Raw genomic sequence first — 72,089 nt, 5'->3', positions numbered from 1 at the left:
CCATTATGGATCAAAGAATGGACCCATTTATTCACAAGTCAGAATCAGTGTTAGCCGATGAAAAATCATTCCACAGGAAAACTATTTTGAACATTCTTAACATGACCTATTCTGACTTAAGCAAAGAAGCTTTGAAGTAATCAAGAAAGAACGGAAAAAAAGGGAAGGGTCCTGTGATACTTTCCTGTTTCTTTCCCCTGAACCAATGACACTTTCATGTGCTGATTGTACAACACTGTGTGCCAAGACTATTTGTCCACAGCATTTCAGAGTACACAGTAAGGTAGAAGCACTACAGAGCATCCTCCTTTGGATCCCTTCTTTATGTTCTAAGTCAGCCATGGCACAGTACTGACAGCTGTGTGCTGAGATTTTCCTTGTTACCCTCTGCCTCCTTCCTGCCTTCTTTATCTTTTTCTTTTCCTTTTCCTTTTTCTCTTTCTTTTTCTCCTTCTTTTTGTTTTTTCTCTTTCTTCTTTCTTTTTCCTAGTACAGCTTTTGAAAGCAAGTTGTTGTTTAAACAAGTAATTAAGTCGTCTCAGAGAAGCCTCAAAAATTTGTTTGAGCAGATGAAAGTAACTAGAGGTAGGGGCCAAATGTTATGGAATCATAGAATCATAGAATCATAGAATAGTAAGGGTTGGAAAGGACCTTAAAATTATCTAGTTCCAACCCCCTTGCCATAGGCAGGGACATCTTGCACTAAACCATGTCACCCAAGACTCCATCCAACCTGGCCTTGAACACTGTCAGGGATGGAGCATTCACAACTTCCTTGGGCAACCCATTCCAGTGCTTCATCACCCTCACAGCAAAGAACTTCTTCCTTCTATCTAATCTGAACTTCCCCTGTTTAAGTTTGAAGCCATTACCCCTTGTCCTACCACTACAGTCCCTAAGGAAGAGTCCCTCCCCAGCATCCTTATAGACCCCCTTCAGATACTGGAAGGCTGCTATGAGGTCTCCACGCAGCCTTCTCTTCTCCAGGCTGAACAGCCCCACTGTCTCAGCCTGTCTTCATACGGGAGGTGTTCCAGCCCCCTTATCATCCTCGTGGCCCTCCTCTGGACTCGCTCCAACAGCTCCATGTCCTTTTTATGTTGAGGACACCAGAACTGTACGCAGTACTCCAAGTGAGGTCTCACAAGAGCAGAGTAGAGAGGCAGGATCACCTTGGACCTGCTGGTCACGCTTCTTTTGATGCAGCTCAGGATATGGTTGGCTTTCTGGGCTGCAAGTGCATGCTGCTGGCTCATGTTAAGTTTCTCATCAAATGTTATCAAACTTTTCAATGTTACAAGCCTAAAAACATCCTTTTAATGAATGACTTAAAACAGTGAGCAGATAACCAGTTCAACTGAAATCAGGCATCATCTCTTTCAAGAACTGTTAATGAAATAGAAGTCACTTGCCTGCAGATCTTTTCACACAGCAGATCTTTTCACACAGTGTTTGGTGTTTCTTCAAACATGTAGCCATCAACCTATGTATTTATAAACCTAGAAACATAAGAAAGAGCACAGCAAAAAGTATTTTTACATATACCTATATCTAACCTTTTGTTTTGAATACTGTAAAGTCCACAGCTTCCATATTTCATTGCAGTCACAATATGTGGGAGACTCGGGTTGAAAATTAAGTTGCCATTTTAGGCATAAGTCTGTTTTACTATATGATATAGACTAGTTTATTTGTGCTTAATGCTGACAATCTTTGAACTTGGAAAAACATTAAGATAGTCTTGACCTCTAAAGGTTATATCTATAAAGATGTTCATTTTATCTTCTGTGAAGTCTCATTATCCATAGAGATAAAATTAGCTGCCAGTAAATAGCTAGTTCTTTGGTATGCCACCAAATTCTGGACAATAATGTTTATTCTGAGATCAGTAATTATTTTTCTTCCAAACTGATTTATAATCTGTAGAAATTGAGGTTTTGCAATGGTTGCATAAAGTGTCTGAATGGACCTTTTACATGCAAAGAATGAACCATGCTGGAAATATTATGAACACCTCTATTTGAAATGTGGAGGCCTAATCCCCAAAATCCTGTTAACTTAACAGGGCAGACAAATGTAGATGTCAGAAATCTTGTCATTTCATGCCTCGGACTACAGCGGCACACACATTATGGCTTTAGAAATACTTTGAATACTACATGAATATAGAAAAATAGATGTGCCTGCAGTACAACTGGAAACAACAGCCTGACTGCACTGAAGAACTTTCCCCAAAATGAAGAGTAAACAGACTTTCACTGCCTGCAAAAACCAAATGTCCAGTGCAAAACAGCATCACTTACGTGTAATCAAAGTTTGCCAAACACAGAGATCCTGGCCAGCAGAAAAAACTATTGCTAGTTTTCTTTTTGGTACTACTTTGCATCAGCTTCTCAATGTGGAGGAAGGAGATCACAGCAGCCTTGGATTCTATTTTATCAAATTCCATAAATTCCATTACCTTTCCAAAGCGAAAGTTAATCTGGGGCGATAGTGCTCCCTGATAGATATTTACATGCACAATAGATATTGGTAAATCATCCAAGAGAAGTGACTTATCCCTGCAAATTTAAACCTTGACATTTAGCAGGACTGAACAAACGGCACATGTGCCTCAAGTACACAGGATTTATTGCTTTCATCTACTTAGGTGCCCACTTTCTATGAGTCCCTTATTAAAATTTTACTGTAAACACCTAAAGCATCCGTCCAAATTCTTGAGATGTAATCTTGGGTTTTGGATATTTGCTATTTAAGTGCAGTGTTTGATGTATCAAATACATATTATCTAGAGATATCTTTTCTCTTGAGTTTTCAAGTTGCAACCTGTCTTTTATTTATTGGGGCAAATACTCTCTGTCGCCAGAAAGAGAATGCTGCATAGAAATGTAAGCCATCATTTTTATTTCAAACGCAAGACCCTGTATTAATAACACATTCAAACTACCCAGGAAATTACTTGAGGGGGTTGAAAACTCTGTTGATCACTTCTGAAATACTGACTTACAATATATTTCCCAATAAAAGGGATGAGTACCAAGCATGCCATTGTTTGAGATCACAAAATCAGAGGGATGTCTTTTCCAGCTTAGGCCAAAGGTCTGTCTAGTTTCACTATCCAACAGGGGCCTCACTCTGTCGTCTCCAGAGAGAGTAGAGCAAGCAATGCCCAGCAGGTCTTTGGTCCTGTGCTGAGCAATTTGGTTCTATTTTTCTGATTTTTTTTTTTCCAGAAATATTAATCAAATGTGCTTCATTAATTTTTTTTCATTTTCTCCTTTCTTGTGGATCTCAGCTTTTTCTGTAAGGAATTTCAATTCCTTTTCAGGACAGGCATAGGCTTGTTCTTTCGATGGCATTCAGTAGAGATGAGGGACACTTGAGGAAGAACATAAGAGATCAAACAAATAGTGATACTTCTCTGGGATATTCTCCAGAAGTCTGCAACTGAGAAACTGCCTAATCCAGACACAGTACCACTGCATGCAACCCAGGGCAAGCTCTTGTCTCCACAAAGCTGACTGCTCTCCTTTTGGGAGATACTGCAGACTCTGTGCCTCCAGTCACTAAAATATGAGCATGGCTTGGGTAGAATTGCAATCTATGGTGCCTGGAGAAAGGGTGTGAAAAGTCAAGTACAGAATTAGAGGTGGTCTAATTCTGTAACTAAACTGAGACAGAGACAGATCTACTGCCAACCTCTTCCAAACCAATGTTCATGAATCTCATTCAACTTACATTCCAATTACACTTTAGAGCTCTAAATCTGAAATTCCAGAGTTTTGAAAGAGACAAGGTAATCAAAAGGTGATCGTTGCTCTTTTTCAGTGTAATATATCAATACAATGTGACTAAATGGAAGCTCTCTGCTAAATATTTTTATCATAATTCAGAGATATGAGGAGCAAATGCTTCCGGATTTATTTTGAGAAAAAAAATACGCGATTTGGTAGTTAAACTCTGAAACACAGAGCTATTGCACAGGGGGCACTCACTTAAATTCGAGAAAATATATTACCATAATTTCTTGTACTTAAGCAGATCACTTGCTTTTTGGGTCTAAAAAGAGATAGAAATATCACCAAGGCTTGCAATGACTCACTATCTTTTTATTACACCTTTACAAGAAACTAAGTCCTTCTTGCTGCACAGCTGGCTGCTGTTCTATCTTCCATTGCAGTATAGTAAAAAGATCAACAGAAAGCACATGAATTGCATAGATTCTCTGTTTTTATGTGTTCTCTTCCTGAGAAATAAGGACTTTTTGCTGTTGTTGAAGAACATAAAGTAGAAGCGGAGGAAGTACTATCAGAAAATATTTGATTGCACTTGGCCTGATGTCTACATGAACAGGACACATGGGACCTAGTACAATGCATAAGATCTAAATTATTAAACTATAAATATCGACACTGCCATCGTATGCAGCTGAGCTCTTCATCCTAAACTTTCTTTATTATTATTAATAAAAAGTAGACACGTTTGACCTATTTCAGATACCTACATTAGACCGAACTGTGCTAGGTTTCAGAGGGATTACAAATCTTCTTCAAACTGCTGCAAATAAATTTCTTAAGAGTTAACAGGCCATCAGAGTTTCAGTGATGAGCTTCTTATTCTTTGAAAGAATACAGGGAAGAGAAAAACAACAACAAAAGCAAAAAACAGAATGTGTGAGAATGGCTGGAGAAAATTTTGTCAGAATCAAACCCTTTATATATAACAAGCAGTTTTCTGCAGAAGAAAATTGTTTCACTTTATTTTGTTTTTTCCATTAAGAAATAATGGGTCAGTTCAACAAAAAAATTATATGTACATAAACACTTCTATGTACATACATACTTAACACAAGGACACATCATTGATACTGAAGAAAACTAGGACGTACTCCTATAAGTTTTGATGGTTTTGAAAAATGACTGTTAAATCCAGGAGCATCTTCTAGATCTATTAGATACAAATATCCAAAACCTACTGTTCTAAATTCTTTTGAACCATTTCAGTTCCTTCCGTTAGGGTTGTTCTGGTACAGAAACACATCCATGGCGTTCCAATAGGCTCTTAGTCTTTTCTGCAGTATGGATTACATCCAGTGAGATCCCTTCCTTCGTGTGGAATAGGCTTGAAACACAGCTGTCTTTTTCATGTTCTTTTCATGGTTTGTGTCATTTGCAACTCACATTTCAAATCCAGAGTTGTTTAGCCAGAAGGGACTTTTCTGGTATCTCAGATACACAAGACCATAAGCATCCTTGTGGGAGTTATTTTAAACTCCCTCTTCTCAAAACCAAATTTCCAGTTTTCCTCTGGAGCCTTCTCACAGTGGAAATCTCTTTACAGGATGCCCTGGAGGAGCTTGGCTGGTTGTATGTGAATGACATGAGGAAACTGTTCCTACAGCTTTGTTTTTTCTGCAGGAAAACCACCCCAAATAAATTCAGGATGCGGAATGATTTCAGGACTAACCACAGGAAGTAAACAGTGTTTCAAGCCTCAGGTAGGAAGGTTGGGCAATTGAATGTGTGAGGAATAGATAACTACCCAGTGCCAGGCCTCCAGAGACTGAATGTTATTTGTACCTCCCATGTGCATTAATGAAACAATCCAGTATCTGTAATTTTGTGAGTGCTGCTGCTGTTTCTTATAATTAAATGGGGTTTACTTACCTCTCCACCTGTCCTATCTTTGGTGCAATCAGCCAGAACAGTGCAGGTGTGCTAAACAAAGAAAGCCAAATTGCCTAAATTTGAAAAAAAAAAATTAAATTATTCAACATTTTGGATCCTGTTTTACCTTTAAATTGATTAAAAGGGACTCTCAAGACCACTTCTGGAATCAAAACTCTGACTTCAAGTCTACTTGTTTGATGTCAGATCTGGTGTCAAACCTGATACCACTAAATTCTCATACATCGCAAGTTAAAATTTTACAGCTTTTAAATGCAAGTTTCCCATCTCACTCTAATCTCTGCAATGAGTTTAATGTTTCTGGAGTATCAGATTGTTGAAGCTGTATCCAAAGCACAGTAATTGTTCTCAACCAAGTGGTAGAAGGCTGAGTTATTAAAACTCACACTTCTGCAGCTGCACCAGCTTGCCCACAATCTTCCTTTAATGTAGCTCAGACCTGTGCCGGAGGGAGCCATTGGCCCTTCTGCAAAATGCAATGACCGTATGGATGGGTCAGTGATGCTAACACCTGTCCCTTTGCAGGCCAATTTGCAATATCCAATTCATTTCACCTAATGACCTATGGGCATTACTAAACACAGCAGGATGCAAACAGTGATCCAGAAAGGAATGGTTTGCTATTGTCTTACCAATAGCCTGAGATGCCCTGTCCTTTTTGGTTTGTGTAAGTTAAGGTTGTGTATTCAGAACCATGGTTCTTTCACCTTACACCTCAGAACACTTCACTGTGCAAGGCACAATGCAGAACTCAGTCTCTTTGATTCCTTTAGAAAAGTTATAGTGTTAAATCACTACTGGTGCCTCCAGGAAAAAGCGGTGGGTCATAGTAGTAGGGGACTCTACTTTGAAAGGCACAGAGGCGCTCATCTGCCGGCCTGATCCAGTCTCGAGGGAGGTGTGTTGCCTGCCAGGGACTCGGATCAGGGATGTTGCTGAGGGGCTGCCTGCTCTAGTAAGTCCTGCTGACTATTACCCCCTTCTAGTGGTCCATGTGGGTGCTAGAGATATAGATAGCAGTAGCCTGGAGAACATTAAGAAGGACTACAGAGCCCTGGGAGAGGTGGTTAGGGGCTCTGGAGCTCAGATAGTTTTTTCATCGATTCTCCAGGACAAAGGGGAGGACCTTAAAAAAGCTAGGCGCGTCTGGCAGGTTAATAAATGGTTAGAATGGTGGTGCCATAGTCAGGGGTTTGGCTATTTAGAACGTGGGACACGATTTGGGAGGCCAGACCTACTGGAGGCTGGTGGAGCTGGTCTGACAAAGAAGGGGAAGAGCTGTGTTGGTAGGAGGCTTGCCAGGCTGGTCAAGAAAGCTTTAAACTAGATGTGTTGGGGGTGGGGAGCATTGATCCATCCCAACACTCCTGGTCAGTTGCCAGCACCTGTAATAAGTGCTTGGAGCGATGTAGAGATGTTCCAGCTGCCCCAGCCATTGAGTCGGCTGCATTTGGAGCTCGGCTAAGGTGCCTCTATACAAACGCCCGTAGTATGGGGAACAAGCAAGAGGAATTAGAGATGTGTGCAAGGCTATGGGAATATGATGTCATTGGTATTACAGAAACATGGTGGGATGGCTCCTATGACTGGAGTGTCGGAATGGAAGGTTACAGGCTGTTTAGAAAAGACAGGCCAGGCAGACGGGGAGGGGGCGTTGCTATCTATGTCAGTGATAGGCTAGAGACTATGGAACTCTGTCTGGGGACGGGTGATGAGGTAACAGAGTGTTTGTGGGTCAGGATCAAAGAGGGGGACATTACGGTGGGGATCTGTTACAGGCCGCCTGATCAAGAGGACTCTGTGGATGAAGCGCTCTACAGACAGATAGGAGCAACCTCACGCTCGCAGGCCCTTGTCCTCATGGGGGACTTCAACCATCCTGACATCTGTTGGAGGGACGGTATGGCCCGGCACAAGCAATCCAGGAGGTTCCTCGATTGTGTGGAAGACAACTTCCTCTTTCAAGCAATAGAGGAGCCGACGAGGAGAGGTGCCATGCTTGACCTCGTGCTCACCAACAAGGAGGGACTGGTTGGAAATGTGACGCTCCAGGGCAGCCTTGGCTCTAGTGATCACGAGGTGGTTGAGTTTGAGATCCTCAAGACAGTGAGAAGAGCATGCAGCAAGCTCACTGCCCTGGACTTCAAGAAAGCAGACTTTGGCCTCTTCAGGAACCTCCTTAGTAAGGTTTCCTGGGATACAGTCCTAGAGGGCAGGGAGGCCCAAGACTGCTTGTCAATATTCAAGGATCACCTGCTACGTGCTCAAGAGTGTTGCATCCCGACTAAAAGAAAGTGCAGCAGGAGGGCCAGGAGACCTCCATGGATGGACAAGGAGCTGCTGAGGAAACTTAGAGGGAAAAAAGAAGCTTATAGAAGGTGGAAGCGAGGACAAGAGGCCTGGGAAGAATATAGGAGCATTGCCCGGGAAGCTAGGGACCAGGTTAGGAAGGCTAAGGCCCAGCTAGAATTAAGTTTGGCAAGGGATGTAAAAGATAACAGGAAAGGATTCTATAGTTACGTAGCAAATAAAAGACAGACTAGGGTCAACGTGGGCCCTCTCCGGAAGCCATCAGGAGAACTGACTACCCTGGATTTGGAGAAGGCTGAGGTTCTTAATGACTTCTTTGCCTCAGTCTTCACCAGCAAATGCTCTGACCACACCATGAAAGTCTTGGAAAGCAAATGCAGGGACTGTGAGAATGAAGACCTTAGGCCCACTGTAGGAGAGGATCAGGTTCGAGACCATCTTAAGAACCTGAACGTGCACAAGTCCATGGGACCTGATGAAATCCATCCATGGATCCTGAAGGAACTGGCGAATGAAGTTGCTAAACCACTGTCCATCATATTTGAAAAATCGTGGCAGTCAGGTGAAGTTCCTGATGACTGGAAATGAGGGTAATATAACCCTCATTTTCAAGAAGGGGAAGGTGGAAGACATGGGGAACTACAGACCAGTCAGCCTCACCTCTGTGCCTGGCAAAATCTTGGAACAGTTTCTCCTGGAAAACATGCTAAGGCACATGAAAAACAACGAGGTGGTTGGTGACAGCCAACATGGCTTCACTAAGGGGAGATCCTGTCTGACCAATTTGGTGGCCTTCTATGATGGAGCCACGGAACTGATGGACACGGGCAGAGCAGTTGACGTCATCTACCTGGACTTGTGCAAAGCATTCGACACTGTCCCACACGGCATCCTTGTTTCTAAATTGGAGAGACATCAATTTGATAGATGGACCACTCAGTGGATAAAGAACTGGCTCGATGGCCACACACAAAGAGTTGTGGTAAATGGCTCGATGTCCAGTTGGAAACCTGTAATGAGTGGTGTCCCTCAGGGATCGGTGTTGGGACCGGTCCTGTTCAACATCTTTGTCGGTGACATGGACAGTGGGATTGAGTGCGCCCTCAGCAAGTTTGCCGATGACACCAAGCTGTGTGGTTCGGTTGATACGCTGGAGGGAAGGGATGCCATCCAGAGGGACCTTGACACACTGGTGAGGTGGGCCAATGCCAACCTTATGAAGTTTAACCAAGCCAAGTATAAGGTCCTACACCCGGGTCAGGGCAATCCCAGGCACTGCTACAGGTTGGGAAGAGAAGAGATTGAGAGCAGCCCTGCAGAAAAGGGCTTGGAGGTGTTGGTTGATGAGAAGCTTAACATGAGCCGGCAGCATGCACTTGCAGCCCAGAAAGCCAACTGTATCCTGGGCTGCATCAAAAGAAGCGTGACCAGCAGGTCCAAGGAGGTGATCCTGCCCCTCTACTCTGCTCTTGTGAGACCTCACTTGGAGTACTGCGTACAGTTCTGGTGTCCTCAACATAAAAAGGACATGGAGCTGTTGGAGCGAGTCCAGAGGAGGGCCACGAGGATGATAAGGGGGCTGGAACACCTCCCGTATGAAGACAGGCTGAGACAGTGGGGCTGTTCAGCCTGGAGAAGAGAAGGCTGCGTGGAGACCTCATAGCAGCCTTCCAGTATCTGAAGGGGGTCTATAAGGATGCTGGGGAGGGACTCTTCCTTAGGGACTGTAGTGGTAGGACAAGGGGTAATGGCTTCAAACTTAAACAGGGGAAGTTTAGATTAGATAGAAGGAAGAAGTTCTTTGCTGTGAGGGTGGTGAAGCACTGGAATGGGTTGCCCAGGGAGGCTGTGGATGCTCCATCCCTGGCGATGTTCAAGGCCAGGTTGGACAGAGTCTTAGACCACGTGGTTTAGTGCAAGGTGTCCCTGCCCATGGCAGGGGGGTTGGAACTAGATGATCTTAAGGTCCTTTCCAACTCTTACTATTCTATGATTCTATGATTCTATAAATCACCAAGAAGGCACTATGCAATTTCTTCAGCAATAACACTAGATATATGCAAAAAAGTAAAAACACCTGGAAGCAGTGTTTGGAGTAATCTTGAATATTCTCTTTCTTTTTTTTTTATCCTTTAGGCATATTTTCCCACAGACAGAGGTGCTTTTTTAAAATAGACAGTCATTTCCAAGCTTTGCAAATACCTGAATTTTCAGTTTCTGCAGCACAAAATTAAAACTGTAAGTTGTCATCTGTATTCCACAAAGGCAGAGAAAGGGCAAGGTCCTTGCTAATGCCTCTTAAACTCTTGTTTAATATGAGAGAGAGAAATAAATAAAAGCCTAGTAAAAGCAACAATCACTGTCTCAGAGACAATAAAAGACCTCTTGTGCATTTTTCTGTGGGTTAGGGAATCTCCAGAAGGACAACTGAGCTTCACTATGGTACTCTGAGAAGGTATATTTTTGCTATCATTTGTTCAGGGGGAATGTCCACAAATTCACAAATCTGTTTGCTTCTGTTTGTTTGTTGTTGCTGGTTTTTTAAACATTCATTGCTCTATAATATTCACTGTTCTATAGCAGAGAAAAATAAAACCAAAAGTTGTGATTTTCTTTTTAACCTTTAACCAATGAAATACACACTATTTCAAGGAACTCTGTTCAAACCTCAGTCTTAGTCTAAGGTATGTACAAGATTTTTAGTGAATTACGCATCCACTAGAAACCTATTCTGCAAATTATATTAATATAATATCATACGTGTCTTGAGTTTCAAGACCCAATCATTAGGCAGAAAATTCCTTAACAGAAAACAGATCCCTTAAACCAAACAGGAGGTGGACACAGCTGAAAACGTACTCGTCTATAAATCTCACTTATATTCTGGAGGAGTCATTTTGTTAACATTAGGAGGGGACCTGAAGCAGCTTGAAAGGTAGGATTTCTATCTATCATTACCCTTATTTTTGCTTTCACATAGTCTTTTCCCTACCACAATATTAAATCACTTTAGAGAAGTGTCGGTCCATATCAGTCCTACTGCGTGCTCCAGTAAACTTTCCTCTGAAAATCAAGCAGGTTTTGGTCTTTTTCTACTAAATCTGGGATTGTGTTGTTATTGCAACAAAACCTCTGAAAAAGATAGACAAAGCTAAATATAAAGTGTTACAGAACTTGCAACTTACAGATAAAACCTATGGAAAAGAGTATATGGTTTATGGGATTGTTTTTCCTTCTTGCTTCCTGGACCACTTTGTAAATAATGTACACAAAACAGAACAATTTCAATAGCAGTGAGTCTTGCCTCTGAAACTTCCTTGGTTACAACTGTTCAATGGGAAATTTATGTCTCTCAGGTGGAGGATGATACTGAACCTTCATCTTCCAGAAAAGCACACAACAGAGTGGGCAAAACCTTTTTCATTTCTTTATGCTGCACTTCAGGTCTTCAGGACAACACTTTACAGCAGGGAATACTAGGTGCAGAAAAGTATTTCTTCAAGATTATATTCATCATCTAACCTTGAGGGTTTATTCCCAGGTTTCATCCTTAGCATTTCAGGCTTACTTTGATATAGCTAGTACTGCACTGGTTTAGGGGGAGATATTTGGAGATTTCTAGGGTAGATCGGTCTTTCATTGATTTTCTAGCTTATGTACAGACAGAGCATTGCCACTCACTGTTTTCTTCTGCTTCTCCATGGCATACCATTTGTTACTCAGTGTAGAGAACCAAGAATCAGGATTCTGATTTCCTTTAAGCAGACAGATGCCTCTTAGTGAGAAATTGTTTTCATCCACACCTTAGTCTTTTATATTTTACAAAGATCCATGCATGGAGTGTGTGAAAGAGAAATAACTGAATTTACTAATCATAATGACTAGGGGAATCACAGGCACAAGCTGAGCAGCAGAAAAACTAAAATTAGCAACAGTATGCCCCTGGCCTAGGGCAACATCCAGCTGATGAACAGAGACAGCTGGCACCTCATCCTTGCTCTACATTCTGTTACCAAAAAAATTAGTCATGTCACTTGTACAGTAGTAGGGACAACACCCACCTTCTGGAGCACCTGCACTGCCATTTCTGTGTGGTTTTGCTTCTTTGTAGTCCCAGTCCGCATGCCTGGATGTATTCATCAGGAAGAAGGAAAGTAGTGGAATAGCTGTGATTACATCTATCACTGATAATCCACCTAAAGCCCCTGCATTTGCTCTTCACAGGATCTATAAAGGCATTTCAAAGGATCTATATAGCCATGTTTTGATTCATCAGCTCCCCATCTGCTTTTTGTGCTTTTCTTGCTTACACAGATTAACACTCTCCCTCTCCTGGCTGTAAATGCTGCAACATAGCTTTTTATAAACTAATCAATATTTAATCATTGTAATACTTTGGAGGTTAAGAGAGGTTCAGACATGGAATCATATTACACTTTCCTGATACTGAAAATACCTCACTTTGACTCTGCGGGATTAATAAATCCTATTATTCCCATTTTAATGAGGAATCCAAATTAGGCATAGGCTGTGTGAATTACTCAACGTTATACAATTCATCAGTAGCAAAGCAAAGAATCAAACGGGTAAAAACCTGTCCTGCAGCTTATTTTCAGTGAATTAGATCAATCCCATCTGTGTGCATGTTCCAAGGAATATAATATCAGATATAAACTTTCTGTGAGCTGGCTATTCCTTCACATTCATACCTCTTTGTATTTTTCTCCACTTAATGTGACCTAGTTAATCTTATTAATTAAGATGAAGAGCTGGAAGCACTCAGAGAAGTATGTTAATATTGCTATGCATGAACTAATCAAGTAACGGTGAGCAGCTGGTCAAATGACCAGAATGTAGCTGGCGTTACTGTCACTGAGTGTCTAATGCTGAAGAAGCAGCATTAGAAGTGAAAACTAATATGTCAGTAGCAGAAAAACTCACCAGCCTGACAGCTAAAAAATTTTTTCACTCCATGAAAATAATTGTCTTAGAAATTATATATACAGATCATCCTTTTATCTTGGAATGGTAATTCTAAGCTAATGTCTTCCAAGTGTGTTTGCCAAAAGATTCACATTCAGTTTTCACCTCTTCCTTGTCTTTTCCTTGAGGTTCCCTTAGGACCTCGATCTCAAAGGAATATTAGGAGCCTCAATAGAAATTAGGTACCTTCTTTGTGGGTCTCAGCCTTAGCCAATAACCAGGAAGCTGTTTTACTGATTCCATGTATGGCTTAGCTCTGCTAGCATCAGTTACCTCTCGACTTAGGTTTCCAGAGCATTTAGCTCCTCCACCAAACCAAGTGTCATTACTAACTCACAAACTCTGCATTAACAGCTAAGATATTCCTATGTACTGCAGTTCATATTTTTCAATACAGAAAGCATGCACCTGCTATTCCTCTTTTTTTTTTTTCGTTTGGTCTAAGATTAGTTTCATCCAGTGGAATGATCATAGTATCATTATGATTATGATCATGATCATGGTATCATAGATACCAAAATTTATTTCTCAGGTCTTTTGGAGACATATATTTCTTTTTCAAAGCTCAACTGAAAACAGAAGTAAATAATTACCAGATAAATCTACAAGCTTGTTTATATTTCTCCCTTTCTTCTTGCCACCAGTTCATGAATAAATGGAAAGAATATTTTCTAGGAAACGCTTAAAGAAACTGATTATTTAAATATATACAAAGGCTCTAGCTGCAGCAGCAAAGCAGGAGCCTATACAGCTGTGGATGTTCATTCAGGAATAAGATCTTCATGAAAGCTTTCCTGAATAGCTATGAAAAATAAAGTGCATGTACAGGAGGAAAAAAGAGAACGTTAAGACACAAATTCTCTTCAAGAGTTTATTTCAGTAGGTTTCTCTGCCTTTTCATTAGAAAATGTTGTACTATCATCTGAAATCTACTGCTTCCCTCAAGCAACAAAATTTCAAAGTGATTCTGTGGCAAGATGAAAGTATTTAACATGCTGGTTAAAGCACTCGCTTCACTGCATTGATTTGAAATGGTGTATTAAAGCTACTACACAACAGGTTACCTAGGGTTATTTAGGGTTAAGGTTACACTGTCTTCTAGGACAATAATTAACTAGTCATAAAACCAGCTTTTGTTCTCATCTTATTAGTCTCATCTTCCTTTTTGTAACAAGACCTCTTTCCCTCTTCCAATTATCTGTGCACACAGTTTGTCGCTGCCTCAGAGCTTTCCTAACACATCCAGCACTTTGCTCAGTGCATTTTCTGTCTAGCTTTTTTAAAACTATGGAGTAAGTTAAAGGAGGCAAGGAGCCCTTTATGTCCATTATTTGGGCCTTTTCAAAGCTGCCATTAGCACTCGCTTTGATATTTTCTTTCACACAGAAATGTGTTTAATGGCTCTAAAACAATTGGACTGTCCTAAATGGTATCTCCTACCAATGATACCTACACAATGCAGTAACCTTCCTGGATCAGTTTCTTAAAATCTTCTTCAAGGGTTTCCTTTGAGCATTTTGGAATAGCTTATTTTATATGAAAAGTTAACGGAATAAGATTTAGGAGGAACAGGAAATCCAGTGGGAGTGAAGACCATTGCTGAAAATTAGATGAGGTGAATTATTAGTTTCTATTTCGCTCATGCTTTTGTGGCACAGTTGCAAGCACCCAACCATTTTACAAAATTATTGTGTTCAGGAAAATGAAACTGATGAGTGTGTTGTGGATGCCCCATCCCTGGAAGTGTTCAAAGTCAATGTCAGTGATGCCCCATCATTAGAAGTGTTCAAAGCCAGGTTCGACATGGCTTTGAGCAACATGACATAGTGAAAGATGTCCCTGTCCATGGCAGGGGAGTTGGACTAGATGATCTTTAAATGTCTCTTCCAACCCAAACCATTCTATGATTCCATGATTTTGCCATCCAAAACAAGAGCTGTAATACTCATACAAGAATAATTCTGACCATTCCTTGTTGTCATGTCTTATCTGTCAAACATGGACAGAAATGGGTTGAAGAGTGGAAAAACAATAATCCAGCTACTAAAAGAAAAAAAAAACCCTCAACAACCAAACAACCCTGCTAAATACCTTGAATTGCATGAACATTTATCTCACCTCCCCTCTATGCCATTTTTCCCCCAACACAAGAGGACAGCTTCCCTCTGGTAACAATGATGACCTTTCTAAAATGTAAACTTAAACTTAAATTACAATTTCTAAGAATGTTTTTAAATCACAGATTCTGAAAATATTCTCTAAATCCTTCCCAACTAGGAAAAAAACCAAAACAGTACTGTTTCTGCAACGCCCAAGTGTCTTACATTATGCAAGTGTCTAACATAATGCATAGTTATCAAATTATTGTACTTTACTACACATAAAAAGTTGTTTTAAAAGATACTGAATAATGTGGTTGCCGATACTGAATAATGTGGTTGCCTGGACAGCAGGGACTAGGCTGATTGACCTGGGAAGTCTAACATGCTCCATTCTTACGAACAGAGAACGCTAGGAGATGGTAAATTATGAATGTTAAGGCTTCATTGTTTGTGATTCAGAAATGCTGTTGCATCTCAGAAAAGCAAGAGAGCAAACATCTTAATGAAGCTTCCTGAAAAAAAAACCATACTGTGGTATTTCATGTTGTTTCTTTAAACATAGAGCAGATGTCTATTGAGCTGAAGCTGCCACGGAAAAAAGGAAATGACCCTTAGGAAAACGTGGCAAATTGAGCTATGCTACTGACTTTTCCTTTCCAACTGCTTAGGAGGAGTTAATTAGTTTATGTTGTATTAAACATAGTGAGCACAAGAATGGGGCTATACATGCAGAATAAAAAAACGTGATTTGCTTAGGATATTCAGTTTGCAGCAGATATGTTTTCCTCATAGAGAAAAATGGGTGGAAAGGCAGGCAGGACAAACTGTGAATTCATTTGTGCAAGGACCATACAAACAGACATCCTAGCATTTTGCCTATTCAAAAATTGTAGGCAGAAGAGATGAGAAATATTTATAATATTCTCAAACATGAATATTCATTCCAGAGTAACATCCTTTTTGGTTATAATTGCAATTTCCGTTACAGCTAATTAGCCAAATCCCAGCTTTCCAGGCTTTATAGTATGAATACAAGTTTCCATCCCTCATTTACATTAAGAAGAACAGTAAAAAAAATTAATATGGCCTAAACAAAGCCATACATTTTGGAATAAAGAATGTAGGCCATGTTTATGGAATAGAGAAACCTAGATGACAATTATTCTGAAAAAAAATGAGAAGATCGTAGTTGATAATCAAAGTAATAGTAAGCTTTCAGTGGTTCAGCAGCAAGAAAATCAATGAAATAAGTCCCTGGAAAAAATTAAACAGGTGAGTGGTGAGGAGTCACAGAACAAAAAAATTATCTCTTGTCAATACCGAGACCATGTTAGAATGGTGTCTGTGGTTTTACTCTTCACAAAATGAAAAATTGGAGGTAATATCTGTGAAAATTATTCAAGGGCTAGTGGAAATTAATTACACAATGAGATTTTTAAATCCATTAGTTCAGTTCATCTTTGAATAATCAGTATGAGTAAACTTACAGAGGTTTCACATTAGTAAGGGACGTATTATCCTCTTCTCATATGGTCCCCCTTGTTCGTATGATGGTCTAGAACAATTCAGATTATAGATACCTGGTTTATCAGTTCAATGTCCTCACTGAAAATCAGCTTGAATTCCATAATCATTCTTCAGTACAAGTGATGGATTCATAGTACAAGCCTTCCTTTTTGACATGTAATAGAATCAAAGGGAAGTGTGGTATTCCACTGATTTATTTTGTATGATCTAACAAAGGGATGACCTGGGGTACTGGTCTCTGCTCCAGTGACTCTTTATGTATTTTATATTATCAAGTGTCCTTGGATAAAAACAGAAATAATCCTGAAACCAGAACCAAAATGGAAGAAAGGTCTCTTGCAGCTAAGGAGCCCTCTTTAGACCTGCTAGGTCATAGTCTTTCTCTCTGATCTTATAGCTCATGCATTACCAGCTTTACAGTAGTCTAGCTTCAACAAGAATTCGTTAAGTGCCTTTCTAACATCTTGTAGTGTAGGGCAGGAAAATGCTGGTGTGTGAGAGCTGTGAGTATGAGAGCCCTGGAGTTGCTGAAGTTACTGCAAAGAGTACCAGTATTATTATTGGCAAAATGAAGTTTCATCTATGAGTTACTTTAGTCATATCCATCTGTCACCTTGCTGATAGTAATCTGATATCAGATGTAAAAAATTCTCTAATGTAATTTTTTTTTGGTGGGAAGTTCAACTTCAGAACTCATCATCAAAGAGGAAAATAAATACACAGAGACAATTCCCAGACTAGGCTAAATCACTGAGCTAATCACATCTGGGTGACCCAGCCCAAAACAAGACTTTGATAACAACAACTGTGCAGTTTTTTACATATGACAGATTTTTAGGATATGCTATTGAAAATTTGTTGAAATAAGTTGGGTATTAAGGTATTAAAAGGAAAAATAAGAACATCAGTAAATCACTGCCACTTGTCTTGTCTCTGACATACACAGTTTGTGCATTCTGTCCAGAACTCCTTTCACTGCCAAACTTACCAAGTTTGAAAGAAAAAGATTCTGCAACTAATATTATGACAATTACAACAATATTTTCCATCAAACTGTCCTGGAAAAGGTAAGATCATCCATACCCTTGTGACTCTGTTTTAGGAAAAAGAAGTTGTCCTTTCTTTTGTATCCTTGTACATTATTTTGATATGTGATAATAGGAGGAAATTTTCCCTAATCCCACCTTTGCAAAGACATTTCATGAGTGGCATTAGATTAAGATTTCTTTGAACAAAAATGAACACTTTTGTGAGGTTCCTTGCTAACCAAACCAGTCTAAAATTATCACAAGTGTTTCAGATTCTGTGACAATAGAGTCTGAAACACTAGTTCAGAAAAAAATCAGATTTACTAAAACTATGGTCCCAATGAATGTTCTGCTCTTCACTTCCTTTCTCACAACCTTACTTTGCCAGGGGACTGACAGTATGGTAACTATAAATATTGCCTTGAGGAATGTTCTGAGGAATGAGGTCTTAAATATTTATTGCTCTTGGTCTTTTTCTTTTTTCCTCAAAAGCATCTCCCAATAATATTAGACAAGGCAATGTGGATAGGTTTCATTTGACCAAAAGCAAATGCCTATAGTATGTGCATCTACATCTGAGCTAAATATCTGAGGTAATGTATCATGGCTAGAAAGAACTGTAAACTCTCAATTCTTTCAGTGGAAAGAGATGATGGAGTTTTGGAGTACAGTTCACAGTATTCCAAAGCAGAAATTTAAAACAGGTTGCTTGCATAACTAGGAGTACTTGCTTCCCTCTTTTGAAGAGTCTGAGGGTGACCAACTAGGAGACAGACATGCACATTTTAAACCTCTAAAATTAGATGAGATGAATCCCACCCTCAGCACCTAATTTCTACAGCCTGTGCAAATCTCTCCATTATATGTGTTATGTTCACATTAGCAGTTGCTATGTGATTACTATGGTTACACTATTATTAAAACTTCAGTATGGAGCTGGCTTAACAAAATTCCCTGTACCAAAACAATTCCTGGTTCCCAATCTTCACATTTCAACTAAACAAGAAATCATACCCCTGCTTACCAACAATTTTTCTTAGCAAGGATGTATTGATAAATAAGACATTTTTTTCAAGCAGCAAATCTCATAATTAATTACACTCTTTTGGAGTTTAATTTATCCTGTGTGAATTTCTGCAAAGCTAAAAATCTCTGTATGAGCCATTGACCAAGCTGTATGGCGGTATCATCTCTGAAATAAATTCTGGGATTTCTCAAGAGGGACAGAATTTCAGGTCTGCTCCAACTTCTGGCACTTCTATTCTCACTTACTGATTATAGCACAGTTTTGAATCCCCACCCATTTTCAAAAACCAAAGCCTTCTCATTTGTACAGAGAAGCGTGTCCCCAAATTTTCCCTGGGTTAGGTTTTTGGTTTGGTTTGGTTTGGTTTTTGATTTTTTTAATCTAAAGAACAGTGTTTAAACTTTAGGTTATGCTGTTGCTTATTGTGTGCTTTATTGTACCGAGCATCTCAATATCCAAGTCCTTTCTGGAATCACACTCTTTATCCTCTTGCCTCAGGGTCAGGATGATTGCCACTTCCTGTTTCCCAATATTGTGGCATTAAACACAATGAAGATTGTAAAGTGTTAGGTCCAAACTGATACTTTAGAAAACAGAAAACTGACTAGCAAGACTCAGGCATGGCACAGATGTGTACTGAGACTATCTTTCAGAGGGTTACTAAGGATGGAGAATCCTAAACCTAGCAAGGAGGCTGATTTCTGTTGTGGTGTTTGGGATCAATAATAAACAACCCTATTCTAATTGTATTGTTCAGAGTGTCAGTTTACCTTTGACATTAAGTATGGATTTATGCCTTGGTCATTCATTTGCCACCCTTGAGGCACAGGCAGTAGGCCAGAGCCTGTAATAGAGCAAAATTTTTTTCTTGTTTGTCACAGCACCACTCTGTGAATAAAGGTGGGATTTAATTCATCTTGACTGTTCAATCCCAAAAATGTCAAGTAATACTGCCACAATCTATAATAACATTAGATTTGTTCCTAAACACCCACTTCCTACATATAATTTTTTATATACATGAATATACTTATACTGATATATACTCCCTTGTTGGCACAACAGGATCTCTTGTATCAACACTAATAGTTGAGTTTATGTGTAATTTGTTGCACATTGTGATTCTGAGACACAAGATTTTAAAGTAAAAATGATAGATAATGCATCCCTCTTTTTCTCATGCTGTCTTCTTGAAACATGCTTTCTTCTTTGCTCTTTCAACCCTGCACATCATGTTGCACTACATTGCAGGAAATGGTGGTCTCATTTCTTTGTTAAACACTTTCTGGGATGCTTAAGCATGAATGGTGTTTTATCACATCAAGCATCATTTACAAGAATGCTGCAAGAAATGAGGTGAAGGACATTCCATCAGTTAGCCCAGGGTTAAAAAGAAACGCAACCAGATTCCTTTTTTTTTTTTTTTTGTTTGCTACATGCTCTGCTGTGAGTTTGAGACAATTAGTGAAAACTCAGGGTAAGAGGTTATCACAAACGTGTCAACTGCATTGTGCACTGGCTAGTTATTTGAATTTACTTAGTACATGCTGAAAAAGATAACATTTAATTTCTTTTGTACTGTATCACGGAATCTTTTAAGGAAAAGCCAGAGATATCAGAGTTATCTTGCATTTGCCATGAACTTTCCTTATGTCTATAGAGAATTCACACATTTATAAGGAATGATTTTTTGACAAGTCTGAGCTCATAAAGTATTGGTGCTTAATGTTTTGCCTATAAAGTCAGTTCAGCGACATTTTCTGATTCATCAGGGCATTACAGGGATAAAACTATATAATATTGTGATCCACAGTTAATAGCATGGATATAAAATGCCCCAAACAAAAAATGCAAGTGAAATACAAGCATGTTAAAGGGAAGGAAGATGGATGCCTTCTTCTATCAGTAAATAAAGTCTCTGGAGCTCAATGCTCTCCGTTACTGTCTGCTAGAGAGAACAGAAAGTAATTTTCCTTCCAGAGGCTTTTTTCTCCAAAAGAGCAATCAAATTACACTCTGACAGGTCTTTACAGGATACATAAAGTATAAACCAGAAGGGTGGAGGGTGATGAGCAAAAAAAAAGAAGAAAGAAGGGAGAACTGTCCAGATCCTGAGAACAAGTGCATGTTTAACAGAGAGTCCTCCTGAATGACCCTCTCCAGTGTGGACTTTGTAAACGACACCAAATGTGACCTGGTGGTATGATGCTCTTTACTGATATTGCAGAGCATAGGAGGAAAGGTGGGTGACCCTGGGAAGAAAAGAGCCATCTCCGATAGAGCTGGAGTTATTGTAGTTGGGTGAAATGATGGAAACTCATGGCTGGGACTATCAATTTTTCACCTTAGGGCCTGATAGGATCCTGCCTTTGTATCCCCATGCAAGCACAGGCATTGCCTATTGGTGTGTATCTGTCTGGGAGTAGGGTGTGGTAGAGAAGAAAACAAATTTCATGTAATGTTTTTTGGCATAGTCAGAGGCCATCAGGGAACTGGCCTTAAGATTGGTACAAGCAAGCATCATGAGCTGAAAGGGTTTTTATTCATTACTCATTTCTGTAGGCTATAGCTGTGTTTTACAGAGTTCCAGCAAAATTCTCTTGACTCAGAACATATTCATCCCTTGAGTGCAATCTTATTACCAATAATGAAGGAAGACTTCCATTTAAACTGTGTCTTCAGGACAGATTTAGTTTTTACATATGTCTGGATAGTGCCTCAGGCTGATGCATTATATTAATTTTAAGAGGAATCCCTGGATATTCAAACCCTAACTGTTGCAAATAATAGTTGTCAGAAGGCTTACAGACAGAATTTACTGGGACTGACAATAATTCATTTTGTCTATATGATGTAGAAAATGCCCATGATTTGTATTGTGGTAACACCCCAGTGTTAAGATGGTCTGTACAGCATTTTTTTAACTCATATTAACTTGTCAGCTGTATGGCGCTTTTTTTTTTTTTTTGGTCTGTACTCTGCATTTCTGGCTCTCCTTCCTCAGTCTTGTGTTTTTTCAATTCCTCCTCATACATGATGCAATAAGTATCTAGCACTCTAACAGCATGTAGAGGGTCTTTCTGGCTTTCACAGATGGTGTTTGCATGCTAACTTTATTGCTGCCACCTTTCTTTCCCAACAAAAATTTCAGCATATACACTCATCTCACAGGAAAATATGGTACAAACATCCATATTCTTGTAATCCTCAGGCAGGTACTAAGCTACTTTTAATTGCCAAATATTCCTGATGATGCAGTCCTCCTATGTGCATATTAGTTTCAACAATATTTGACATCATATTCCCACCCCTGCATGCCCACCACAGCCAGTTCTGCAGCGATATATGAGAAGGTAGCCAGTGTGGGAAGAATCTTCCAAGAAATGGATTTTAAGTGTACAGTGTTAAAGACAAAAATTAACTCATCGAAATTTTTTGAGAAACAATGAAATTTGAGATCTGAAAGTTCTTTTATTAAAATAACTGGCTTAAGCTGTTTGTCTTCAGAAATGAGATCTGCTTTGGAATGGCACTGGATTCTGCTGTGTCTGCTCACACACCAGGGTATATTTTGGAACTGCAACACAGTGCAAACCTCAGCAAATGACCTTGTGCAGCACAGCTGCACAGGCTGGCTCACATGAGAACTCAGCAGAACTTGACATGTCCCTGACAGCGTGTCATATCCTGGGTTTTACTCAGCTGTAGGGGAAAAGAATACCCTTGGGTGGTAGCATTCAGCTTCCACTGTATGCTCTTTTTGAAAACTTTGTATGTATGCCTTTGTCTCTGGTGAGCTAAAAAAAACTTGACTCTTCTTGGAGTGGAAAACTCAGTTGAACAGCTCTTCTTTGCCTTATCTTTTCAATTATTACAAAATGGTAGTGCCATCATGGAGCTGAAACAGAAGGTAATAAAGAAGTTAAAGCTCACAGGTAAAGGACAGATAATCGCAGGTGCCCCAAAACCAAGCACTGATCATTGATACATGTGGCTAGGTAAATCATCACCACAAGATTCAGATTGAACTGTGAATAAATGTTTTTTATTTCATCTTTCTAAACACAACACTTGAAATATTTTCCTAAGAAATAAATGAAGTCAAAGTGAGAAATACGAATATTGTATTGAAGCAATAGACTCTTTCAATTTTATTTCAGATGTTAAAAGTACCATTCAGATGCTGTGGATCAGCAATTTTCAGCCTTTGTTAATTTTTGCACATTATTATTTGATCCCCCAAACAAAATACAATGCCTGTTTAAGAGTTTATTAATGTATCTGTCCTGTGCTCATAAATGTAATGTTTGTAATATGTACCCATATTTTTACACAAAAATCCTTCTTTTTTTTTTTTAGTTAAACATAAAGTTGAAGTTGAAACCAAACAAAGATAATAAAATTGTGCGAGATATTAGGATATAACTCCATCGATGTTGAAAGACAGTAGAATAACCATTCAGCCAATGTAGAAATTATTAGTGCCACCTATTGGCAGGCAATGCAAACATAGCAAGATATAAAGTAGAAAAATATACAAAAATAAAATGCTAATTGATTTCCAAAAATGAAACTTCCTTTCAAAAATATTTTTTTTCCCCTGGCATTCTTGTATGTTTTATCTCCCTCCATACAATTTGAAAAATATTTATAGGAGCAGTTACTGTTAAGTAGATAATGGAGATACCACTGAAAAATAACTTTTGAAATGATGAATGCTACTAATCAAAGTGGGAAACATCATTCTAAAGAATATAATTTTATTCTAAAAATTTATGTTTGCTCAGTCAGGAAAGAAAATGTACGATGCTATCCACGTGTCTAGCGAGATAGTATGGAATAAAGAATACTAAAAATAAACTATTTATAAAATATTTTGGAGAATGACACTGTTGATTACCAAAACCCACTGAAATGTCAATCTTTTCAGTACTTTTCAAAAATACTCATATTATTACAGCTTTTCAAATGTATTTTATTAATGTGTAGTGAAAAAATTTACAAAGAAATTTTAACAGAAGTACAATTTATAATAAGATGTGAAAGATTTCCAGAAAATACAATATGCTTTTGTGACCATTGTGCATTTAATACAACCAAAGTGTGAAAATATTTATTGCTATGCTTAATATGCACATGGAAATATTGATTTGAATACTAGCTACACATATGGATAGAAGCATGAAAGGTCAAAAGTCACAGGTCTGGCTAAGCTCAACCAATTTGCTGAATCCTATGGTTCTGCCTGCAGGTTTAGTAAGCACTGTGTTAATTATTTCTTCCTGGTCATGAAGGAAAATAAAACAGCCAGAACTGTAAGATACTCATTCCACTTTGACTGAACTATTGGTAAGTGCTTTATCAGTAAAAAGATTCAAGTCTTTTTGTGCCTACTTTCAGTAATTTTGTTTGGAATAGACTGCCTTAGTTTAATTATGAGAATTTCATAAGACAGTGTTAAAAGCTATGTGTGACATCTGCAGCTTCTTTTCTCTCCAGAGTTGCTCTCTAACGGAAGGAAATTAGATTCTTCTGATAAAATTTTGCCTTGACAAATCCATGTTGACAGTTACTGATTTCCTTGTTTTCTTTTTGATAGTTACAAATAGATTGATTGTTCTAAGTTTTGTTTTTTTCCAGGAACTGACATTCATCTGATTTCTTAATATTCTTTTGCATTCCATTCAAAGATCGTTACCACATTAATTCCTGATTGTCACCCATCATACTTGACTTTTCAGAGGGACTTCTATCATCACTGATATTTCATCAACTAATTCTCCATCTATCACAGCATCACAGCTACTTGAAAACATCTAACTAATAAGTATTTAACCTGTTTCTTCCTTCTTAAAGCCTTGGTCTTAATTTTTCCTCGCTGTTACTTATTACCGTAATACTGAGCTGCCTCGCACCCTTTTAAAAAAGAGAGATGTAGAACAAGTATTAAGAACCGTATGTGTCTGTATGAGCTTTTGATTGCTTTTCTTCCTTTCTTTTTTTTTTTTTTTTGAACTGATATTTAGTTAGTCTTTGTCCTATTTTTTTCTGTGATGAAAGAATGATTTTTATTATTGTAATGGCCTTTGAGATTGAAATCTATTGTGTGCCTTGGTAATTTTTGATTCTGTGGCATTTATGCAATACTTTCCTACCCTTAGAAAGTGACCCAGCTTCACCTTTTCAGATGCTGCCTGCAAAGCCCAAATTTAGCACTATTGCTCATAATTTAGCAATTCTTATACTTTCTTTTCTGGGATAGTTTGCATTGATGCCCTTGATATTGCTCCCTTAAGAAACTCCTGTCTAACAAGACAATTCTGAATTTACTGAGGCCTACTTTCCCAAAAGCTGATGCCTTTATTTTGCTATTCTTCACTTTTTCTATCATACATTTCATGAACTCTTCTATTGCATGGCTTTTCTCACTCACTACTGCCTTTTACCCTGACATTCTTGACTGGTTCCTGCCTAGTCAGAGCAAACAAGGAAAGAAGTCTCTCTTTTAGTTCAGTTCTTCACCATGTGCAGATCTGTCACTAGTTCATTGCAAGGAATTTGTGGGCAGTCCATATCTTTTTCCAAAAGAAGTACACATAGTTAAAATGCCTCACTAGCCTCAAATTCTGTCACTCAGAAAAAGACTCCTCCCAAGTTCTGCTCATTGTGGTATTCTAGGATTTTTCAGTTTGCTGTGTATACAGATATAGATTTACATTTAATCAAAATAAATTCCTTACTTTTAACCATTACTGCAGCTTAGTAACTCTTTTGCAGAGGCTTTATTTTTTGCTATCTGAAGTCAGAAGGAATTTTGCTGCTGACTTCAATGGAGAAAGATTTCACCCAAAGCAGTTCAATCTAATGATTTCTTATTAAAATACTGGAACATAGTTTGAGCTTTATTACGTCAGACAACTGCATTGACATCTCTCTATTCCAAAGATCTTCTATTTATAAAGCGGACAGTTGTGAAAGGCTACTGATTATCAAGGTGATGGAATCTATACTACAGCAGATCCTTTCCTTTTAAAGTATTTTTGAATAGAGTTTCACAGACCTGTGGTCGTGTGATGGGGTATTTTCAGCTGCATATCTTTCACAGCTGCTGGCAGATATAATGTAGGGACTGGAGTTCAGCAATCAGCTAATTGGTTATGGCCTCTGGCTCAGTGTTTGCCACAGTCCTCTATTATGCCTATCTGATTTTCACAATATCATTAGCTTATCTTTTTCTTTCAGTACTGATATCTTCTGTTAGAAATATACAAACACTAAAAACAGCAGTGTAGGTAGTTAAGGTATGGCGGCCGGAAGATATCGCGATGTACGGAAAGAGAGAGCCCCTCCCTAGATACTCTCACAAGCCCCATAGCATGGAGAGGGGAATTGTGGGGCAAGGCTGGACAATACCATAAAAGGTAAAAATTGTTAACCTGCCCTCTGATTGGGTCAGCACAGGTACTTCCGTGTGGCCGAAAGGTATAAAACACCTGCTGTTGTTTAATAAAACGCTATTTGGTCATCCTCCATATTGGTGTCTGTGATCTTCTAGCCCTAAGCCAGGGGTTGGCTTAGTTCTGCAAGTCTTGGCTGAAGCAACGCAGCAACACAGCAGAATGCAAGTCTTTCACTTCTTTGCTTTCTCTTTCAGCATTTTAATACAGGAGACCCTTAGGTGCTGTTGAAAGTAGCGTTATTTTGCTAGGGAACTAACAGCTAGTCCAGTGGGACTTTTCAGAAGCCATTGTTATATTCTATGGTTCCCCAGTGACACTGAACTGCACCACTTGCCTTGCACAGAGCCGGCTGATGTAACTGAATCTGAGAAACTGCCAAAAACATTGGTGTTATGGTCACCATTATATTCCTCCTGAGGGATTTCACTCTTCCTTGAGAACCTTCACTGCAGTACGCTGGGATAATGATCTCATCCACAGAGGTAGGTAGATAGAATGGAGGTAGATGAAACTAATTCTCAGCTGCTTTTTTTGTGGCATGGCACTTTATTTGGGTTCATAGCAAAACAATTCTAGGTGCTCATCTGATTAGTGCAAATTAAACAGTCTTATCCTTTGATATGACGAATGCAAATATTGCATAACACCACCTGAAAAAAAGTCCACTGGTAAGTAGAACACTACTGTGACTCAGGACAAACCACAACACCTCAGGACTCCACCTTTTATATAAAAAAACCAAATCACTCTATTGTTTTCATCACTCTTATTATGTTGGCTATTTTTAAACAATAATACGAAAATAACTTTCTTGGAAGCAAAACTGCTTAAACTATGGAGTACTAGAAGCTGAAGGAAGTGTCACTGCACTTTGTTTGTACAAACTTTCCTTTCACATCTTGCACAGGGTAGTTTCACACAGGAGACTGGATTCAATCTGACCTGGTGTGGAAGATCATACAATTTTCTGTTGCTGGCAAGCTATTGGCCAAAATATTGAATTTTGTACTGCATGACATGTGCTATGAGGCAGACAGTGCGATTTTTTTGAAGATAACTCCATCAGGGAAAATGTTTTGCTGAAAACCTCAAGCAGTTAGCTGAAAATATTGTAAATTAAAGTATTATCAGGATTTTTTCAGGCTACTGCAGTGAAGTGTCTTTTCATTTTTCAGGGCTGACGCATTAATGAATTAATCAAAAAATGTGTTCAAGTAACAGCCATAGCAAACCTAACACTTCCACACTTTAGTACACACTGCTATTTCTAAATGCTGAAATAACTTCTCCTTATATCTGTAGAAGAAATCTCTAAGACCACCCAATAAAATTTTAGCTTTGCCTTAATGCCTTAGCATTAAGGCTCAACCAGTGGAATTCTGTTTTAGAATGTATTTTGCAGATGGATACAAAAATACTTGTTTTGTCATTACAATGCACAAAAGCTTCTTGAGCATGCAAAGCTATAAATCTGTTCCTACCTCCTGAATTAGAAAATACGTCCCACATATTTATTTACTTGAGCACAATGACCACGGTGATGAAATAAATAAAATTTATGAGCAGAAGGGCTTACATGACAGTTTTGTTATGGTCAAACAGTGCTCACGGCAATAAAATACAAGTTTCATAAAAAGCCGCTTGTGCTAGGACCTTTATTTTATCAACAATAAAGCACTTTTCTGTGATGAACACTGGGTTTAAGAACATAAAGTATTTAAGGGAAACTAAGCATAAGACTGACTTCATGACATAGATAGATATGGTAGTATGAAGGCTCCAGTACAAGAAACAGCTCACAGAAGTCCCATAAAGGGTTGACTCTAGGGTTTTCTTTGGAGGCTTTCACTCTTGAAATGAAAGCAAATACTAAACCAGCTTCAGGAGGGAAGGTAGGCACTAGCATACAATGCCCTATCAAGTGCAGGTTAAAAATAAATCAAATCTGTTCCCTCAGTTCTGGGAGTTCTCTCAAAAAATAAGGAGGTTATATTGCTTAAAGGAGCCTTACATTACTAATTCAACTCCACAGTGTGTTGAGAAGTGGGTAGTGCAGCTCTAGCACAGCATCCCCTCAAAGCTTCCTCTGAATAGGGTTTTATTTAGCTTTGTATTTATTTTCTAAAGAAGAGCTAGATGGTGATTCCTGGAAAGATATTCCTCACTTTAACCTGAGCCACAGAGGAGTCTGCTGGTGAAGACTCCTGTGTGGTGGAGGTCCAAGAGGAGCTTTGAGAAACCAGTGGGGAAGTGATGATTTGGATATGTAGCAGCTCGTGACCCGCAGAGCGTATGAGCCCCAGAGCTGGAGCTAAGCTGCTGAAGTGCTCAAGATCCCCTTAGGAGCAGAGTTAAACAGCAGATTAGCTTCAGCCTTGCACAGTTAAATGGCACCACAGCACTGGTTCCTGAAGATAAGCTTGGCAGTTGTGAAGCTTCCCTCATAGCAAATCCAGGAGATGTAACCAATGGGATGATGATAAAGGTGTTTTACTCACTAATGTCAACAAAAGCCTGATCTTTGTTTTCTTGCCTCGCACAGGACAGAGTTGTGAAAAGCTAATCAGAGAACTAGTCAGTAAATTGGAATTTTACTCATGGACACTTTTGTGAGGAAACAAAAAAATCTTTCATGATTTCCCTGGTGGATAATTTACAGCATTAAACGTACAACAAACGACTTCCTCACATCCCTTGACAGCCTTCCAGCTTAACTGTGTTAAAACAGTAGAGTGCTAAAATCACTCTTTGGAGATGAAGTAGCATGGTCATGCTTTGAGGTGAAACAAACATGCAAAAGAGAAAGTGCTGCTTGCCAACATGAAACAAATTATTTTTAAAAGGTAAGATACTACTTCCTCCTTCCTTTTTTTTTAAAGTCCCCATTCCCAACTGCTAAAAAGGAAGAAAATAGAGAAATTGGGTATTTGTCCATAATGTCCACTTCAAACAACCTAAAATCTCTGAAAAGACATTCTAGTGAAATCTGCCTTCCAAAAAAAATAACATTAGTTAGAAATTATATTATTTTCTACCTAAATACAGTTTTGAAAGAAAACCAAATTGTTACTTCCTATCTTTTGACGGAATGGCCACTATCTGTAGTGGTGAGCATTGGTACTATTGACTGACTGAAAAAACCCACAAAAACAAAGACAGCACAGAGGAAAAATCTTCTGAAGCCTTAATCCAGGAGTGCATTTCACTGAAATTATAATGAGAAGAACAGAAAGATAATGCTCAGATAGGACTTTGTGGAAAACCTAGCTTCAGTATGCAAGCCACAGACTTACTCTATTCTGTAGTCTTATCTTGATTTGCAGAGGGACCGGAGTATACTGGCTTTAATAGAGTAGTTCCTTAGTGCTCATCTAGTCCTCTAAAGATTAAGGGCAAACCACCATTGTATGTGAAGGAGACAATTTCATCGTCAATTACATCTCTGGACTCACACATCAATGACGAAACTTGGCAGAAATGCAGCATTGCAAGTTCCTGTTCAGATAAATTTGAAAATTAATTAATGAAAAAAAAAATAGAATCATCTTTTGTCTGGTTACTGAAAACTTGTCATTGTAATTGGTAAATTAAAAAGCTCCTAAAAATGTGATAGAATTTAAAATAACACAAACTATTATTAATTTAAAGTTGTTTGTAAATGTTAATGAGGTATGTAGTTTGATAGATTTCTGCTTTTCATAGCTTGTATTCTGAAGAATATTTTAGACCTATACAGTCAAAAGCTCAGCTGAATGACAAATTTGAGTTTCCATCTGATGACTGCTGTTTTACAAGAAATAAATCTATGTTGCCGGCATATTTCAGAACAATGTCTGCAGAAACCAACGATCAAATTGGGTAGATGGGTGGTTCCCTATGTATACCTGTGAGACAGAGGTTGCAGTGGAAGCACATTGATAAGACACATGTAGGAGACCACATTGCTGCTAAACACACTTGGTCTCCCCACCTTACAAATGTGCAGATCATTTCTAAGCATAGAAACTGTTACATTCAGAAGCTCTGTGCACTATATTACTAAAAAATATGTGTCCTAGTGATTTACATCCTGCTTTAATTTCTGTTTCATTCTACCTTCCTTCCCTAACAACTTCTAATATCAGATTTTGCCTTTCTAGGCTTATCACGCATTAAGCTCTCTTTGTAGAATGATCATAGCTATTATGCAATCCCTTTGCTGAATAGTCTTAACTAATTTAACAATCATCTTTGCATAAGTATAGATATGGTTGTTTTTCCCAACAAGCAGTATTTTGCATTTCATTGACCATTTTATTATCAGTCAATACTTGACTCCCCGTGGGAGTTATATTCTTTTGGTTCTCCTCCCAATCCCTTCGGGAACGGGAGGAGGAAGAAGGGGGGAGAGTGAGCGAGTGGCTGTGTGGTTCCAAGTTACTGGCTGGACTTAAACCATGACAATGCACTACCTATTGTGTGTAAGGGCCAAACAGATTAAAATGCATGCTAAGATAGCCTAGAAAACAGTGGCAGATCTAAGCATGGGGAAAGAGGCACTTGACAATGGCAGTAGACTGCTCGAATGTTTTCACCATTTCTTCCCACTTTGGTTTCTCTACCTTCCCAGCAAATTTTGATGGGTAGAGAAGACCAGCTCCATTTCATTCGTTCATCCTTAGAACAGAAAACCTCTGTTATGTCTACAGTGACAAGGAATAGGAACCATTGATGTAAAACAGTACATGCAGCTACTAGTTCACCATCAGCGGATGGAGCAGCCTCTGTTTTTCTGAAATCATTCATGGTAAATGCTCTGACAACACAGCCCTGAGCTTTTAAGAAAAAGAGAGAGGATACAACTCAGTATCACCCTGGTAGTTTACTGTACCTCATAAATTCGTATTTTCTACTCACTTCACTTCACTACATTGCTCGCAAAACAAGGGACCAAAATTTAAGAGGTGTACAAGGTCAGAAATACAGTCCTGACTGTACGCAAATGTGACAGTGCGGTATGAATCCTTATAGTTGGTGAAAGGAATTTAATCCTGAGAAGTAGGGAAGCACCCTGAACAAGATGCAGGAGTGCCCTGAGTGAACAACCCTGCATTGACAAACACAGCAGATGACCTAATTCATTAGATGTTTTTATGCCAAATTCCTGTTGCCATGTAATTTACAATTGGTTGACAGTCAAACTCTTTGGCCTGTGTGGTATCTGAAAGTCTAATCTATTTTAAGCAGGGTCATATGCTGATCAATGCAGAAGGAAATTTCAAAGAAATTTCAAAATGCCTTTCTGTAGTGAAACACAATTCTAACATACACATCTCATGAAAGCTTTGATTTTTCTCCCTGTATATATATTTTCATAATAAAAAAGAATCTCCTTTATCCCAGTTTTGTAATCGTAATTATTTGAACAAATACTATCATCTGTGACTCCCATGCTATTATGTGTCTCCCTTGGTATTGAATGCAAAGTTGTTTTGACATATGGCTTACAGCTCAGATGGCGTTTGGTTTACTCTTCCCTGTGGAATTTGAAGTCATAGAAGTCGTACTAAACAGTTCTGAAGGAAATCAAGCAGAAAAAAGTCATTTAAAATGAAAAGGCCAAAGACAAATTTATAAATTGGAAAACAATGGGGGCAGGGAGAATATGTAATATAGTTTACAAAATAGCAAAGGGGTCAATAGACTTTCTTTATGATTATCAATTACAAATTTGCCTGGCTTCTGAAATTTTTCAAGTAAATATTTTTTATAGTATGAACAAAATTTTCCCAGGGGAAGATGCTGTCTTGGTTTGAAACTAAGTTCCACCTCAGCCATAATATGTTTGCAATAAGGTAAATTTCTCTAAAGTATGGCAGCTTGTATTAGACATCAGTGACCAAAAAAAAAAAAAAAAAAGTATCTATTCAATACGATGGAAAGCTTAACAGTAATCCAGAAGACTTTCCCTCTGCCACTTCCCCAAATAATGTCAATTCAGGACAGATTTGACCATAGCAACATAGTGAAATAATGTTCTAGTAGAATCATAGAATCATAGAATAGCTAGGGTTGGAAAGGACCTTAAGATCATCTAGTTCCAACCCCCCTGCTATAGGCAGGGACACCTCACTCTAGACCATGTCACCCAAGACTCTGTCCAACCTGGCCTTGTAGACTGCTAGGGGTGGAGCATTTACCACTTCTTCGAGCAACCTGTTCCAGTGCCTCACCACCCTCACAGCAAAGAACTTCTTCCTTATACCCAATGTGAATTTCCCCTGTTTAAGTTTGAATCCGTTACCCCTTGTCCTATCGCTACCGTCCCTGATGAAGAGTTCCTTTCCCGTATCCTTGTAGGCCCAGTTCAGATGAGGTTCACCATGCAGCCTTCTCTTCTCCAGTAGTAATTGTGTGTGTGTTTGTACTTCTAATATATTATAAGAGATTAATCCCATAAAATTTAATTATTACAGCACTTTTCTCTTCCAGTATTTCTAATGGAAAGTCAACATTTTGCATCTAGCAGTGATAGCTAAGTTTTATACCTATTTAATTTTTATTTGTTTTTAAATGTTAATTTGTTCTGCTAAATGCTATATTAATTCTCTGAAAATGTCTATTCATCTCCATTGACAATATAGGAGTAGGAGGCCTAGAGCTATTAGAAGCCTAATTAGGGCTGCTACTTTCACCCTTTAGCCATAACCTGTTTGACAAACTGTTTTAAAAAATAAGCATATTTTTCTCTATTACGGGTTTGCATGAACTTTGTTGGATTACAGTGGCATAAAAAGCTGAGGGACAGACTGCTTGATGGGGCCAGTAGAGCAACAAAGATGGTGGAAGACTCCAAAGGTAGATCAGCTACTGCAAGGAGGATTATAAGCTTTCTTTCAACATGGTAGATCTTCTTTTGGAGGGTGTCAGCCATTGCTGCTCATTTCCACCTGGGCTAGAGCAACCCTTTCCACAGCCACTCTAAACCTGCATCAGCTCTTTGAAGCCATGGTCTGGAAGCAGAAACCTCCAGCTAGGAGGCTGGGACACGTGGAATTGGAAGTGTCTCAGGAATGGAAGTGCCTCAGGGAGGCTGAAGAAACTCCTCAAAACAATAATAAAAAATATGAAAATACAGAGTAATTTGAGGTTTTACTCAAGCACACTGAAAATTCATCATTCAAAAATAGAACTAGGTGGTGAAAATTAATTTGCAGGGCCTTTACTATGCAAAAAAAAAAAAAAAAAAAAGCTTTGTGTAGATTCAGACTCCCTACACAAAATATATACAGTTTTGATACCTTTGCACCAGAAATTTTGCTCTTTAGCTTCAGCTAACATGAATCAACACAGTCTTCAGCAGATCTACACTGATTTACATGAGATGGAGACATGACCCATTGTATTTAATTTTAGTCATCTTATAATAAGAAAGATATTCACATATTGGAGGAAGATCATAAGAAAGCTGCAAAAATGATTAGACTTCTGGAGTGATTGATGCATAAGGATTGATTGCAAGTGCTAAATATGCATAGTTTGTATAAGAAATGTCTAAAGAGGGACATGGTAACTATCTATAAATATCTGAAGAGTCTAAATGTCAAGGAGGGAAAGGCATTTTCAGGATACAGAAGAGAAGCAGCAGGATGAAATCAGTAAAAGAAAAAAGAAAGTGAATTAAAAAGTGCCCGTAAAAGAAGACTTTCAAGAATGGAAAGGTGTTGTCTTTCCAAAAGAAAAAGATATAGATATAAATAGAGATGGATACATTTACAAACGCATCTGGCATCCAAGATTGTTCTAAGGGACCTTGAAAAGGAAAATGTAAGACCAGTTTTTTGTAAGTGAGGAACTCCATGAGGAGCCACAAAATTGGAGAAGAAGCGTGACTAAGTCTATTGAAATGGCAACAGATTTAGATTTAGAACACCACTTTCAGTGAGGAAGTACCACTTTGATGAAAATAAGGAGAGACAAAAGGTCTGTATTTTCCCTGTTTTTATTGTCTCTGAAACTAATGGTATGATTTAGGAAACAACAAAGGAGGAGGTTGTTCCTGAAGATGCTTTCTGCATTTTTACATCCAACCCAGAATATTTTCAGAAATGAGTGGTGAGTTTAGAAAATGTCTGTGTATATAGCACTGACATGATCACAACTATAGCTTTATGGTTTTATATGAATTTCATTAAGACTTGATTTCAGGACTTAAAGTAGAGATAAGTATAGAAAATATTTGTAAGATGCCGATAGCTAGAAGGAAAATTCAGAGAAGTGGGCCTAAATAGTAGAATAAATTGACATTCATCAAGAAAGACTGGTATGTCCCCTATTTCAAATGTGAATGAAAAGATGAGAAAACAGATTTGGGGATATATGTATTTATATTTATGTATCAAGTTGAACTAAAGAGCATCTTTCAGAAAAAAATTCAGCCTAGATTTAAAGACTATAAATTTTGGAGAATTCATTTCATCCTTTTGTAATCCACTGTAGTGTATGGCACTGTACTGAAATGACATGCGGAAGCTTAACGTAGAATTGTGTTGGCAAGAAAAAACTTCTACTTGCCACCACTCATTATTGTAAATTACATCTAGGTAAACACCAACATCTGCTTCCCATGCAAACAGAGTCTGCCATCACAGGATCCGTTATAATATTATGAGTAGATGCGATGGTTTAATATTCATTACAGATATACAAGCAGCAAGAAACTGCTTCATGCACATGCTAATGGGCAGTAAATATATGAAATGAATTGTACCAGCCTCCATAGGTAACTACAGATTTGAAACTTTGACTGATCTAATATGAAGAACTCCAATATCATCAAAGAGAGATTCAAAGGTAATATGTGTGCTTAGTGAATATATGTTATAAAACCTCATAAGTACTAGTCTATAAGCAAAAAAAAGAAAGTGTGTTTTAGGGCATTAACAATACTCAGTTTACTACTTCTTTGCCTTGTTTTGTAATAATTTGTATTACATTTTTTTATAAATACTAACACAGTGAGATGGATTAAAACCAAAAATCTTATCTTGTGCCATTCCTGTGTATTTTTGTTGGATTTTAGACTTGGTATGTGGGAAAGAAAAGAGACATTACTGTATCTGCCAGCTATACACTTTCCCTGCATGCATCCACCCCGGAAGAGGCAGAAGAGAGAATAGGTAGGGCTTTTATCACTTCTCATCCACAGCACTAGCTCAAAAAGCTAAGACACCAGGCAAAGCAACAAACAAAATCATAAAAATATAGTGATGGGTTTCTGTGGAACATTTCTCCTAAGTCCAATAGAAGACACAGATGTAAATAGCAGAGCTGCAGACAAGAATTCTTATTTTTGGCAGATACTTCACTGTCTAAGTGGCTTCTGTGACTCTTTAAGGAGATAGAAGATAGAGTCAAAATGAAAAGAGTAGAAATGTTTACCTTAAAGATGTGCCAAGCTAAGTATCTATAAAAGCATGTCCCACCCCCCACCCCTCCACCCCCAGAAAAAAATAAAATTACAAATGCATCATGAGAATGGCTGTTCTTCCCTGCTGTAACTACAAGATGTAAGGGGCAGTTACTGAATCCTGGGGGGGGGGTTGTTTGGTTTTTTTGTACACTGTGAAATTGCCATGATTAAATAAGACCTTCGAATTTGGCAGGATTCATGAAAAGATTTTACACTATGTAGGCAAATATTCGAGGTTTTTTTTTTATGGTTTTGGGACATCAGAGAGAAAACTTTTATCATTGGTCCCACATCAGCCAGTTACATGCGACTGCAACCTCTGTGGGGCAACTATGGGTTAATGAAATAGTAGTCAAACTGTACAGTAATTCCTGTAACTCTCACTTTGTGGTAGGAGGGACTAGCATTCACTGAATTTTGCTGCTCGCCTTTAGATTTGGCTTAAGCTCTTCCTGTCTAGAGGGATCTTATTCCAAACTGAAGCCTTAGCTTACATCAAGTGTTACCTTTCCAGTGGAAGAAGTCTGTGGCTGTCAAGAAGTTATCTACGCAAGTAGTAATGTAAGAGTACTAAGGCAGTGTAACAGCAGAAGTCTGCATTTAATTTGCTTGCTTTATACCAAAAGACCTGTGCAGTTTTCACTGCGTAATCCATATAATGGACCTATAAAGAAGATACAATTTGTAGTGCTCTGGTTCACATTCAGGGGAGTTCCTTAAATTAAAGTGTTCAGGATTAAGAGTGAGGTCTGTAAAAACCATATCTCTGTAATACAGCAATGTCTAATCAAGGACAAACGTAAAAAAATTGAAATCTTGTCTATCACATGATAACTTTTATAATACATAAGAACGTGTGAATGGCCATGCTGGGTCAAATCACACCTTTGCCTTGCCCAGGAACCTGAGTGATATTGGCTAATAACGAAATCCTAGCAAAAGAGAATAAGCATGGGACAACCATAAGGGTTGCTTCCCCAAACACCTCTCAGTCTGTCATTTAGATACTTCCAGATTCAGCACTCCTGTTTTTAAAAGGTCTTGATGGGATTTTCTTTTTTTAATTTTTTTTATTGCTTTTTGAACCCATCAATGCATCTGTCATAGTTCGTACCATGTGGCAGTTAGTTGGACAACTTAATTATTAATTAAAGATTATTATATTAAAGATTAATTAAACATAATCTTTTTTATTAGTTTAGAATGCTAGGAAGGCCCTCAGTCACCTCAGTATAATTTTAAAATTCAATAAAAGCTTTATTTAAACCAAAAAAACAACAGCACAAATCAAAGTCATGCATCCTCAAATTCAAAGAAATTAAACCACCCCTTCATTCTCCAGCAGCTGTGCTCACACACACACAGACGAATAGTTTTATATACCAACTATTTGCAATGCCTACAGGAAACACATATGTTTAGCTACACGCCCTGAAGATACTCATGTTTCAGTGGAGCGTTGATATAGCAAATTCCAAACCCAGAGAACCTTCTTTGAGGAGACACACTCTGTACTTCTTTTACAATAGGCCAACTTTATGTCTTCATCACTGAGAAAGCCCAAAGTTCAAAAGATCAGTCCCCAGGCTATAGCGTGGGCAGAGTCCAATGCTCAGTGGCGCAAATCCTACGGTGTACATGCATTTCACACTGAAGTTGACACAAATTCAACACAGAACTCTGTGCAGTAACTTCCCAGCTTGTATAGGAACCTTAGGGAAAAAGGCTGTGAATTTTCTACAGGTACAGAATGTAGTGAATTTGAAACCTTTTAAAATCTTGGTATTTTCAGCAATTTTTATTGGAGGGTAAGGAGGCTGCAAGATTACTGACTATTTTTTCTGACTGATAAATTCCATAAGTACAGGATGCAGACCATAGGAAGTACTTAGAAGGAAGAAAACTTTATCCATGTCCCAACATTAACTATGAGAAGTTTTTATGGACAATAGTTTCTCAAAACGGGACAAAATGCTAGCTAATATTCTGTGGAAGGAAGTACCCAGAAGCTCTACCCATACCATGAAAGACTGGTTCTAGTTAGCCATTCTAAACTAAACTGTTAAAAATTAGACATAGTTTGTTAGCACAAAATTGTAAGCAGAAGTGAAAGAACTCTGCTTCTTCTTTCCCATCCATTTAACAGATCTAAATAATATTTAATAAAAACCCAAACATTCCAACTTTTATAATGCATAACTTGTTAAGCACATGTGCAAATTTCTGAATAAACTGTTTGCAAACAATATTAGACTACCAACAAATTCAAGTGTCTCTTTTCCAGCTGGCTACAAAATTTTATTTTTTTTTTTTTTTAATCAAAACTGATTTGGCAGAAGTTTGGTCACACATTTTTTTACATACTTTAATGTGCTATTTTTAAATAAATGATTAAAGAATATAAGGAAGCTAGAAAAGAACATTATATATTAAAAATAAAGTGATACACAGTTACCTCTATACAGAGTGCTTACAGGCAAAACAATTGCACACGTCCTCTTAAGCACATTCATCACTATATGCTTACTGCATTTGGCTACTGTGCGACTGTTCGGTAGGATTGAAACCAGGCACATGTTTAAGTGCCTTGCTGAACCAAAGCCTAGAAAAATGAGCAGACAGTTAAAGAATTAGAATAAACTTTAATTAAAAGACATATCCAATATTTTTAAAATCTTTTACGCACGTCCTCCAAATCTGAGTAGCTAAAAGAAAACAAACTTCGATAAAAAACTTTTATAATTTGGGTGAGTCTGCTAACCTCATACAGGCCAAACTTTCATAATAAAAATAGGATATCTCTGTGAACATGAACAAGCTTAAGTTTCTTTCTATGTTTCTCTCTTCCAAGAACTGAACTGATTTGTATTATTTATAATATGTTGCACAAATGACTCACTCAAGGAGCATCTGTGCTAAGTATTGAGTGGGCCAACATTTTATATCAAGTAGTATGACACATTTTGCTCTTTTTTGTTTGCAAATTATGATCAGATTTTACTTTTTAAGGATTCTTCTGTTCCATCAAGTTGCAAATTGTCCTTGGGTTTTTGATCAGCTTTGACCCAGCTCCCACAGAGGCAAAAGCTAATGGCTCTCTCCCAAGAAATGAGAAGAAGAGGACTAACAGTGTGGATTCTTATCAAGTCTAATGTATGTTTGCGTAAGCCCTATCACTAGTGAATACTTCTGCCAGAATAATTTCCCTGACTTTCTTCTCTGAAGAAGCTGCTTGACAAAGCACAGGTAATGGTAGAGGAAGACCACAGAAAGGTTACTTAATCTGAATTCCCGTGTATACCTATGGAAACAAACACGAACTTTTGTATTCTTTAGATCTGTCAGAGTTTTGTTGCATATGTCAGACAGTGGACATTTTCCCATCGCAAAAAAATCCTTCTCTCTTTGAGTGCAATTCCTCTAGTGTTCCATGAGTGCTCCATGGTCAGAATATGCTCAGTTTGCTTTCACCAATGTTCAGCATTGTTTGCCAAAATCCTGTTTCTTCCAGTAATTATTAATTAAATAATTCAAATGAGTATTCACAGAAGCCCAGTCCTAATGGTAAAGAACAGGCTCCATTTTAAATGTTTTCACATGGAAACAGTATTGCTGGACTAAATACGTCTTCCTGTGGCTATATCTGTTTAAAATAGCTTTGTTCATAAATATTTTTTCAATGAGGTGTTTCTCAGTACGAATATAAAAAATTAATATCTGGACTTAGGTGGAACTCAGTGCAGGATTGAATAACAAAATCTGCTGTAGATGTTAGACACTGAGCTGAAGGCATACAGAAACATTCCTTTTCCCAAGTTTTGCTAGTTAGACCTTCCTAAATTTAGTTTAGTTTAGGCTGGATGTGGATAAGTGTTCTTATTCCAGTATACTCTTAATGAGTGCTAAAGTCCACCTCTTGTCTATTGAGTAACAAAAATTTGGAAACTTATTTCAAAATGTTGTGCTGAGTACCATGCTAGGGCTTATACTACCAAATCTAGGAAGGGAATGGAACAAAAATTACATCACAATGTCCATTTTAAACAATCTTCCTATTAATTCAGTTCAGTAAATCAAATAAAGAACATCATGAAAAATTTTTAAGTGTCAGGTACTAAAGAATACCCAAAGTAAAAAAATGTTTGGGGGCACTGTAGATTTCTCTGACAATTTTTCATCATATAGGTTGAAATGAGATAAATTAAGCTGTTACCATGACAAAACCCAGGAGGTTTGGAAAGTCTATGTAAGACAACTAGAAATGTGGAAAATTTATGAAGGAATAAGTCTTCTAAATACAGGTAAAACACATTGGAGACCAACTATATGATGAGGGGTTTAATCATATAAAGTTCTTGCTTGGGTCCTTCCAGTAATACAGGAGCAGTAATTCCCTGTCTAATCATAACTCACATAAAAATAAATTTTGACAAATCCACAGTGCTTTTCTTCAAGTTCATAAAAAACAATTTATAATATTAACCACTAACTAGTGGTTTAAAATCACAGAAACTGTGAAAGATGTTAAAATACATGTTGTGTTTAACATAATAGCTCTAGTGGTTGTTAGTGCTTGAGTTTTCTTTCTCCTTTTTGTTTTCTTAATGTCTGTAAATTATTTACTGAAGCTGTTTACAGTGGTATATTTCATAGCACTGAAATATGAATCAATAGGTTGCTTTGTATCTTAAATTTGTAAACTGGTTTTGAAAATGGCATAATACCTTGTGTAAACTAGTAAACAAGCAGCTGGATGCTATTTTAAGAGATTCATTTCAGGGTAACTTACAGCTCCAACGATAAATTGACAGGTCATATAAAGCACTCTGAAAAGCAGATACCACGTCTCTCATCTGAGCAAGGGCTGATTGCACAGCTGTTCATGAAGGCTGGCAAATCTCACCTGTAACTGCATGGCAGGCACAGTCATCTTGTCCAGTACCCAATAAAAATAAATAAAATAAATAAAAATAAAAATAAATAAAGTGCAGGGACTTACAAAAGCAGTTTGTTCTCTTCTGAACCTGCTGCTAGTCATTTTGGACCTCATTTCATGCAGCTTCACACATCCTAGGCAGGTCCATTTGGCTCCTATTACTTGGCTTGTCCCTGTAATTCATGTGTCCTGGGTTCAGCTATAGCAGTCATTTTTCTCCTTCTTAGTAGCTGGTGCAGTGCTGTGTTTTTTAACTTTCAGCCTGGGAACAATGCTGATAACACCGATGTTTTTAGTTCTTGCTAAGTAATGTTTACTTCGACCAAGGACTTTCTCAGTCTCATGCTTTTCCAGGGAGGAGGGGAAGCCGGGAGGAAGCAGAGACAGGACACCTGACTCAAACTAGCCACAGGGATATTCCATACCATGACACATCATGCCCAGTATATAAACTGGGGGGAGTTACCCGGAAGGGGCAGATCACTGCTCGGGGCTGGGTATCAGTCGGCGGGTGGTGAGCAATTGTATCCTCTCCGCTTGTTATTTCCCTTATCATTATTATTATTAGTGGTAGCAGTAGTAGCAGTTTTGTACTATACCTTAGGCTTAGTTACTGGACTGCTCTTATCTCAACCCGTGGGAGTTACATTCTTCCGATTCTCCTCCCCATCCCTCTGGGAGCAGGGGGAGGAAGAAGTGGGGAGAGTGAGCAAGTGGCTGCGTGGTTCCGTGTTACCAGCTGGGCTCAAACCACAACATCATGTTATAAACCATCAGGACCTTCATGATACTTCATGTAAAGATGCAACATCCAGCATCAAAGTGCTTCAAAATACTATGTTAAAGGTTTGGTTTATTATTGATTTACAGGCAAATCTGGTAAAGAACTTTTTTTTTTCCTAAGTCTTAATATGTTAAGTCAGGTTGACCAAAATGTGAAAAGTCTTGCAGTTTTGGTGTTGTTTTTTCTTTTTATTTAACTAATAGAAATATTTTCTTTTATAGTCTGCATTAACTTCTGTCTGTGCTTTGCTGCTGCAGGACTTCACAGGGGTTATAATTCAAGTGCATCCCTTCCTCACTCTCTCAAATGGAAACAGCTCTGTGAATTGATTACATCTCCCATGACATATCACCACCTTTTTATGTTTGAAGTTGTGACACATGGTGAAAATCATATGATTGAATCTTGAAAATACATAATATGCAACAAAAGCTTAGCCAATAAGAGGCATATATCTTCAGAATGATATCATAGATTTTGGGAGGTACCAATTTATTTTAGGTCAAGCTGCTCTATTTTTGAAAATATACCAATATTTTGCTATAATCATGAAAGTAAAAATTTAACCCTTTTTCAGAATTTTCTGTGTCATGATAATGTAAAACAGGGAAAAAATTCTTGTTAAAAAATTCATTCAAGCTTGCTATCCCAACCAGAAAGAAGTTTAATTGGAATGTGTGAATAATTTCTGCAGGATAGAAATTTCAATACTTAACCACTCAGGAACAAAAAACTGATTATAACACCATCTATATAACTAAAATCTCAGCATTTTTCAAATTGCTTTTGTGATTACTATTCAGGTCAGGAGATCTGCGAAGATCCTTACTAGAGCTGCAGCACCTGCAGATTAGGAGGTTAGATATTTTTCATTTTCATAGATAAAAATACTAAATTGGAAAACATCTTAAAACATAGGCATTATGACTTTTATATTGTGTATATACGTATATCTCTATATACACAAAGTTTGTACATCTAAACATTGGCACAAGAAATTATACTAGAAGCAAGTTTTTTTGAGGTGAGATGTAAGATGAAACGGTTGTTCTTTTTCAGAACTTGGTAGCTAATTTGTGACTGTGCTAGGCCATTTGTAAAAACCATAGTAGATATCAAATCTGATTGCGTATCTTAAACTGCCCTAATACTGAATATTTCCATATGTTGACTCAGGAAAAGCAAACTGATTTCATAACACTGGCAAAATACATATTTCTTAAGCTATCTGGAAAATATTTGACAGCACAATATGAACCATGTTTTCAAGGACAGATTTTAAACTAACTTTGAAAATGAGAGGCAGAAATCAACGGCAAGATGTTCTTGTAAACTGGATACAACATATTTTCTGTCTCTTCCTTCTCTTCTAATTTTATATGCTTTCCAAATATCAAATGGAAATGTTGATTTGAGTAAAGTTTTCTAAAACATAACTTTTAAGGCAATCGAAAGAATAAAAAGTACACCTGGCTGACTTTCTATTATCATATTGATGAAACCATAAATGACCAGAAATGTTTCTTCAAAAACCTATTTTATTTAATGCAAATATAGTCATATTTTTATTAAACTATTCTCTAATAATCCAAATTCATTGCTAATCAACGTGTAAGGAAGTACCGTATGTTTCTGATTTGTCACTGTTGTTTTACTAATGTAGAAAATATTGATGTCATCCCAGTGAGTTCTGATCTTTGTGAGCACTACAGCTTCTGCCTCATCATGTGGTCAGAAGTTGTTACTCATGAAAGTGTCTGAAGGTTTGAAATGTTCCCACTGGAAAGGACAAAGGTAAAGTTTTGTTAAGGAACACACACAGAGTCACACCCCTTTTATTGAACTTATCCTCCTCTCTTTTCCTCCCCTCTCCTGTCTTCCCTTCACCATGGTATCACCCAGCATATGGCAAACTTTATCTAGAGTATGACCATAGCCAGGTATACAACTATAGATAATTTATATTCTATTTTCATCTCACTTCTGGAAAATCACCAGTATCACTTTCTATTTGATTTATGTTTTATTTCTGAGCCTCACTACATTAGGGAACTGTGGTGTCACAGCAGAAATTCAACTCAGTAGGTAACACTATTAAAAGATCACAGTAAAGTGGCAATCACTTGACAAAAGTTATATTGTTTTAACTGATTTATAGTTTAAAATTGCAATTACAAACCATCATCTAGCCCTGGTTTTGGGTATAAATACAGAAGACAGAGATGGATATTTAAGCATAGGCTACCTTTTCTGTGCCCACAATTTACAGATGCAAACTGTGAACACATTTTTACATCCACAATAATAATTGGTTATGCAATTTATCTCAATTGGATATGTAACTGCCTGATTACATCTAAGAGGTAAATATTATGAGTTTTCCTCAACACCATGTTACACTGACATAATACTAGAATAATTCACTGGTGAATCAGTGAATCCATAACTCTACATAAATTGTCTCCACAATTACTTGTTCTTATATTATTGCAGATGTAAAAAAGAAGTCTATATCAGGTCATCCTGCATAATGAGTTCTATTGTAGATGAAAATCAGTTTTTACTGGTCTTCACAAGTCTGTATCTTCCTATTTCTAATGACCAAAATATTAGCATATATTCCAAACTTTAAAAAAAAAAAAAAAAAATTCTGTAATCATTAAAGTTTCTAAGTGACATATGTAACCTTTATCTGTGCAAACATCTATCAAATTATTTTAGCAATCAGGTCCAGTGATCCAATGGTAGTATAATCAAACAAAAGATGTTTCAGCTCTTGCAAATATCTCTTGATAATTCTCCCTTAATAATTCTTGTTATATGGCACAGTCATTTTACTCTTGACTGAAATTTTTCTTAGTGAACAGTTGGCTCTATATTAAATCTCAATGCATCATATAAAAAGGAGAAATCAGGACATGATCTTGTCTTGAGAATGTCTGGAAAGCATCAGATCAGAGGGAGTCCTGATTCTCATGCCAGCCTTATATCCAAGGAAGAGGTACCAAAGAAAGCACTACAGCTCGACTCAATTTCATTTGGATCTCTCCAGTTTTACGCTAAGGTGAGTCCACTGTTGTTAGAAACTGACTTCAGAATTACTCTATGAAAGAAATAGACCTAGCCCAGGAAACTCTGTTTTATTTTTCACAAGGTGATGAACGTTAAGTTCATCAAGGCCATGACCTTGTTCCTGACAGTGGTCAGTATCAAATGCACCATAGGAAGCTATAAAAATCCCACAGCAGTGGTGTATGTGATACATAGATTATCATGGATGCACACTGCTGAATTGAAATGACTTTCTGTCTCCACTGGCTTTTGTTTGAAGAGAAGAAATAACAGCATATCCTACAAATATGTTATTGTCATTAAGATTTAATGCAACTGACAATTAATTAGAAGCCATTATGTCTTCTTATTTTGTTATGTTTTTAAAGCTTTATAAATTGTAAATATTAAATTTTAATTTATTACACTAATAATTATGATGTATATGCCATTAATCATCAGGAATGTGCATGCTACAATTCAAAAAACAATGTAAGACACATCTTGCTCTACGTTGAAAAAGATAAGGCATCCTGGGAGAACAGCAGGGAAAGTAAAATGTTCTGAGGGAGATCTGGTTTTGCATAAACAAATGCAGATTTTTTTTCAGCCATAATGAAAGTTATTCTGTTTTTCTGAAAGAAAAAACATCAACTTTACATTTATTTAAAATACAAAGAAGGTAGCCCATGAGATCACTACAAACAAATCATGACTTCTGTCAGCATTCCAGAGTGATGAATATATTTTTTATTGTTAAAGACATTTTTATTCTTTGGAAAAGGCACTGAAAGCATCATAGTTGTAAAACAAAAGCAGGAACTTGAAATTTCCCTGGGGATCTGATCAGAAAGGTTTTTCTTTCTCAAAGCTAAAGACCAGGATCATTTTTAAGCAAAGATAATAAATGCAGTATCTGTAAAAATATTTTATACATACAAATGAATACACATAACATCTTTGCAATATGGGCAAACACGTCAGTCTTTATGGACTGATGGGCTCACTGAAATATGAAATGATAATGATTTGTGCAGAGTTGTAGAGGTTAATGAGTATGAGAGAGTGCTGGAGCATCTGACTTGAATTCCTGTGCTTCGATGAATGCACTGCCTTTTCCCTCTCTTTGTTTCATTTCTCAAATGGAGAGTACAGCAGAGCATACATTTGCAGTATGGAGCAAATAAAAATGCAATTGGACCTGGAAAACTTTATGAATGTCAGCTTGTTCATACCTTCCCTGAACGTTGAGGTGTTACTTTCCAGCTTCTTATCTGTTTTCAAACACAGGTCTGAAATTCTTACCAATTTCCACAACTGTTTCAGCATGTGCCACTGTTCAGTTTTCTCTTAGCCTAAATGTTCCTGAGTATCATTTCATCTTGCAGTAAAACTGTACATCATGTTCAGATACCAACTGAACCATCAGTGAAAAGATACCAGATTACATGTACAAATTTGCTTGGACGAAGTGATTGGCTCCTCGTTTATCTCTATAGCTTCACCTATCTATAGTGATCACTCCCACCAATTCCCACCACTCTTGTCTTTCATTTTAGCTATTCATTATATAGAAACAGGTTTCATTTTGATTGTAAAATTAAGAACAATGGGCAAAAATGAGAGAGATGTGAAAATACCAGTGTAGGAAGTATTGCCTGATACAGCATTAGCTTCACTAATGCTAAAGCATCACATTCTATAACCCCACTTCTTCGATTCATAATTTCTGCACAAATAATTTATAGTATTGAAAGTGACAGAATTCTATGTCTGACTTGGTGTTAATATGTATTGAAAATGAGAGATGAGTAAGAAACATGCTATGAGCCTGGATCTATTTCTGTAAAACAAACTGTTCAAATAAAAAAAGCAGACATGCTAACAACAAAAGGAAGCCTGTATGTTGCTAGAAGTGAGAGCTTCAAAGCATTAAAAAGAAATAATCACCACTTTGTGCTCACTTTTCTCTTTCTGTACCTACATGACAGACACCCACGTTTCTAAGGAGCTTCTCTATCTCTGGTGAAGACAGACAGGAATGATTTTTAAATCATTTTCAAAATCAGATGATGCTTTCCTCTAAATCCTAAAACTGCATCAGACAAAAAGATGAAATTAAACAGGCCTGTAAGGTATTCAAGCACCCATGCTAAATTAAAAAGCAGTGAAAGAAAATACTCATAATATTGAGACATTCCATAGAAGAAGCAAGCTAAACCTGCTCTCATTTTGATCACTATAAATAAGACACTGGGATCAGTTAATTTATATTGATGTAAAAATTATCAAGTGTAAAATCAAGAAGAAACCCCACTGAAGAGTTCTACTCCTGCTTTCTGCAGCAGCATAGCCTCTCTTCATTCTGCAGCAATATGTATTAAATAACTCAAGGCCTTTTTCACATAAACATGCACATTTTATTGAGCATCCTTACCTGAGGCACTGGTAACCTGGAAGCCCAAACTCAGCAAGTAAGAGCATTTTTAACTCTAGAAGACCTATGTGCAAACTTCATAAATTACCATACATTCTCTGCATCATTTATATGCTCAAACTGCTCTGCTATGGCATGTGCATGATAAGAGTGTCTTTAAAATGTCATAACTTTAGAATTACTGAGCCATCTCAATTCCCCCATTCTGTCCCTTGTTGTATTTTCCACATCAAAAGTTGTTGGCAAATACACTGTGAGTCAAGCCAAACAGGGAAACATTTTTTCTGAGTTGCTTCCAAAGGTATGCAGTAAGCAAAATATTTTATTTCCCTATGTGTGATGACATATAATAGTCTGCTTTTCATTTATCTGCAGGTTCTGTTTCTCCACAAAGTGTAAGGGTATGTGGAAGGTGAGAGCAGCTGTTTCATTAAAGTTAGCTCATTAAGGACCTTTTCAGAGTCCATGTTGAGGATGCATAAATAAACATGGGTTGTTTCCGAAGTCAATGTATATTGAGAACATATTAAGGAAAATTCTTGATTTTTCCTACACAAGAAAATGTTAAAATGCAAACAACTTATTAAGCTGTATTTTCATGTGAAAAAGAATCATTTTGCTTTACATTACATGGATAGAAGTTTTCATCTGAGTAAATTCAATAAATCCTTACTAACCTATTTGTATTTTATGGTAATTCTCCTTTAGCCTCGACTAACCTGATCTCCTTCAGTGACAAGGTGACCCTCTGGTGGATGAGGAAAAGGCTATGGAGGTTGTCTACCTAGACTTTAGTAAATCATTTGACACCATTTACCACAACATGCTCAAGGAGAAACTGGCTGCTCATGGGCTGGACAGGCATACTCTTTGCTGGGTAACAGACTGGCTGGATGGCCAAGCCCAAAGAATGGTGGTGAATGGACTTAAATCCAGTTGGTGTCCAGTCACAAGTGGTGTTCCCTAGGGCTCAATAGTAGGGCCAGTTCTGTTTAATATCTTTATCAATGATCTGGATGAGGGCATTGAGTGCACCTTCAGTAAACTTGAAGATGACACCAAGTTGGGTGGGAGTGTTGATCTGCTTAAGGATATGAAGGCTTTGCAGAGGGATCTGGACAGGCTGGATCAATGGGCCAAAGGCAAATGTATGAGGTTCAACAAGGCAAAATGCTGAGTCCTGCATTTGGGCCACAACAACCCCATGGAACGCTACAGGCCTGGGGAGGAGTGGCTGGAAAGCTGCCTGGCAGAAACGGACCTGGGGGTATTGGTCAACAGCCAACTGAGGGAACTGGGGTCATTTAGCCTGGAGAAGAGGAGGTTCAGAGGAGACCTTACCGCTTTCTACAACTATGTGAAAGGAGGTTGTAGCAAGGGGGGGTGTCAGTCTTTTCTCCCAAATAACAAGAAATAGAATAAGAAGAAATGGCCTCAAGGTGCACCAGGGGAGGTTTAGATTGGTTATTAGGAAAAATTCCTTCATCAAAAGGGTTGTCAAGCACTGGAACAGGCTGCCCAGGGAAGTGGTGGAGTCACCATCCCTGAGAGACTTAAAAGATGTGTACATGTGGCACTTGGGCACATGGTTAGTGATGGACTTGGCAGTGCCGGGTTATGGTTGGATTTGATGATCTTAAAGGTCTTTTCCAAGCTAAATGACTCTACAATTCTGTAGGCTTAAATTATAGGTTTAAACTAACGATAGTGTGTGTGACTCTAAACTAACATTCAATAAACTTGAACAGTTACCCAAAAAAAAAAAAAATCATATTTGTACAATTTCCAGCATTTAATATTAGTATGCATGAATGGCCAATCTGTTTCTATCTTCCTGTTACTGACGTGATTTTAGTAAACAGTTTGTATCTCAGATAAAGTCCATTCTTACCTCACTATCTGAGCAAAAATGGGCATATTATAAAGTACATCTTCTCCCTCTGCTTGTGTGGAATATGTTCTCACAAATATAACTATGAATTATTTTATTCATATACTTCACTAATTAATTTATGTCTTTCTTTCTACACCAATGATAGATACACAGAGAGGAAGAAAAAAAAGAGATTCAATGTATATGTATATACCCTATGAAGCATTTGTTTAAAATCTGTATGTATATAGTCTAGTTCTGCAAAGTTCTGAATGAACTCTGTCCTTTTAAAGTATTTATAAATATGCAGCTTTCAAGTGCAGGCAAATATTTTGTAGTAACGACAAGATCTGTCATCTGCCTCAGAAAGTCTGTGTCCTCTTTTCACAGATGTTGTTATTAAAGGGAATCACTGTAACAGCATAAATGGAATAGATATATAGAAATAAATACAGGAAATAATTAAGCAGCATCTGGAGAACATCCCATAACCCAGCACTGAAAAAGTGAAGAGCACCAACAAAGATTCTATTCACCTCCTTACCAGCTGTAGATCTACAAACCAGAGAAAAAGGTTGTATTTTAAGGTCTATTGGTTGACTATAGAGCAAGTGGCACAAGAAGGTGCAACAATTTATTTTGAAAATAAAGGATGTTCAGTCCCCTGGAAAGGTAAGCCATAGCTGAGAAGTACTGAGCATGAACAGAACTGAAGACCCTTAAATGCACTCAGTTCTTTAATGCCACATTATATCAGTAACACAAAAATAGTAGTTAACCACTGTTAAACTTACTCTTGCTTGATGTTGGTGGAGATTTACCAATTAGTATCAACTATCAGCCTGGCGTACGAAGTCAAATTATTTTTTTCATAGAAAATTTAGAACTGCACTGAAAGTGCAAATGCCCTCATCTCAGACGAGTTTTCAACTTCATTGTTTTGCAGGGTGATATGCTTCTTTTGTGGTGAGTGAAAATAATACTGACATATGATGAAAGTTTGTATTCCAGTTGTTTAAATTTTATTTTTGCATTTTTCAGGTATCTATCTCCCTCTTGTTGAATGGGAAATTTGAATTTGGACTATCAGCTTTTTTCTGAATCTCACAAATTTTAAGCTGAATTGCATTATAGAAGGAATTGAGTTCAGTGCTATATAGGGCAATGAAACAAATTCAACACAACAGATTACAATCCTGAATTACGTGGCTAAGGTGGCTCTCCCTGAGCAGAGAGTTTAGACTAAATGACTAGTCTGGTGGTCCCTTCCAGCCTCATCCATTCCGTGATTCTGTGATTTCATGTTTACATCAGGGTTTTTAGGCTCCTCTACTACAGTATTCTTAGATCATCTCGCTTCCCAGAAACGTACCTAAAATATTAAACAGCTGAAAAGAAAATAACCTTTCCATAATCTATGCAAGAGGGTTTAATCACTAACATGTAACATGTTAGTCTGTGTGCTCAGTCATGTGTTATAAACAGATATAAAGAACTGTTTGAAGTACATCCCTTCTGTCAAAAACCCAAGTGATTTACTAGTAATAACAATTCTATGAATCATTTAGTGCTTTCCACCATCCAAATCACATTATCTCACTGTTATAAAAATTCTCCTGAGGTAAATAAATGTTTCAGTCAATGTTATCTCGAGATATTCAAATAAAACACACATAGCAAACTGCTTTAGAAACTGTGGGTTCTGATACTACCCTCTGTCTTTCTGCTGCAGTGAAGACTTCTCTGGATCTGTGTTTCCTTGTTTACCAGCACAGGAAAGTTAACTGATTATGGCCATCAGTCATAATGGATTATGACAAGTATATACATGAAGAAAAGTGAGTTGTCATTAAAAAAACACTTATAATAAGTGCAAAAAGCCCTATGGATTTCACCATTATCAGCCAATAATGTAAGTATTGGTTACTTTGCATTGTTTATTCATTTTAAGTACAGATCAACTGTCAGCAAATTAGACGATGAACCAGATTTATTCATATTACAGCTGTATGTAGAAGTTCAAATCAGGAGTCCCCATGGAAAAGCAAAAGATATGGGCAGCATGGCCTAATCCAAGGAAAATGTCTCAACCTTAGCCTGAAAGAGGGTGCATGAACAGATGTTGAATGCATGAGAAAGGATGAAGGGTAAAGACTATGCAGTCAGTTATGGCTTCTTCAATTCTTACCTTAGAAATCTCACTACTAGTACTTGTAAGGTTTAATATTGTTCTCTATAATCCCTATGAATTTTGGGGTTTGATTTTCTAGGCTCTCAGTAAACTAGCTACAACTGCTTTGCTCATTTTATATGGCTTCAAATCAATAAAAATTATACAGGTTGATGTTTTGGTTTCTAACTCTACATACACACAAGACATACTAAGCTCTTTACCCCCAGGATACTGAGCAACCTGAATATTTAAAGTCATTGAGAGAGGCTGCATATTTACAGAGTGTGATTACTATTTCTTTCCCTGAATATCTTTGTATGTAATGCACAGAAGTTTGTTGTTTACATGCTAGCTTTACTTGCTATATTCACTCATATCTGTCAGTAAAGTGTGCTATAAGGCTGACGCAAAACACACTGAATAACATTTTTAAAATCCCTTCATTGGGCTTTGGATCAGGGCTTATCTTTTAGATTAGAATGTCAACACTGAAAATTAAACATGCATATTTGAGAGAAAACCATCATCTCTCGTTTTGATATAGTTGGTCAGCATTCATAGAAAGATCCTGACTTAGCTAATTAGGAATATATCTTTATTCAGATGCTGCTGAGGGAGGCACATCTGAATATTTCACTATGTAAAAGATGGCTAATTACATTTATTTTCTTTTTTAGTACATTCACCAGAGCTGAAGAAATTATCTCAGCATTAAGCCATTTCCCTCGTGTCACTGAACAGAAGGAAAGCACAAAAACCTGACCAGTATGACTTTGCTAAGCATGTAACAAGGGCAGGACACCTGAACTACTGTGACTTTCTTTTCAACTACAGAAGTCCTTCTTTCCAAGTGTCACATGTGAGGGCAAACATTGTTTCTTTCAAGGAGTGTGACTTGCAAGACGAAAAATAAAAACTGCTCTTATAGTCAGTTTCCCAAGCAAGCTCTGATTTGAACCACCACACTTCACTGAAATGAGGACTACCGACAGACATGGTTTCCAGACAGCATACTACCAAGAGCATTGCTGACCTTTTAGAAAGATACTATGAGGCACTGTCTGTCCCTAGAGCCATTGTCCTCATACTAATAGAAAAAGGGAGTAAGCATAACAACACAGACAGCAATAAGGTACAGATTTCTACATGTGTGGCTTGAACCTTCTTTGAATCCTGAGGGACATCTGAGTTGGAGTTCAGGACACATTGCATTTTATTTGCATGGAGCAGACTGTGTTTCCTCCCAGGGAACAACCACACAGAGGGGATTTCTACAGAGATATTCTCAAAGGAATTTTTTTCCATGTCCACTTTTGAAACACAAATGCACATAGAAGATTCTAAAGAGAGTCAAGAAGACAAATATCTACCCCAGGGGTTTGAATTTCTGTGATCACTTTCCACCTTTATCTCTGGAAACAGAATTTCTGTATGTTTCATGAAATTACAGTGACTCATAGGGGCATTACCAGAGACACTACTAAGTGACGTTTTTCATACATGTAAAGAGAAAAGTAACTATTTGTATCTAACTGAATCCAGAGCAATCTGGAGAAGACACCAAGTATCTCAGGTCTGAAAGTTCAACTGAGGATAATTTAATATTGTGACCAATATATTTTTCATGATCATACAATCTGAAATAACTCAGAGAATTCTCCTAGGTTTAATACTATGGCCTTCCTAAGATTTAGAAAAACACGATAACACACTAATATAATAGTAGTCTTACTGAATTTACCAAAATCTTTCTTGGGAATTTTAAATTATCTGGTAATAATTTAAATTATCTGGCAATAATAAATAAATGTAAATTATCTGGCAATAATGATAATTACAAAACCAGGGCTTAAATGGTGCTGGAAGCACATACCTGTAGTGTGGCTTGCGAAGATGGAGTCTGTTTTGCCCAACTAAAGCTGATAAATGTTTCTACTTGAATTTCTGTAATCAAGGACGAATTGTTTAGCTCACATAGTGTTTCCACTCCTGCGGTTTCCAAGATCTACTGCAGAACTGAGGGCATCCTACTTGACATCATGGAATGCACCTTGTATTGCTCCTGAGATAAATGCCAACCAAGGTAGCCCCGGGATGGACTAGGATCATCACATCAACAGAGCGCAATAATTACATATAACCCAGGTAATTGTCCTAGACACAGCACCCAACCGGCATGGCCATGCTTCTTTCAGACCTAAGCTGTCTGAATAATGCAGGTGTGTTCATTTACCAATAGCTTGAGGCAGTAATGTTTTGATGCAGCACTTTGGAAGCACACAAAGTTTCTATCTCCTGAACAAATCCAGTACTATTACTCTCCATCAGGTACTATGGCCCAGAGAGATCTCATGATGGAGCAAGTTTATCCTGAAGGAATTGCAGCCTGGGAAGGACCCATGCAGAAACAAGGGAAAAGTGCATGAAAGAAAGAGAGGAAGAGAGAAGCTATTGTGGACTGATCATAAACTCAATGCCCCATTCCCCTGTACCGCGCATGGTGGGGAGGAGGTAAAAGCATCAGAGTGAAGTTGAGCTTGGGAAAAAGGGGGAGATGTTTTTAGTTTGTCTTCGTTTCTCACCATCCTACTCTGTTTTTAACTGGCAATAACTTAAATTAATTTTCCCCAAGTTGAGTCCTTTTTTCCCATGGAAGTAATTGATAAGTTACTTTATCTGTCTTTGTGTCTTTGTGTCTTTGTGTCTTTATGTCTTTACCCATAAGCTTTTTCATTCTATTTTCTCCCCCTGTCTTATCAGGAAGGGAAGTGAGTGAGTGGATGGGTGGGAGTCTGGCCCTTAGCCAAGATTAACCCACCACAACTGTGAATATGCCTTACTGTCTCTAAACCTTGGTCACAACTGCTGTAGTCAAACTATAGGCCCTACAATAATAAAAGACTTATTCTACAGCAGCATAACATTTATCTGCATCACCTTTTGAAAACTGTATATGCAGGGTGATTGTAGCAAATTCTGAACAGCCACTTCTTTTAATGGAGTTAAGTGTTTTGCATTGGCCAATGGCTTTCATTACGGTCAGCTCTAGTTCAACATAAAACAGGCAAAGTGTTAGCCTGAACTATAACAGAAACACAGAATAGCTAAAGATGGTGTAAGCATTTGTGACGGAGGGTCCCTTATATCACTTACAGTCTGCTAGGGTGATATGCATTTCACTGAACTTCACCACTCCATGCTTGCAGCCAAGTTATGCCCAAGACTCACTTCACAGTCAGTAAAGGAAAAAAACCTTCTAAGATATGATTTATTTCATTCTCAATCAATATCTGAAGCAGATCAAATGAATGATCCTTAAAAGCACCTATTTGTCTCTACAGGATAGAAAGGAAGCCTACTTCAGAAGGTGAGAAATTTATATCACATGATACAAAAAGGGATGAGGTGAGTTTCACCTCCAACTGCTTGGTCCACTCTGTGCTGGTTTACCAGTACTTTTAATGCATGCATAATGCTATACATTCAGGTTCTCTAGCACAACTTTTAAAAATGAGCAGTTCTAATATACAGGATCATAGGACCACACAAAAGATGTGGTCCACTGAAATGTTTTGCTAAAACCCCACATACTTCGAGTTTATCATTTGACTCACAAGTACTTAACGGCCTGTGAAGAAGACCTGCACACCTATTGAGGCATTTAGTACAAACAGAATAGTAAAATATGCAAATATGGACCAGCAGTAAGGGAAAATATGTTCAGATGTCACACAAGGACTGAGAAACCCCAGCTTGGTACCAAAGAAATACAAGACTTCAGCTTTGCAGACCATACCAGATAATTGAAACTGAGTGATCACTCACTCCTAATGTGATAAAGTGACTGGATTTCATGGCTTTTAAGAAGTAATTTACTTGAGTCAAAATATTATTAGAGTGGTTTTGGTACCTTATGCGTCACAGGTCAGTAAATCATCACTCGTGAGAGATACCTTGACCCTGAACTGTGTGGGATTTGAATTAGCTTTCTACTCTGAGGAAGGACTTTGTTTCAAATTGAATTCTAAACTCTCTCCTCTGCTTTCGTTTTGTCCTTAGGTGACAGAGTGGGGCAGGGCATCTTTCCTTTCAATGTAATCCAGTCTAACCTACTGAGCCCTACACTGCCCCTGTCCTAGCATTACTTCAATATCTTCAAGCTATATGTGTTGCAACAGGACTAATATTTATCGTGACAGATTTGTTTATAATGCCCTTCCTATGTTAAACTCATATCTTTTCTCAACACATTCTGAGTAACATGAGGATGTCATGCTTCACTTTGCAAAATGTGACTTTTATGCACTTCCTTTCTATGCACTGATATTTATGGGAGAGTTGTGGCTCGAAAAATCAGAGCAGAGGGCAGGGAAAGACCACCACAGATGTTAAACTGCCAATGAACATAAGGCTTTGAGTCTCCTCTAGACAGTATTCTATTCCTGTACATTGTTGCACTGTATTATCTGATTAGCAATCTCATTGATTCAAATTATAATAAAAAAATCTTAGAAAGACACCAAATGAGATTTCACCATGCAGAAATTAAAAGAGCACTGTGCCAGCTCTCATGACATAGTCTACACCACAAATCATAAAAAATTGGCTTACATACTTTGGTAAAATTAGATTCTACCATGACTTGGGGAAATTGCCACAATATTCATAAGATACCAGTATTGTCTTATCATCATTGATCTAGGTTTATGATTTTCAGAGAATATGATTGAAAAAAAAATCTTTATAACGAATTATTGGTAAAAATCTTTAATAAAGCCTGCTCTGAATTTGATGCAATATATGGTAATATTTTAATCAATAAAATCAGAGTAGCAGAAATATGGATCTTTATGTAACTCTATAGGAAATTCCATGTATAACAGATGTTTCCTAGGACAAAACAGCGTCCTGGGTTCAGCTGTAACAGTTATTTTTCTCCTTCCTAGTAGCTGGTGCAGTGCTGTGTTTTCAACTTTAGTCTGAGAACAGTGCTGATAACACACCAATGTTTTTAGTTGTTGCTAAGCAATGCTTACTCAGTAATGCTTACTCCGATCAAGGACTTTTCAGTCTCATGCTCTGCCAGTGAGAAGGGGCACAAGAAGCCGGGAGGGAGCAGGGACAAGACACCTGACCCAAACTATCCAAAGGAGTATTCCATACCACAGCACGTCATGCCCAGTATACAAAGTGGGAGGAGTTACCTGGAAGGCCCAGATTGCTGCTTGGGTGGGGCTGGGTATTGGTCGGCAGGTGGTGAGCAATTGTATTGTGCAACACTTGTGATTGTTGTTTTATTTTCCTTTTCCCCATTTAGTTTTATATTCTCTCCCCTTGTTATTTCCCTTATCATTATTATTATTGGTGGTAGCAGTAGTAGTTTTGTATTATACCTTAGTTACTGGACTGTTCTTATCTCAGCCCGTGGGATTTACATTCTTTCCATTCTCCTCCCCATTCCTCCAGGAGCAGTGGTGGGGGAGGGGGGTGGCAGGGAGAAGAAAAGGGGGAGTGAGCGAGTGGTAGTGTGGTTCTGAGTTACCCACTGGACTTAAATCATGACAAACAGGTAAGACAGTGAAATGTTTTCCTTTGATGGCCTCAGGTGAAAATTCCCAGAGACCAAATGCAGAACATCCCAGCTGTGCACTTGACAAGTGACCTTGTTGCGAGGTCTGTGTGGAGCCCATGTACCACAGGCTATCTATTTGCCTCCTGCCTCATCCCACTGGCCCAAGGACATGGCTTTTGGCTCACATCCCATGTGTTTTCAAACTGCTCTGCAATGGGCCATTTTCCGTTTTTTCAAAGTGTTGTACTCACACAAGCTCAAAGTAGCCTCTGACTGGCTCCCCACTTTCTGCCACAATAACCTGTCCCAGTAATGGTGCAATTGCCCTAAACCGGCATATTTCAAATGCACATCCCCACCTGGCTACGGCATCATGTATATTAACATGGTCATATCTTTACCTGAAATAAAGATCTGAAAGAATTCTAAAAAGTCATCTTATAGATCTTCAAGTCAAACATCTCGTACTTTTGTTTGGAACAAACTTATTCAGCTGGCATCACCAGCAGGCATAAATCTTCAGATGAAGAATTAAATTACTCTCCAGAGACCTCCTTCTCCCTCACATGTTGTTTGCAAATGACCTATTACCCAAACCGCTGATTTTGTTCCCATTCCCTTTTCTCTGTATTTGTAAGCATTATAACACCACTTTGCAGCTTCCACATCAAGCATCTTCTACATCAGGGTCTCAGCATATTTTACAGTTGTCAATCTAGATTTGCAAAAGTAAATTCTTGAAAATCCTTACCAGCCTTCATTTTTCAAAGGTAGAAACTGAGGTGTAAACAGATTAACCATAGCCTTTCTACTGAAAAGCTGAGCATCTGTGCCTTTGAAATCAAGAACAATGAAAGCTCAGCAAATTTTACAGTCAGAGTAATGATGAAGGAAACAAAAAAAGAGACAGTCCTCATCTTAAGACTTGCAGAACTATTTATCCCTGGTTTTTGCACAGAATTGAATTCCCATGTTGCTTTACAGTAACTTTGTTTTAAAAGTAATCAGTTATGCAATATGTAACAAAGAATGTTCATGAATGAACATTCATTCAAAGAATGTTCATGAATGTAACATGAAATATGTGCTTCTATATAAATTCTAATATCTTACTAGAATGCTTTGATATTATGGAGTTAGACTTGCTTAGAAACAAATAAAATACTACCCAGGTAATAATTTGCATTTTGTTTTTTATACTACCCAGATGTTCATTACCAGAGTATCCAAATGCCTGACTATGTTCTTTTTCTGTTTGAGCTAATCCCCAACAATTGGGTGAAGTTTTGACTGGTCTGAGTGACATCATGCTGCTGCAAGTCTGACCTGAATGTTCTATAAATGCATCACTACAGACCAGTAACTACATCTTGGAGTGAGTACTGAGACCAGCCAGGCCTTGATTAATTTAAGGGAAGTGATTATCTGAAATCTAGATACTCTGGGAAGGTAGTGTCTAGCAGGTAATTTTGAAAGATGCTCTGCCGAAGTAACCTGAACTCAGTTTTTGCTGTTTGTGCCAAGCTGTTGAATTCTTTGCTGATGGGAAATAGAAAAAAGGAAAAGATTTGTATCATATACCCTGCTATAGTCCCTACATGGCCTATTTTCTTCATGCCTTCACTGTTCTAAAAAGAGAAATTTAGACTGGGGGAGTTAGATAAGGCTAAATGTTTCAGAAGGATCTCTTCACAGAGTTATATCTTGTTCCATTGAAGATATGGGAAATTTTCAAGTAGTTTCCCATAGGAAGGGAACTAGGATTTCACCAAAAGTGGTTTTGATGTTTTACTAACAATTGTAATTTACAAAGCAGCACTATGAATACTCACCAAGAAGACAGAGTATAGCTTCAGGACATACAGTGGGGCATGGAAAGATGTATCTTTGCTCCAAAGGGAGGAAGCAAAACAAATATAGCAGTAAGAGAACAAGTAGAGGTGAAGGACATAATGAAAACTAGGAAAAAGTAACATTTCAGGCAGAAAATATGTAATACATAATATTCTCATAACAAAATGAGAAATAGTTAAGTACATTAAGAGCTGCAATTAAAAAAATACAGGAAAATAAACTGCTTACATTTATATGAAGCACATAGCTATGTTTTATCCAGAATAATTATGTTAATAATATCATGCTTATGCCTTTGTCTTGTAATGAAGTGTGGGTGTTTGTGAAAATGGAGCTACTGTAACGATTCCATCTATTATTATCTGGAAACAAAGGATGAGATTCACCTCACTGAAGTTTACAAGAGTTGGCCATCAAGTCTAAGTTCATTATCTAGACTCCCTTTGGAGTCAACTGTCAAAAAAGCATTTCACAGCTAAGACTAATAACTTGTGGACTTGCCTGTCCGTTATCATCGAACAAGGAATTCGAAGACTAACTTTACTTTTTAGCACATAGCTAAAGTTAGATACTAACTCTAACAGTATTTTCTCACATTAAATCTTCTTGAGATTAAATCTTTGAAGTCTAGAAATTTAGTATAAACACGTGCTTAAATATTTTGCAAGATCTCAACCAGGCATTTGTGAGGAATAAAATTTGAAAAGATAGTTACAATTTACTTACTTCAAGAATGATAATTTGTAAATAGTTCATTTTGTTCAAGTAGCAATTAGCAAAGCACTTTAAGTATCTAGGATTGTCAGAGTAAACCTTTGATTAAACTGCATAAAGAGATTTTGTCAACCTATGGGAGTTGCTTCTAGAGAAAAGCAATGCATAGTGCTGGCATCTCTAACAAATGATGCATTCCTGACTGCTGTACCACACTGCCAACCTTTTATAAAATAGCTGAATATCATCTGCATAGCATTCTCATAAAACAAAATTTAACTAACAGGCTTTCTTTTTCAATGGCACAACTAGGTCCTGACAACTCCAGTGATCCTTATATCTAAGTCAATCACCTAAAGCAGAGCCATGTTGATTCACTGTTCACTTCTGTAAATGATTATACCTGCATCATATCTTTGCATTAAGTTACAAGACTTTGCATTTAGTGTGTAATACCAGTTGCTGCAGCACTCAGAGTGTGAACAGGAAAATCTCTGAAAGCAGAGATGTTAACTGTCCTAAATAAACCATGACTACTTCAGTCAAGGATGTCTTTGGTCAAAATTCTGAAGAGCAAAACTGATGATACACTTAATCCATTTGCAAAGCTTTGGAAATGAAAATAAATGCTGGACTTCCTTCATTCATAAGGGGAAAGGTTTGTAGTTTCATTTTAGTTTGTGTTTCCCCTCTAATCCAGGCTGGCTATGCTATTTTGTGTTTAGATAATTATATGCCCCTGCTCTTCATCACTCTACTTTTTTTCTGACTTTTTTTACCTTCACCATATCACACTGAGAGAAGCAGTTTTGGTATTTATATCTTTGGTTGATATGCAGAATTGAAATGGTCATGACTTTCAGAAGTTTCACATCAAGACTATCAGAGTCTGCAAAGTAAGAGGTGCAGATTTGCACCTTCAGTCCTGGTCAGCCTGCCCCCTCACCCATTTTTTCCCCTACTTACTTTTTATGCTGGAAGAAAACCTCAAGAAAAAGGACAACACCATTAGGGAATAAAGCCACAATATATCATCTTCTTAAGAGGTGAGGAGCAAAACTTATCTATCTGCAATGTTTCTCTGATTCTTAGAAACATAGATGCAAAGTTAGCATCACTTACTTATTCAAGTCCAAGTAAGCTGTAAGGTCTAGCTGTAAGAGCCACATTTTACATTTTGCCTCTACTCCTATTAGACACACCACAGTCTGAGGGACCCCTATTCCAGCACAGGAGCCAGCAGCCAACACACTGCTGTGACGAATAGCTAATAGGTGACAACTTTTGCTGTCATGACATGTTTGTAAGGAGTGTGAGCCAGTGAGAATGTTTTGGACTTGTTTGTACAGCAGCTAACACAAGGAAGAGCCTGTCTGCACAGGCTCCCACTTGCTTTGAGAAGGAAGTGTAATAAAAACAATGGACAATTTTGAGTGGATAACTTAAACACTGCGGGGAAAAAAAATAATTTTTTTCCTCATTCACTTTCTTTCCAGGAGAAGAGAATCAGTTACATACGTGTGCTCAAAGGATCACTTGATCCTCTATTGCCTGTGCCTGGTAAAATGCTTGGCGTGTTCTTATGCTCTTCTACTTTGCTGTTGGTCCTGCTTCTTCATGGCACTTGAGTACTTTGCTGCATAGGTGATCAGCACAGGAAAAAGAGATGGTGTAGGGCTTACTGCCTTTTACTGCCTCTTTTGCCTCAGTACCTTCTGTAAAGATAAATGATTAGCAAAGCAGCATCCAGATCCTTTTCTAAGCTCAGCACAGAAAGAAGCCAACACCCTGAGTAAATACAAAAGATGGTAGCAACAACAAAATCATATTTACGGGAAGCTCTGCTGGGTGGATTCTGTCTGCATGTTGATTTCTTTTTACATCACTACTTAGGCTGGCCTCTGTGGTGACTACTCAGGTGATTTTCTCTAGTGGTCTCAGCATGTTCTGCTGTGCGATAACCTCCTTCATTCATTCTTGATTTTCCTCATTTCTGAAATTTTGTATTTGCAATTTTATTTACTCTGCTGCTTTGCAGATTTGTATGTTTTTTTCCTAATTTAACTCACAATGATTTTTAGCAAATGTTAATGTATCTTCCAATTACTTCAGGTCACCTCTAAGAATGTGATCCCATGAATTACAGAGAGTTCAACTTTCTGGCTTCTTCAAGGAAGTAAAATTTTTTTCAAACTACTCAAGCAGCTTCCAATATTCATAAATCCTGAGTTTTACTTTAAAGTAAGTGAATTGAATCTGAATACAGGATGAAATCTGTGGTCCAGGAAGCTTTTACACTAATTTGTCATACGCAAAAACAAAGGGAGAAAGAAGGGGCTATGCAGTTCACAAAACCTAGATTAGCAGTTGATTTAAATTTTTATATTTTGCATTGTCTGCTATTTCAAAAGATGTCTAACAACACTGAAAAATTATTTTTATTGTTTTCATTTTCTTCTGTTGATTCTTTTTTCTTGACTGATATGTAATTTACAGTCAAAAATAGTCCCAGGGAGGGATTCCACTGTTCTCTATACAGCACACTTTTTATTCAGTGGAGTTTTCAGAATTAAGAAAATATGCATATCCAGTGTTTCAATTATCTTTCTGCACAGCCTAAGGTGGTCATGCACCCTCCACCTAAACATCTACTCAAATATTATTTCTGGTTGCCTTCACTGACTGTCATCTGTAGTTGTGAAAAAACAAAATAGTAAAAATATTGTGGACTATTCAAGCCCACTTCAGCCTCTGTAAAAGCAGTCAATCCTTGTATATTTTATATCACTTGTATAGGCCCTATACAGGACACACTTCTGTGGAGCAAGACATTTGCTGGGGTTTTTTTTTGCCAACATAAAACAACTGTTCACATTTAACCTTGATGTAATATACCCTATTCATAAAAGATTTCACTAAGGGGTCCATATTTTTAATCAGCTGGAGAAAGATGAAGAGAGAAACTGAGTATCATTCATACACAGATGAAGGCAGAGGTCATCAAACTGCTTCGTGTCATCTTGAAGAGTTAGTAGACATGTCAGCAATGTGGAATGATCGACAGTGCCAGGCAGGATTGATATCCAAGGGACACTTTAGTATTTTCATGGAGAGGAACACTGGTTTTATGAGCACTTAATTGTCATGTTGACAGATGACTGTCATTCTGCAAGCCTAGTACAGTATTTATCCAAAATTCAGATTGAAGCCCTAGCAGATGTTGGCTATTTTTCTGGAGGAAGGAAAAAATATTGTGAGTGCTCTATATGCTCTGATGTTTTACGATAGTTGCCAAAATGTAAAATACGCTGAGTCTGCTAAAGACATCAGACTACATTTGGGGATACCATCTTATAAGCTGAGGAAAACAAAGTCCATTTAATTTTATAGTTAGGTTAAACAATATGATTCCTTTGTTTTTCCTGTGCTACACTTACTAACGGAATCTCCTCTACCAAATAAATCTAAGAGTTATTTAATTGCTTAATAATTTGTTATATTCAGTTAATGTAGTAATAATTGTAGTCTACCAATTTTCTGCATAGCATTTTGCTGATTTTGTAGCTTTTTGTATAGAAAATCAATGCAGTAAATTATCAAAATAATTATGTAATTATTTAGAGAAGCATATAAAGATTAAAATTACTGTGAGAAAATACTGAAGTTAGTAATTCTTTATTACTTTTGTAATAGAAAACAAACAAACAAACAAAATTGATCAAGAGGTCAGAATAATTCTCATATATGTAGTACAGAATGCATGTAGCACTGAAATAGTGATAAACAATGTTAGAGAATAAAAACTCTCTTGCATTTTTGAACAGATGAAAGCAAAAAATATGGAAAACCAATCAATCAGCTACAGTCTTACGCTCTAAAATACTTGTGCAGGTTTTTATTGAACTTTAAATTTTGTAATTAATTGAAATATGAGCAATCGAAAAGAGATATTAGTATCTCAACTTGATATATTGTAGCTACAGCATTATGGAAAAAGAATGCTATTATATTTTCTAATTATGTAGTCAAATATTTAACTCTAGTGGGTCTCGACTAATTTATATCTTTCAGACACCATTGAAGTGTCCTTTTATTGTACTAGAGAATTTGCAATGAGCATTTCTCAAGGGACCCAGCTCTGTAATTGGCTGCTTCATCTGTGTAAAAGCCAACTGGGTTTCCAGGAATTTGCATGGGTGAATGCAAATCTGTTCAAAGGGCAAGAAGCTGCATTTACAGATGCCTACTTATTCGCCTGCTGTTTCTGTGTTTGGTTCCAGTCTGTTACTAAAGTGTAGGGGATAGATAAGTCAGCATTTCAGAGCATCAGCAATCAGGTTGACAGTGGCTGATTTCAGCATCTCTAAAAACCAAACCCTTTAAAACACAGGTTTTTAAAATCCTGAATTTGATAAGACTGTAGAAATGATCATGGATGCGTGAGAAGGAAATAAATAACAACAGGAGAAAGGAAAAACTGTGTTAAAGAGAGAAGAGACAAGCTGAGTAATCTTTATGAAATTAAAAGAAAACATGAGCAAAGAGCCTTAGTCCCATTTACATGCACACCCTTTTATTTTATTATTGTAGTGCTAATAAAATATTTGCGTAGTTATATAAAATTAATTTGAGATGCTATTAATCTCCTCTTTTCGAAAATATTCACAAATAGTGTTATTAAACCAAAATTATTATCATTTCATACAGCTTTGGGTTCTTAGTTCTGAAGATTCAGTTTAAGGCAATAGTCATCTGCATATAGGCCTTCTTTAAATGCCATTTGATTAGGGTCCTTCATACTCTTCTTGAGGATTATTATATCTAGAAAAAATATGTATGTGATTTCCAGAACAGTTTAAGTTTTTTAAAACGTATTTTCTTGCTTCTTCAATTAAAAGTTATTTTTAAAAAAATAGTCATATAAAGAAAATCAAGTGAATAAATTATTTCAAATTGGAAATAAGTGGATAGCACCAGTAGGGTAAAGTTTTTGTAAGCACGAAATGAGTAAATCTATACATGAGTAAAGCTGTTCAGGAAATATGAAGTTTCGTCACATTTCTAACCATAAAGAGGTATCAGATTTCTAGTTGTAAATGTTAAGGGATGAAATAGGGTAATTGCTTATTTCTCGTCAGGTATAAATGACTAGTCCATATGTAAATGTAGATGTCATCATATGACCAGATTAATTTTGGACATAAAATAAAAGATAAATCATTAAAGGAAAAATTCAAGCTCTTATAAGAATTAACTCTTATATAAGAATTAGCTCTTATAAGGATTATATTACAAGGTTCAATAAATTAATGACAAAAGTGGATATATCAAAGTATGTCAGTGTAGGTTAGGGCATTACATGTATCCATAAAAACTATCAACAATCACAAATTCTCCTTCTGTATTTTTGACCATAACTTTTTAGTTTACATTTTCTGCTTGGAGATATGATTAACAGTCCCCTCACTAAATAATCACATGATCATCAATAAAGTATCTGAAAAAAGCATAGTCATGCTTATACGTGTATTTATGTTTATTTCTGTGCCCATATGTTTTTCAGTGTGCACTACTTGAATTAACAGAGACTCTCATTCTCCAACTCTTTCTTCTTGAAAGGCAGCAGCTATACTCTACTGATTTTAACTTTGCAGCACTTACTTTTAAACTGCTTCTGCTGCAATAGTTGACTTCTTTTGGCATCAAACCTCTAACACTCTCAGTGCATCCTCACAAATTACAGGGAACATATATGCAACATGTTCGTCAACTTGAAAACTTTTAAGTTGACAGGTAAAATGTCAGTGACTTTTTTACAGACACCTATCTTTGTTAATGTTTCAAAGAACATATTCTCTCTAAAAAAAAAAATAAAAAAAAAAGGCACATTGTTAATAACAATAAATCACATTTAATTTTAATGCTGATATGCTCGTATATATAACTCTGTGCTCAGGGTTTTTTTCAAAGATTCTATAGTGTTCACTCAAGAAAAAGTTATACATCTTAAAATTCACTAACAAGTAGGTATCTCCATAAGTACTCTTTCTAAAATTAATTAGAAAATTAGAATGCAATTAAAGCTGGGAAAAAAACCAGAAATTAGACATTAATCAAATTCTTAGACATATTTGTATTTCTTCCTAAGTAACAATGCTTTGGAGTTGTATTATTCTTCAACTTACTGTTACAAATCACTTAAAGATGTAGCTTTGCCATCCTTAAGTTTCTTGTATCTTACGCCTGCAGAAATCAATTAAGCTTCTACTCAGTAATAATGACAGAACATGGGATTTAATATTTACATGTTGCAAATCAAAATGAGTAATGAACACTACTTATTTTATATATGGTACTGTTGTTCATTATCTGTGTACATCCAAAGCTATTAAAATAAGGTGGAGGATATTAAGTTTCACAAATATATCTGCTTTAAATAGAAAGCCCACAGCTCACTGAGGATCTGATTTTGTGATATCGTAAACCAGTGAATGACCTCCAGTTCCACAGACTTTTATAGACCTTGAATAAGCTCAGCATATCTTGAGAGTTTCCCAGGTCTTTGCAGGATTGAGCCAGCAGTAAAAAAACTCATGAAAGAAAAGAATTATAGGCAGTTTCACAGACCCAACTTCTGAAAACAATACAAGAAGATAACCGTGTTTCTACAGTGCTCAAAAGCCCTTTGCATGCAATGAAAGCAAAGAATTAGATTACAACTCCAGTAACAGACTAGCACATGAACCCCTATATCCAACTCCATCCTAAAGCAAGATGAAGCTACTCTTGATAATCCTTTCTTCAGCCTTCCGCAAAAAAGACAGGAACTTTAGTAAATCATCTGACTTCTTAAATTAAACAATCAAAGGTATGAATTGCAAGGCAGCTCATACAGACCCATAGGACTGACCAATGTTGAAAACTACAATTCTGATGGCAGAACCCTTGGCAGCATCTACACCAGCTAAGACACAGGCTGAAGGGCCAGACCCCTTTCATCTATGCTGCTAAACATATTGCTCATTTCCTGGGTTGGTTTGAAGCATTGATTGTTCATGTAAAGACACCGTTTATTTATTTATATTAAGATGTTAATAAATGTGCATTTTCTTAATCAGCCATGTACTTGACCTTCTAGACCTGTAAAGAACAATAAGGTATAAAAGGAAGTTTGCTTGTTTCTAAAATTACTTGCTATATTCTATAATGTTGTATCATACTTCTGAATCCCTGCAAAATTGGCAGCTATCATCAATTTATAGTTACTTGGTTAGTTACACTTGCAGTGAAGCCTGAGACAATGGCTGCTTTCACAAACTCTGTACTCATACGCCAATACAAGTTTCAGTAGAGTTGAGTTAAACTGTTAAACATTGCAATTGTGCTTCAGAAAATATAAAAGTGAGTTTCAGCTGTTACCAAGTTTTAATATTCAGGAAGCAAAAGTTCTCTGTACTCATCAAAACATGGAATTTTTTTAATGAATAAGAATAAGTTGTTCTGAACAAAGCTAAAATACAGAAACAGCCAGGATGCCTCATTAGAAGTTTTGTTTAAATAATAGCTGAAGCACTGACATAGGATTTTGATGCACAGAATAAGAAGTTAGGTTTAGAAATCTTTGCACTAGTTTCCCACATTCCTGATGAAAATTCATCTCTCTAGTAATCTGAAAGAAGATAATTGATATTATCATACTAAAGGTCACATTCATTAAACACAGGAAGGAAGATACCAAAGAAGGCCAATTCATCTCCAGTGTTCTACCTTTTACTGTGTGTAACCAATTGTCATAATGTTTAATGATTGAATTTTTTAATAAATTGTCAAACAACTTTGGTTCCTATCATACATTAAATATGAACTGTGTTCAGGATGGGCTTCATATAAAACATCGTTTTCACTGTTATGGTGTGATTAAGAAGGTACAGACCCTCTCAGTCTTGTCAAAACAGTGGAAGTTGAACTCATATGATTTTTTCTATACTTTTACAAAAACATAATTACATCTATTCATATGAAAGGGAGGGGTGTGCCTTTTTAGATATATTAGTATAAATCAATAGCAATCATATCCCTTACCAAAACACTTTATCCTGAAACAAATTTCTGTGATAAAATCATTGTTTCTGAAGCTCCTTTACTCTGAAACAACATGACTTGCAGAATACAACCCACCACGTGAATTTCTGTCACAGAGATTGTTTAAAATATGCTAGTAACTAGTTTATACTTGTGGTATATGCATATTCAGCAGTGCTATAGAATTCTGTTTTGACTCACTGATTGGATGGTTAGAATTTTCATAAATAAAGGCTGGGGAAATCAAAGACTTCTGAAGATAGACACATAGAATGGCATTCATGAGACCACAAATATAGACATCCTCAGTACAGATATTTTCATGTTAGCTAGTTGTCAAGACTTTTTCACAGTGAGTGGAGTAAAATTGGCACTTTCACAGCATGAGTCATCTCATCCTAAAATAGATGATTAAAATAGGTCAGATGAATCATTGGCTATTGCTTTCTATTGACCTTGAAGAGACCATTGGGTTACTAGCTAGTCTGTATACACGTATAAACTGCAGACCTATGAAGCTGAGTGAGAGCAACATAACCCAGGATATCTCTGGAAACAACATTTTCACAACCAGATTTACAAGCATGTATGAGAATAATAGACTAATATTTCCTAAGGGAGAAGAATGTTTGTATCCTATATGGAAAATAACCTGAAAGACAGTGATTTAAAGGGATGCCCTATGTCTCTGTGTAAAGTATTTGGATATAGTGGTATCTTCCTGGCTCTAGAAGATGTATACATTCTTTGAAATACTATCATAGTGTTTCAGTACATCATATCTACATATGAAGACCTAGACAGTAGATGACTGGTTCATTTGAGCAAAAGCAAGTCCAAGACTTTAAATACTTTTAATTTAATCTTGAAAGATTTTGATTAGATGATAAATAATTTTGCAGTAAATTACAAATTCTCCCAATAAAATTAAAATATAAAATGAACACATGTACTGAGGTTTTGACTGAGAAAAGTCATAACTGAGCCTTTAAATTATAACTACAAAAAGCATACACAGAATGCTTTAACATCTTCAAGCATCTTCTTCCATCGATTTGTTCTTGTGTGGACACCCACAAAGGCATTTACTTGAAATCATGATATTCTATATTGTTAACATTTGCTGCTTTGCTAGAAGTGAAGACCAAACTATCTCAAATCTGTTGACTATAAGAGATCTCCCCAATTCAGATTTAAATGAGACTGTACTAAATCTGGTGTTCAAACAAAATCTGCTGCTTGTTTTTTAAGTCAAAGAGAATTAAATCCATTCATTACCCTTGAAATGCATTCCTAACAGCCTAAAAATTGATTGAGGCAAGCAGTGTTATCAATTCTTCAGTGATCTTTACTTCCATAAACGGTGTAACTGTTGCAAATTGTCCAAGTTTTTTAAGATTGTGTACACTTTCAAGAGATTTTTAGTTTAACTTTGTAAATATTCAGGAAAAATTCTTACCAGAGATGAACTTCTAGGGTACAAAGCTGTTAACAAATTTGGATAGAATCTGGCAAATAACTGTGAGCATAGAAATATTTAATCTCCATATTTTCTAAAAGGAAAAAGAAACCCCAACAAACAAACAAACAAACAAAAAAAACTTATATCTAAATTCTTATAAATTCTAAAATCAGTTTAAAAATTATTAAAAAAAACCCCAACAACCTATTTCTCAAAACTCTTGTTATAGTAAGTGGTAGATTAACCTAGATTCAACCTAGTCAGCTGTTTTGCTAACACAGGCCAAATAAAGTCAAGCATAACAGCTAGATATGGCAATCATCAGGACCCATATTTCAGCATATGAAAAATAATGTCCTTGTCTCTCATCTTCTCTTCATGCTGGTAATCCCTTTGTTCCCTATATGTACAGCTTCTCTTGAACTGCAAAGTGTACTTTGTGAATATTGCAAGGATCACAGCCAGAACAATGACAAAGTAACTAACTCTTGTATTTTTCTTTAAAATGTACCTGTAATGCATATGGCAGTAATTATCCACTTTGTCCTAGGCTGAATTTCAATGTTACAAACTCACCAAATTTTTAGTGTATTCATACAAATACTATCTGGTCAAAATACAGTATCAGTATGCTGTTTTTCTTTTAAGAAACGTAAGCTTTTCCTTCCAGTTATAAATATTTCACCTTAGTCTCTGAAACCTTCTCTTTCTATTATATGGGCAAATGTGCGTTTTATTAATTCGTCTCCTCAATCTACTGACGTCAATAACAGAACACATCAAACATTTAACTTCAATTAAACCCAAGGACGATCAAGTAAACTCAGTGAGAACTACATCTGTGAGAACAGCTAAATGCATGTAGTGGCACTTCTTTCCCATTATAAGAACAAAAATAGGAAGGCTTTGTTGGCAAAAGTAAACTTCACGATTAAGAACTGTTTTGGGTTTTTTTTTAATTTCCAGAAACTGCTAACTATTCTTAAAAAAATACATGAAAATAAAACATTAATTATTTATTATTATATCATCCCACATACTCTCTTAATAGGCTTGCATAACTTAATCCAGACTACAATGCCAGATCCCTTTCCTTAGACAGTCATCACAACCTCAGCCTATGACTATGCACCTTTCTCCTGCTTTTAGTTTCTTCTCTTGCTCATTAGGTCTGTATGTAGAGTTGGGTAGAAAAAAATGACATTTTTATGGTTAATTTTAAAGGAGACTGGGGAAAAAAAATACTTTTTTCAATTATGTGTGCACCCTAAAAATTCAACTTGTCATTGAAAACCAAGTACGAAACTTAGGCTTTTTCTTTGTAGACAAAAACTCAGTAATCTTTGAGTGCACATTTCAGACGCACTTCTATAGAAGTGAGAAAAAAAATCCTTTCTGCCTAGAAACAAATATTTTTTGCATATTTTTTACCCATTTCTTCTTTATGATGTGCTTGCTGATTTACGTAATGCCTCTTCCCCTAAAATCCTTTTAATCATATTCTTGCAGAGCAGTCTGTACATCCCAAACTTTTCCCTACAGACATAGAGCAAAAATGGACATTAGAAATCTTTCAAATAAATAAACAAGTAGAGCACGTATTGATTTTAAACGCTCTATCCGCTTGAATTTTTAATTCACTTTCAAGTCCCTTCTCTCTTAATTATCTGTTCAGATGGTAAGCAGTATTGAGATGACACTATTTTCAGATACTTATCCATGAAGTACTGAGTTCACTTGTAGTGCTGTATCAATTCCTATTATTATTTATAGGTTTAAGTCAATGAAGTGGGTTTTTACACTGTGTTTGTATGAGGTGAGGTGCCTGAGTCTCGGAAACTGAATTCATTGCTCAGGAAAGTAGGCCATATCCTGAAAATTAGATCTCTGAAGACAGTTTAATTTGAGGCTTTGTGCCATATCGTTATGAATTCCATATTTCATTTGTTCACTGAAGCCCAAGTTACTCCTGTTAAAAACTGTTGTACTCCTTGATGCTTCAAGCTGCTTCACCCATGGAGTGAACTATTTTAGGGGTTTTCTTTGCATTCTGCTTTAGGAAAGAGCTCTCTATTTTACAAAAGCCGGTTATTCTCCCAGAAAGCATAATGGTTCAGGAAAATGGATTTGGATGTCTCAAACTGGGGTACTGAAAATTAGCAGTCAAATATGAAAACCATATCTAAAACTGTGGCCACGTGCCTAAAAATTTGTATTGCTTCATGAATTGTTTTCAAGTACAATCAATATGTTTTTACAGGGATGAACTTGGGTTTTCTTTGGTGTAACTAAAAGTTGAAAGGGGGGGAGGACTTAGGAATTTTCCCATAGGTACACTGCCATGGGCAGCATAACTCCTACTTGCTTTAAAGAATGCAGGTGAGAAAGATAATCTTGGCACTTTCCACAAGCAGTTCAGGTGTTCCACTCATCTTCCTTTTGAGCAATATAAACGGTACACATTATTCTGTGTGCATATATCACTTGAACTTGACTATACATCAGTAAACTTTACTAAAATCCTAACACATTATTAATTATTATTATTATTATGTCTAAGTTTACATTTATACAGGCATGTACACAGCATGTGTCTGTGCGTAACAGAGAAGGGAGAAATTCCATATAGGTTTTTATACTATTGGGTTTTTTACCTTAAGCCATTTGAGGATTTGGTCTTCTCTATAGAGTGCTTTCTAAGTGAACAGTTGAAATCTTACATGGGTTAGTTGCTGACAAGCATTTACCTCAATAAGACATTGCTTCTTTCCCGTTTTCAGTACATTACAGTATTTATCAAATGGAATTCTTCAGGGTAAGGTAATACCAGAGTTAAAACTTTACCATTTGTTCATTATATCATTTCCCACATAAAAATCTAAACTGCAATTTAAGTGGTCTTGTTGGACAATGAAAGTTTCTAGAGTATAGAGTACCAAATATTTATTCTTATGTTAAGCCATGTTGGTTGTTGATATTATTGGAATTGGTTGGAAATAAATGAAAAGTGTCAAAACAAGAGAGTAACCTACCAAAAGAAAAAAAATGAAAAATTTTCATATAAAGTTTTTTGACAACCAAACTGAAATAATGAATACCTTTGCTGTCTAACTATATTTATCCTAGAACAATTCAAAGTCCATTGAAATCAAAGGCAGTTGTTTCACAAGTTCACTGAGCTTTGAACTGAAATCTTACTGTGCCCTTCTACGGTATTTTGATAACAGGAGGAACCTAAGCAGTCTGGAAGGCAAATGGAAGATAGAATGAAAATAAAGATTTATCTTAGGAAACATACCTTTGACAGAAAAAATTCTGATATACGTTCAAAGATTTTGTATGTGATTTTGTACATTTGTAATTAAAGAGACAAAGATAAAAATTTTTTATGTCACAAAACTACAAGGAATATGTGAAATATATAATTCTGCAAACTCTACCTGCCAATTAAAGATAACAGCAACATATTCTATTGCAGCAACATTTCATGGTAAATGAAAATCACAGCTGAATAATTCCATGTAACTTCTTAGCTAACTGACTTGTTAACTGTAGCAAATTATTTTTTAATTTTTT

Source organism: Strigops habroptila, chromosome 2 (assembly GCF_004027225.2).
Source record: "Strigops habroptila isolate Jane chromosome 2, bStrHab1.2.pri, whole genome shotgun sequence".
Lineage (NCBI taxonomy): Eukaryota > Metazoa > Chordata > Aves > Psittaciformes > Psittacidae > Strigops > Strigops habroptila.
This window is presented reverse-complemented; position numbering follows the sequence as displayed.